We start from the raw sequence: 63447 nt of genomic DNA, 5'->3' as shown, positions 1-63447 counted from the left end.
GGAAGCCCCTACACCTAGAGCCTGTGCTTCGAAACAAGAGACGCCACCAAATGAGAAACCTATGTACCGCAACGAAGAGCAACCCATACTCATCACAACCAGAGACCGCCCACCTGCAGCAATGGAGATGCCACTGACAATAAATAACTTCTTAAAAACTGCTAATACCAGAAATGAAAGAGGGGACAACAGTACAGCTCCCATGAACATTAAAAGGATAATACAAGAACATCATAAATGGCTTTATGTCCACAAATTTGATAACCTAGATGAAATAGACCAATTCCTTAAAAGATACAATCTGCCAAAATTCACACAAGAAGAAATCTGAATAGGTCTTTTATCTGTGAACGAAATTGAATCAATCGTTAGTAACCTTCCAAAACAACAAGCAACAACCTTCCAAAACAACAAGGCCCAGATGGGTTCATTACTGATGTCTACCAAATGTTGAAAAAGAAATTTTAACAATTCTCTGGTCTCTTCGAGAAGATAGAAGTGGAGGGAATACAGTCAGCTCTCTGTATCCCCAGGTTCCACACCTACAGATTTCAATTAACTGCGAATTGAAAATAATCCAAAAAATAATTTTCCAGAAATCTCCAAAAATCAAAATTTGAATTTGCCGTGTGCCAGCAACTATTTCTATTGCATTTACAATGCATTTTCAACCATTTCCATAGCATCTACATTGTATTAGGTATTATAAGCAATCTACAGGTGATTTAAAGTATGTTGTTGTGGAGAAGGCAATGGCAACCCACTCCAGTACTCTTGCCTGGAAAACCCCATGGACGGAGGGGCCTGGTAGTCCATAGCCCACGGCATCGCAAAGAGTCGGACACGACTGGGCGACTTTGCTTGCTTGCTTGTTGTTTAATCAGTAAGTCGTGTCCCACTCTTTTGTGACCCCATGGACTGTAGCCTGCCAGGCTCCTCTGTCCATGGGATTGCCCAGGCAAGAATACTGGAGTGGGTTGCCATTTCCTTCTCCAGGGCATCTTCCCGACCCAGGGGTTGAACTCAAGTCTCCTGCATTGGCAGGTGAATTCTTTACACCAAGCCATCAGGAAAGCTCATTTTAAAGCATATTGGAGGGTATATTCATACATAGGTTTTATACAAATACTAAGCCATTTTATATAAGGGACTTGGGCATCTGTGGACTTTTATATCTGTGGGGGTCTTGGAACCAATCCCCTGTGGATACCAAGGGACAACTGTACTTCCTAACTCAGTCTATGAGATCCTAATACCAAAACCAAAGACATTACAAGAAAGAAAGAAAAAACCCTACAGATCAATATCTCTCATGAATATAGATGCAAAAATTCTCAACAAAATATTAGCTAATCAAATTCAACAATGTATAGAGCTTCTCTGGTGGTTCAGTGGTAAAGAATCCATCTGCCAATGCAGGGGACACAGGTTCAATCCTTGCTCCAGGAAGATCCCACCACATGCTACAGAGCAACTAAGCCTGTGCACAACCATTGAGCCTGTCTGTGCTCTAGAGTTTGGGAGCCACAACTACCGAGCTCACGCACTGCAACGACTGAATCTCAAGCGCTCTAGAGCCCATGCTCCACAATAAGAGAAGCCACCACAATGTGAAGCCTGCGCACCGCAACTAGAGAGTAGCTCTCCACTTGCCGCAATTAGAGAAAATCAACGAAGACCCAGCACAGCCAAAAAAAAAAAGAATTCAGCAATGTATAAAAAGAACTATACACACAACCAAGTGGGATTTATTGCAGATATGCAAGGATGGTTCAACATTTGAAAATCAATTAATGTAATTCATCACATTAATGGGCAAAAACCACATGGTAACATCAATAGAGGCAGAAAAAGCATTTGACAAAATTCAATACCCATGCATCATAAAAACTCTCAGCCTACTAGGAATAGAGTGTACTCCTCAATTTGATAAAGAACATCAACAAAAAAGGTACAGCTAACATACTTAATGGTCAGTATCTTGACGCTTTCCCATTTAGATTAGGAACAAGGTAGGTATGTCCCTTCTCACTACTGCCTTTCAACATCATACATAGAAATCCTCAAAAAGAAGAAGAGAAAAAGAAAAGGAAAAGAAAGATTAGGAAGTAAGAAACACAGATTAGGAGGGAGGAAGTAAAACTATCTCTGTTTGCAGATGACACAATCATCTATGTAAACAATCTGAAAGAACCAACAAAAAACACTCCTGGAATTGATAAATGATTATAGAAAGGTTGCAGGATACAAGGTTAATATACAGAGGTCAATTGCTTTCCTATATACCAGTAATGAACAAGAGGAATTGTAAATAAAAATCAGTGTTATTTATATTAGCACTCAAAAAGAATGAAATACATTAAGTATTCATATAAATCTAACAAAATATGTATAAGAACTATATGAGGAAAACTGCAAAACTCTGATGAAAGATATCAAAGAACTAAATAAATGGAGAAATACCCATGTTCGTGACTAGGAAAACTTAATATTGTCAAGATATCAATTCTTGCTATTTTCATCTATAGATTCAAAGCAATCCGAACCAAAATCCCATCAAGTTATTTTGTGGATATGCGTGTATGTGTGTGTGCTGTGCTATGCTCAGTCATGTTAGACTCTTTGCGACCCCATGGACTATAGCCTGCCAGGCTTCTCCGTCCACGGAATTTTCCAGGCAAGAATAGTGGAGTGGGTTGCCATTTCCTACTCCAGGAGATCTTCCCGGACCAGGGATCGAACCTATGTCTCTTGCGTCTCCTGCATTGGCAGGCAGATCTTTACCACTGTACCATCTGGGTCAACAAACTATTCTAAAGTTTATATGGAGAGACAAAATACCCAGAATAACCAATACAATATTGAAGAAGAAGAAGAAAGTTCAAGGACAGATAGTACTTCAGTTTAAGATGTATATAAAGTTACAGTAATCAAGACAGTGTGGTATGGTTGAAGAATAGACAAATAGATCAATGGAATATAATAGAGACACCAGAAATAGATCCACATATATATAAATCAACTGATTTTAGACAAAGGAGCAAGGCAATACAAAGTGGCAAAGATTGTCTTTTCAACAAATGGTGTGTGGAATTCCCTGGTGGTCCAGTGGTGGTTAGGCCGGGTGCTTTCATTGCTGTGTGCAGGGGGTTCAATCCCTGATCCGGGGACTAAGATCCCACAAGCTGCATGGAAAAGCCTCTCCTGTAAAAAAAAAAAAAAATGGCCCTGAAACAACTGGACATCAACATGCAAAAACTTCAAAAATCAATCTAGACATGGATCTTATATCCTTTACAAAAAAACTAACCCCAAATGGATCACAGACCTAAATCTAAATCACAAAACCATAAAACTATATATCTTCTATGTGTAGAAGATAACATAGGAGAAAACCTAGGTGACCCTGGGTATACTGGTTTTTTTTAGGTATTGTATAACACTAAGGGCATGAAAAGACATAATTAATAAACTGGAATTTATTAAAGTAAAAAACTTCTGAGAAAGACAAGGTCAGAATGAGAAGACAAGCCACAAACTGGGAGAAAATACTTGCAAAAGACACATCTGATAAAGAGCTGTTAGCCAAAATATATAAAGAACTCTTAAAATTCAACAATGAGAAAACAAACAGGGCAGTTCAATCTCTGGTCAGGGAACTAGGGTCCTGCATGCCCTGTGGCACGGTCAAAAAAGAAAATGAAAGGAAAACAAACTGATTTTAAAAATGGGAAAAAGATCTGAACAGACATCTCACCAAAAAAAAAATTCAGAGGGCAACTAGGCATATGAGAAGATACCCAACGTCATGTCATTAAGGAATTTCAAATTAAAACAATGAGATTAAAACAAAGAAAACACTTCTTAAAACGATCAAAATCCAAATAATGACAACATTATTTGGCAATATCTAATAATGTCCAATATATTTATACCCTATGGTAAAGGAAATCTACTCCTAGAAATCTACAGGAAAAATGAATTCATGTATCTACCAAAAGACATGCACAAGAACGTTTGAAACTTTTACTCATAGTAGTCAAAGACTGGAAATAACCTGTATGCCCATGAAGATTAGAAAGAATAAGTTGTGGTATACTTATACAATGGAATGGGCTTCCCAGGTGGCACTAGGGGTAAAGAATCCATCTGCAAACGCAGGTGACCTAAGAGACAAGGGTCGGTCAGGAAGATCCCCTGGAGGAAGGCATGGCAACCCACTCCAGTATTCTTGCCTGGAGAATCCCATGGACAAAGGAGCTTGGTGGGCTACAGCCCATGGGGTCACAAAGAATCAGACAGGACAGAAGTGACAGCACGCACGTATGCATACAATCCAATTTTCTGTTGATGGAGGGGGCTGTGTTCCCTCCCTGTTGTTTAACCTGAGGCCAAACCAAGGTGGAGGTAATGAAGATAATGGCGACCTCCTTCAAAAGGTCTCATGCACGCACTGCCGCATTCAGGGCCTCCGGCCTTGTAGCAGGCCACCATCGACACACACCTCCGCTGGAGACTCCTGGACACTCACAGGCAAGCCTGGGTCAGCCTCTTGTGGGGTCACTGCTCCTTTCTCCTGAGTTCTGGAGCGCACAAGGTTCTATTTGTGCCCTCCCAAGAGTCTTGTTTCCCCAGTCCTGTGTAAGTTCTGGCAGCTCTATGGTGGGGTTAATGGCAACCTCCCCCAAGAGGACTTACGCCATACCCAGGTCTACTGCACCCAGAGCCCCTGCCCTTGCGGCAGGCCACTGCTGACCTGTACCTCCACAGGAGACTCTCAAACACAGTTCTGGCTCAGTCTCTGTGGGGTCTCCGGGTCCTGGTACGCAGAAGGTTTGTTGGAACCCTCTGAGCATCTCTGGCTGGTAAGGGGTTTGATTCCAAACATGATTTCGCCCCTCCTACCATCTTGCTGGGGCTTCTCCTTTGCTCTTGGATGTGGGGTATCTTTTTTTGATGGGATCCAACATTCTCCAGTCAACAGTTGTTCAGTAGCGAGTTGTAGTTTGGGAGTTCTCGCAGGAGACTCCTCCATTTTACGCCACACATGCACCTCGTTATCAAAAGTCGCCTTCTCCTTGCTCCTCTTTCCCTCACTGTGATCCGATCTGGAGATGGAGGAGCAGCAGCAGGCAGAGGAACAGCAGCAGCACCAAGGGGCAGGAGACACCAGCGGGGGAAGGGGGGGTCATGGGGGCAGCGGCTCAGGGGCCCCACCATGGTAGATGCCTCACCCGGAACAGTGCTTCCCACAGCCGGAAACCCTGCTGAAACAAAATTCTCCAAGCCAGGCTTCAGCAGTATGTGAATCATGAACTTCCAGATGTTCAAGCTGGATTTAGAAAAGGCAGAGGAACCAGAGATCAAATTGCCAACATCCATCAGATCATTGAAAAAGCAAGAGAGTTCCAGAAAAACATCTACTTCTGCTTTATTGACTACGCCAAAGCCTTTGACTGTGTGGATCACAACAAACCGTGGAAAATTCTTAAAGAGATGGGAATACCAGACCACCTGATCTGCCTCCTGCGAAATCTGTATGCAGGTCAAGAAGCAACAGTTAGAACTTGACATAGAACAGACTGATTCCAGATCAGGAAAGAGTACGTCACGGCTGTATATTGTCACCCTGCTTATTTAACTTATATGCAGAGTACATCATCGAAATGCCAGATTGGATGAAGCACAAGCTGGAATCAAGATTGCTGGGAAAAATATCAATAACCTCAGATATGCAGATGACACCACCCTTATGGCAGAAAGGGAAGAAGAACTAAAAAGCCTCTTGATGAAAGTGAAAGAGGAGAGTGAAAAAGTTGGCTTAAAACTCAACATTCAGAAAACTAAGATCATGGCATCTGGTCCCATCAGTTCAGTTCAGTTCAGTTCAGTCGTGTCCGACTCTTGCAACCCCATGAACCGCAGCATGCCAGGCCTCCCTGTCCATCACCAACTTCCGGAGTCCACCCAAACCCACGTCCATCAAGTCGGTGATGCCATCCAACCATCTCATCCTCTGTCGTCCCCTTCTCCTCCTGCCCTCAATCTTTCCCAGCATCAGGGTCTTTTCAAATGAGTCAGCTCTCCGCATCAGGTAGCCAAAGTATTAGAGTTTCAGCTTCAACATCGCTCCTTCCAATGAACACCCAGGAATGATCTCCTTTAGGTTGGACTGGTTGGATGTCCTTGCAGTCCAAGGGACTCTCAAGAGTCTTCTCCAACACCACAGTTCAAAAGCATCAATTCTTCAGCACTCAGATTTCTTTATGGTCCAACTCTCACATCCATACATGACCACTGGAAAAACCATAGCCTTGACTAGATGGACCTTTGTTGGCAAAGTAAAGTCTCTGCTTTTTAATATGCTGTCTAGGTTGGTCATAACTTTCCTTCCAAGGCATAAGTGTCTTTTAATTTCACGGCTGCAATCACCATCTGCAGTGATTTTGGAGCCCAGAAAAATAAAGTCAGCCACTGTTTCCACTGTTTCCCCATCTATTTGCCATGAAGTGATGGGACTGGATGCCATGATCTTAGTCTTCTGAATGTTGAGCTTTAAGCCAACATCTCCTCTTACACTTTCATCAAGAGGCTTTTTAGTTCTTCTTCGCTTTCTGCCATAAGGGTGGTGTCATCTGCATATCTGAGGTTATTGATATTTCTCCTGGCAATCTTGATTCCAGCTTGTGCTTCCTCCAGCCCAGCGTTCCTCATGATGTACTCCGCATATAAGTTAAAGAAGCAGGGTGACAATATACAGCCTTGACGTATTCCTTTTCCTATTTGGAATCAGACTGTTGTTCCATGTCCAGTTCTAACTGTTGCTTCCTGACCTGCATACAGGTTTCTCAAGAGGCAGGTCAGGTGATCTGGTATGCCCATCTCTTTCAGAATTTTCCACAGTTTATTGTGATCCACACAGTCAAAGGCTCTGGCATAGTCGATAAAGCAGAAATACATTTTTTTCTGGAACTCTCTTGCTTTTTCATCTGCTTTTTCGATCCAGCAGATGTCGACATTTTGATCTCTGGTTCCTCTGCCTTTTCTAAAACCAGCTTGAAGATCTGAAAGTTCACGGTTCACATATTGCTGAAGCCTGGCTTGGAGAATTTTGAGCATTACTTTACTAGTGTGTGAGATGAGTGCAATTGTGGGGCAGTTTGAGCATTCTTTGGCATTGCCTTTCTTTGGGATTGGAATGAAAACTGACCTTTTCCAGTCCTGTGGCCACTGCTGAGTTCTCCAAATTTGCTGACATATTGAGTGCAGCACTTTCACAGCATCATCTTTTAGGACTTGAAATAGCTCAACTGGAATTCCATCACCTCTACCTCCAAATCCATCGTAGTGATGCTTCCTAAGGCCCACCTGACTTCAAATTCCAGGATGTCTGGCTCTAGGTGAGTGTGAGTGATCTCACCTTCATGATTATCTGGGTCCCATTACTTTACTGCAAATAGATGGGGAGACGATGGAAACAGTGACAGACTTTATTTTTGGGGGCTCCAAAATCACTGCAGATGGTAAGTGCAGCCATGAAATTAAAAGAAGCTTGCTCCTTGGAAGAAAAGTTATGACCAACTTATACAGCATACTAAAAAGTGGAGACATTACTTTGCCAACAAAGGTCCGTCTAGTCAAAGCTATGGTTTTTCCAGTAGTCATGTATGGATTTGAGAGTTGGACTATAAAGAAAGCTGAGCACCAAAGAATTGATGCTTTTGAACTGTGGTGTTGGAAAAAACTCTTTGAGAGTCCCTTGGACTGCAAGGAGATCCAACCTAAAGGAAATCAGTCCTGAGTATTCATTGGAAGGACTGATGCTGAAGCTGAAACTCCAACACTTTGGCCACCTAATGCAAAGAACTGACTCATTGGAAAAGACCCTGATGCTGGGAAAGACTGAAGGCGGGAGGAGAAGGGGATTACAAAGGACGAGATAGTTTGTTGGATGGCATCACCAACTTGATGGACATGAGTTTGAGTAAGCTCTGAGAGTTGGTGATGGACAGGGAAGTCTGGCACGCTGCAGTCCATGGGGTTGCAAAGAGTCAGACATGACTGAGCGACTGAACTGACTGATGCATACAATGGAATACTACTGTATGGCAATGAAAAGGCATGAACCACTACTACGTGCAACATCATAAATTAATCTCAGACACAATGGTGAGTGAAAGAGGCCAGATGTATAAATATATATACTGAATGATTCCATGTATATGAACTCCAAAAACAGACTAAACTTATGGCAATAGCTCAGAGTACTAGTGACATTTGGAGGGGAATACTGACTTTGAGCGAGCTTGCTCAATGCTAGAAATATTCAATATCCTGATCTGGGTGGTAGTTACATTATATATATATATATGTGTATGTATGTATATATATATATATGTATATGTGCATATGTATGTGTATATATATACACATGTTACATGTATACTATGTATACATATGCAAAAACGCATCAAGTTGTATTCTTTAAGATGTGTGCAGTTTACTATCTGAAAGTTATACCTCAATTAAGAAAGAAAAAATAAAAGAGGACAGTAACTTCCTCACACTCAAATAAGAAGCAGCAGCTTTATGTCACTATCTTTAAAAAAAAAAACAAAAGAAAACAGAACATTTCCAAATACACATTATGATACATAACTTTGAAAACAGTATGTTCATCTGTATACCATCTAAAATTACTCCATGTACACTAGGAACTGAAGTGTCACACTTTGGTTAATGCATTCCAGGCACAGCAGGGATTTTATATGAACTAGTGCTGGGATACTGGCAACCCAGGGAAAGCCTGGGGCCAAGTGGAGAATGTGTAGCTAGGATTATGCCTTGTCACCAGCCTGGCTGGGGTTGTGGAATGCCGAGGCTCTGCTTGGAGGCACAGGGCAGAAAAATGGGAGCAAGGGGGGAATGAATTGGGAGGGGGGGAGCGTAGGTAGGTTCCCTTATGCTCTGGGCCCATAGCCCATAGCTCTTGGGCCCATAGCCCAAGTCTGGACTCCTGACCTCACCAGAGATGCAGTAGATGTAAAACAAGCCAGTCAGTTTCCAAGTGGGAAGAGTGCCAGCCATGATTTTTGCTGCCCAAGGAACGAAAAATCAATAATAATCATTCTTATGATTCATGTTCACCCTGTTTTATTCCAAAACACTTTACCGAAAGGCTCCCTGGCTTAGCCAAGAAGTTCAGGGCCAGGAGCCAGGACACCTGGACACTAGATCTGTGTGGAAGACTTGGAACTTTCTTGGGGTCTAAGTTTCTCCCATTGTAAATGTTGCAAGTGACATTGTGGAGTATTTTACAGTTTTACATACATCATCTTACTCAACCCTCAAACCCCTGGCGAGAAAAGCAGAGAACATAGGACTGCTATTCTAATTTTACAGACAAGAAAACTGGGATCAGATGAAGAGATTTAATCAAACTCACACTGTTTAGATGGGAAAGCCCAGAGGCTGGGAACCTGGGACTTCTGACTCCAAACCCTTTGCTGTTTTGAAGTCAAAACAGGAAAGTCATTCCATGCAGGTTTTAAGTTGGAGAAGGAAATGGCAACCCACTCCAGTGTTCTTGCCTGGAGAATCCCAGGGACGAGGAGCCTGGTGGGCTGCCGTCTATGGGGTCGCGTAGAGTCGGACACGACTGAAGCGACTTAGCAGCAGCAGCAGGTTCTAAGTACAGTGTGACACAGCTTGGTACTTCACAAAATGCCCTCTGTAAGGTTCCAAGGGCAGAATTGGGTTTGTGGGGAGGGGGAGGGGGGAATCAAAAATAATACCAAATGATGAATCAAAAGTAAAGACAGGGCTTGCGATGAGAGGCCCTGAAGCTTAAGCTTCATGAGCAACAAGGTAAATCGGCCCCTCCTACCCACTAAAAAATCCAGACACACCAGATCTTGACAAGATTTTCCTCCCGGTTTGTGAAACGTGGCAGATGTGGGCTGTGGAAGTCCTGGGAAAGGACTCTCAGTTCTCCCAGGAAATAAGAGAAATTACAGCTGCAGCGAGGCCGTGGTGTGCGGATGGAGAAGGCTGTGTGACAGGGGAAGAGTCCAAAGGGGTCGGCGGCCCAGCTGGCCGTGCCGCTGTGGTAGAGTGGCATCCCTGGAGCAGGGGGCGATGGCGCCGCCCCGGAGCGATGGCCCAAACCGTAGGCTCGCCTGATGGAAGCAGGCGTTCTTCAGACTGTCTTCGGGCTTCCTGCGTCCAGATAAACCTTTCTCGGTGGAGAGGCAGAGACAGACAACCGCAGCCGACGGCAGTGGGAGGGTAGGCGGTGGTCGCGCCCAGGCCGTTCGATCTCCGGCCCGCAGGATGGTGGAGACCGAAGGCCTACGGGGAGGCTGCCCCGCTGCGGCTCTGGCGGCGAGGCCGGGGTGCCAGGCTCCCCTCGCGGCTCCCCGCCGCCGCCGGGGGGAGGAGGGGCAGGGGGGGCAGCGCCCGCGGCCTGCTTTCCCAGGGCTGGCCAAGCCTTTTTGACAAGCTGATAGCGTGCCGGGGATTGGCTGGTCCGGGCGTGACGCCGGTTAACAACAAAGGTGGAGTTGGAAGAAATTAGATTAAAGGAGGGGGGGGGGGGGGGAAATTAAAGGGGGAGCAGGCTGGGGACTGGAGGCAGAGACCGAAGGGGAGATGCGCGAAACGCGGTCTCGCGGCTCCGATTCGCCCCGGAATCCCCTTCGCCTAAACCCACCGGGATTTTTGCTCTCAACCCAGACTCCCGCGGCCCAGCTACCGACGCGGGGGTGGGACGGATGGTTACTGCTTCTTGAAAAATGCCCCCAACTCTCACCCTGACACCCCCTTGCTATGGCCCAGGGGGAGAACTCTTTGCTCGGACTCCTCGGATCCTAAACTCGGAGGAGGTGAGGGGCATTGAGAATAGCGAGAGGTTCGCTCTAAAACCCGGAAGGCCCTCGCGGGGCACCGAGAACGGACGAGGCGGGGCACTCCCCCGGTTTTCCAATGTGTTGCAAACCTAAGAGCTTTTCTTGCTTGCTTTTTTTTTTTTTTTTTTTTGGGTAACACCCTTCCCCCCTTTTCTCTCCCCCCCACCCTGCTTTGGCTCCAGGGTTGCAAAAGCAAAGAGCAATAAAAAAAAAAAAAAAAAGAAAGAAAGAAAGAAACCCGCGCATACACTCAGACACACACCAGTGGCGACAGGGGAGAGTTGGAAAGACGCAGGAGAGAAGCAGGAGGCAGCGGGGAGGGAGCAATGGGAGCGGGAAGCCGGCAGGTTCCCTCGCAAATCCCCCTCCGGCCCCACGTCGCCTCGCCGGCCCCGGCAGGGGAGCGAGGAGCCGGGCGAGCAGATGGAGGAGTGGAGCTCGCTCTAGGCAGCAGGCTTGGCCGGAGAATGGAGGAGCCGCCAAGCGATCGGCTGATTGGAAGAGAAACGCAGAGCGATGGAGGCGGGGGTAGGAGGACGATTTCTCTGCGGGGACTGGCGGCGGCGTATACGCCCGGGTCGGGCGCTGCAGAGCTTGGCTAGCTTTCAACCCGCGCTCGCCGGCTCCAGCCCCGCGCGCCCCCACCCCCAGCCCTCCCGGCGGCTCCGCAGGTGAGTGCGAGCTGGGGGCAAAAAGACTCGAAAGTCTCAACACGCCCGCCCTGCCAAAGGGCGGGGGAAAAAAAAAAGAAAAGCATTTTTCCTTTTCTTTTTTTTATTTTCGTGCAGCCCCCAGCGCGGTGGGAGGGAAGGGGTGAGGCTGAGTCGCCCGGAGGAGGCGGAGGGGCCAGGCGAGGCCGGGGTGGCCCGGGAGGCGGCGGCGCCGAGGCGGCTCTGACGGGCGAGCGCTCGGAGCGGCGCTGCGCTGCGCCGAGGCGGGCGGGCGGGCGGGCGGAGCGGGGCGGGCGGAGCGCGGCGCGTGGGGCTCGCCATTAGCCGTCGCTCCGCTTCGCCATCTCGGGCTTTGTCTGGCGGCTTGCTGCCCCGGCGTCGGCTGCGGCGGAGCTGCGGCTCAGCTCTTCGGCCCGCCGCACCCCTAAGGTGCCCTTGGCCCGTGCTCCCATTCACACGCTCGGTAAGTGAGCCCCGGCGCCGCGGATTTCGGGGGAGAGGGGTTGCTGCGAGTGGCGGCGGCGCCGATCTCCATGCGCCCGGGCAGGCCTGGGGAGCCATGCCGGGCTGGATTGAACCAGCTCCCACAGCGGCTCCTCCGCCGGAGCCCGCCGCTTTCTCGCCGTTTGCGGGATTTAAAGAGCAAAGAAGATTTTTTTTTTTTTCTGTTTTAATTTGCAAAGAGGACATTTTTTAGGGATTTCTTTTTTTAAAGTTTCGTGTGTGTGCTGCTAAGCAGCGAGGCAAGCTCCGAAGCCTGGCACGGCGATTGGCTTGCGTGCGCCCCAAGCCGGTGGCTACGCTCCGGGGATAAGGGTGGGCGCGAACTGCCCGCTCCAAGAGGCGGGCGAGTGAGCGGGTGAGGGCTGGAATGGAAGCCCGAATCTGAGTTGGGGGAGAGAGCTCTGGAGCCGGGCTGCAGTCACCCCCGGAGCCTCTCCAGCTGCCGGGGGGCCCTCCGGGCACCCTCTCTGCGGTCGCGCCTCGCGCCCTCCCTCCCGCGCCGGCCGAGCCTGCTAGTTCCCCCGCGGGTCTGGCGAGGTCGCTCTCGGCGCCCGCCCGTCCGCCTCGGCTCCGAGCCCCGCCGCCATCCGGGCGGCTGCGTGTCTCCCTGCCCCGACCCCCCCCTCCCCGGCGGCAGCAGCAGCCGCCGCCGCCGCCGCCACCACCACCACTACCCCCCTCCCCTCCTTCCTTCCCTCCGCCTCGGCCGCCCGGGTCCCCCCAGCTCCCGCCCCTCCTCCCAGCTGCCCCCCGCGGAGCCCGCCCGGGCAGGCTGTGGGAGGGAGCGGAGCCGGCGAGGCGGGCGGGCTGGCGCTCGCTCCCCGGGGGTCGGTGTGCGCTCTACGGGGAAGGACGCGCTCGCTGCCCCGCTTCTCCCGCCCCCCCTCCCGCTCCTCCTCCTCCCTTCTCCCTCCTCCTCCCCGCTCCGGCGGCGGAGGCTGCGGCGGCGGCGGGGGGTGTGCGAGCTGAGGCCGGGGCCGGCGGGCGGGCGGCGGGCGGGCTGCCTGCAGGCGGAGGGCGCTGTGCTTTGTGCTTTTCGCCGCGAGGAGCAGCAGGCAGCAGCCACAGCCGCAGCCGCCGCCGCCGCCGCCACAGCAGCAGCCGCCGCCCCAGCGCCGCCGCCGCCGCGCCCGGAGGAGGAGCCGCTGCCGCCGCGGGAGGGAGCTGCGGCTGTGCCCGGCCGAGCGGGGGAGGGCGCCGCCGCTCAGAGCCGGGGAGGGAGCCGCCGGAGCGGGAAGCCCCGAGGCCGCGCTGCGCCGGGTAACCGAGGCGGCTGAGGACGCGCGCAGGGTCGGGGCCGGGGCCAGGCGGCGGGGAGCGAGCCGTGGGTGCGGTGGACGCCCGGAAGAGACCCGGGGCGACCTCCAGGCAGAGAACTGGGCGAGAGAGGACCAGGGCAAATGGAAAGGACGCCGAGAGCCGGGGGAGGGGAGGGCAGGAAGCGAGGCCCAAGCCGAGCCCCGGCCGCGGGCGGAGGAGCCCGCGCTTCTCCGAGCCGGCAGGCGCAGTTCTCGCCGGCCGCCGGAGGGGGCGGCGGGGCCGGTGAGCGCTGCTCCCCCGCCTCCCGGCCGCCGTCCTCCCGCCCTCTCCTTGGCTCGGCTCCCCGGAGGCCCGGGCGGGGGCGCCGGCGGGGCTGGGCCGCAGGCTCGGGGGAGGAGGCGGCGGTTCCCGCCGTGGTCGCGCCTCTGCGCCGGGCTCCTCCGTGCGCGTCGGGGTGGCTGGGCGGTGGCGGCGCCTCTGGCCGGGGTGGGTGGCTCGGGGGCGGGGGGCAGGCCAGGCCGCTTCTCTCCGGCTGCTTGCCCGCTCAGGCGGGCGGGGACGGCGTCGGGTGCCCGAGGGGGAGGGCGTCGGGAATCCGGATCCGGTCCCCGGGGGCGGTGCGGCCGCTGCGCTCCGGGGCTGGCGGCGGCTGCGCTGCGTCCGGGTCCCCGCCGGGTTGCGGAGGCGGGGGGAACCGGCCGGGGGGAGCGGGAGGAGGAGACTGCGGCGCGTGCCCGCTTCCGCGGCCGCGCGCGCCCTTTACCCGCCCTTCCTCCTCCCCCGCCCTCCAGCCTGGGGCCTCCCCGGGGCGGGGCGCACAGAAGAGGAGGAGTTTTTTTTTTTTTTTTTTCGGCCGGGGTGGGGGAAGGAGGGCGGAGGGCGGAGGGCGGGCGGGCGCTCGCTGCGCGCTGGAGCGCGAAGCAGTGTCTCGCGTGGGCAGCGGAGGGCGCACGCCCAGGAGCGGGGCTGTAGAGGCTGTAGGGGCTGGGGGTGGGGTTAGGAGCTAGAGGAGTGCACTCTTACCCCCCACCAACTCATCAAGTCTTCTGAAGTCTTGGCTGGGTCTCTCTGAGAGTGTGGGGTTATGTCCCCCTCCCCTTTTGGGGAGGGAGTGATAGACAGTCCCCCACCTCTCAGCCCGCCTGAGTGGGGACTGGTGTCTCTTCTAAAGGGTGAGGTGGCTTTGACCCCGGCTTGCCTGGCCAGCACGACCGAGGAGGTGGCTGGACGGCTGGAGAATGAACGGAGAAGCCGACTGCCCCACAGACCTGGAAATGGCCGCCCCTAAAGGCCAAGGTAGGAGCCCCACCCTCAGCCCTCTTTAACTTAAACGCTCCATTCTCATATAGGTCTGCGAGGCCCACTCCCCTTCTAAAGGTTTTCTCCTATCCGGGTTCTCTGAACTGTAATGGGAGGAAGCCGCTTGACTGTCAGACACCCTTCACACTGGGTGTTTGGCTAAACCGAAATTATTCGGCTTTGAACCTACAAACTGTATTTTTCACACTCCATTTCCCCCCCAGGTTAGAGAGGGAGGAGGAGGAGGCCTGTTCAAGTCTTCCTTCTGGGGTCCCCAGTCACCTCAAGTGTGTCCTCAGCAGTGTCCTGGAATGAGAGGAGAGACAAGGGATATGGGAGGAAGGGGGAGATAGAGGGATTGGGAAGGCTTTTCAGGGTTTTGTTTTGTTTTTTTTTAATTTTTATTAAGAGGGCATAGTTTTTGGTGAGGCAGGTTGGAGAGAAAGAGTGTTTTGATGGCTGGAGACCTCAAACATACTAACTATACTCTACCCCATCCAGTGGGGGTCCACTTGTAGGGTGGCTGGGTGGGTAGGATGAATCTGAGCATCTGGCAATGCCTGTGGGGCACTGAGGGGAGAGAGGATTATGGGTTCATGTGACCCTCCTGCAAAAACCCTGACCCAGGTGACCAGATGTGAATGCAAGTCAAGAGCCCTTTTGACTCCTAGCCGTGGATAGCTATCATCCTAGCTCACCTTCCCCAGTCTCCCCCTCCAGAGAGCCCTCAATGGAGCTGCATTTCAGTGGCTGGAAATAGCTGGTCCAGACTCCTTTTTTTTTTTTTTTTTGCTTCCATGGGGGATTGCGCTGAGAAGGCAACTCAGAATTCTAGGGGTGGGGGTGGCCCTGGAGCAAGGCCCACCTTTTGCCCACCTGCTGGCTTTGCCTCATAGCTGCCTTGTATGGCTCTACCATTGTTTTACTTGCCCCAAAGTCTCCTTTGGTCCTTTCTGAGAGAGAGGATAGGATGGTGGAATACTCACATCTCTAATGGTAGTCTCCGGCTATGCTAGAGCAAAACATTGGCGTGGGTTCTCCTTACAGCCCACGCCCCTGCCTCAGTCTGCACATTTAGGGTAGCCATGTAGAACTGGGACTGAATTTAGCTTCACGTTTAGGTGTGTGGCCTCCTTGTTTCCCTTTCTTCTGCAGTAAGCTAGCTGTTCTCCAACTGGGTCCCAAATCACCGTGGCTTCCTTCCCCTCCCCTCTTCCCTATGATAAATTGTAACCTATGGCAGGCTGGCACGTTAGAAATGATAATAGCTTTGAAGTAAGCCAGACTTGAGTTCAAGTCTGGTTTTCTAGGCATGATGTTGTCTAGACTGGAGACCCTGCTCTAATCTGTATGGCCACAGCTTTTCCTTAGGGCCAGGCCATGTGTTTTCTGTGCCTTCAGATGGGAGATAACCATCTGAAGGGTCTGAGATGCTCTGAGAAGGAAGGGTTGAGTGCTTAAGGACTGGGGAACGGATGGGGGCTGGCATGAGCCAGGCATAATGGCCTTTCTCACCCTTCCCCAGACCGCTGGTCCCAGGAAGACATGTTGACTTTGCTGGAATGCATGAAGAACAACATTCCATCCAATGACAGCTCCAAGTTCAAAACCACCGAGTCACATATGGACTGGGAAAAAGTAGCATTTAAAGACTTTTCTGGAGACATGTGCAAGCTGAAATGGGTGGAGATTTCTAACGAGGTAACGGATTCCCCCTCCCTCCCCAACACATTCGAACACACATCTCCACCTACCCTTGCTTCAACCTTCTTGGTTGGGGAGATGAAACAGAAGTCTATAAACAGGAAGGAAAGAGACCAGGCAAGGTGCTCGTGTGGTCGCCTTTGTGCATTTTGGGAGTTGGCACGGTTGACAGCACTGGCCAAGACCTCTCAGTTCTGCTACTTTCTAAGCTATGTGGTCTTGAATACTTACCGTCTTAGAGCATCTTAGAGCATCTGTCACCTGAGCTGTTCTGGGGATTGAATGAGGTGCTGACATGGACAACCATTTCGAGGTCAGGTGGTCACTTTGTTGCTCTCCTACGATGTGTACCGACTGCCCGGATCTCTACAGTAAACATGGGCCAGTACCTGGGTATCAGCGCAGCCTGAGCTGTGTCGCTGTTGACCCCAGCCCTTCTCCTTTGATAAACTTTAGTCTAGTGGAAAATAGAGAAGGCCTGTTGGAAAACGAGGCTACACTCCTGGGTGGCATTCCCCTCTTCGGTGCTTCCCCTTACCCTCACCTTCTTTCTTCCTCCAGGTGAGAAAGTTCCGTACATTGACAGAATTGATCCTCGATGCTCAGGAACACGTTAAAAATCCTTACAAAGGCAAAAAACTCAAGGTGAGTTTCCAGGTGGAGGAGCACGAGAGTTCAGAGAAGCAAGGCCCAAAGAACAGTGTCTCACCTAGACTGTGTCCTTGTCCCTCCTTCCAGAAACACCCGGACTTCCCAAAGAAGCCCCTGACCCCTTATTTTCGCTTCTTCATGGAGAAGCGGGCCAAGTATGCTAAACTCCACCCGGAGATGAGTAACCTGGACCTGACCAAGATTCTGTCCAAGAAATACAAGGAACTGCCGGAAAAGAAGAAGGTGGGGGGCGGGGGGCTAAGGTGTGGAGGGAAGAGGTGGGGAGAAGCTGGAATGGTTTAGGTTATCTGGCCGGGGGGAGGGGGCGGCAAGGGCTTAGACTGAGGGATCTGGCGTCAGGGGCGTGGGTGGGTCAGCAGAATAGAGTAGGGCCATGGGGAGCCCACCTGATCATCGCTTCCCGGACCCACATACCCTCAGGTGTGGGCACTGCTACAGATGTAACCATGACCAAGACAGACACCCGTAACATTCTTTCACACACATGTCCTCACTGTTAGGCCTGCACAGCCGTTCACTTCTGACGTTTCCCCACATGGTCTCATTTGATGCTCATAGAGGTGACTCCAGGAGACTGAGTGGTCCGGATTTTGCGGTCAGAGCAACTGGGGTGCGGGAGGGCGTCGTGTCCCAGGACCATGGTTTAGTGCGCAGGCTCTCTACCTAGCCGTCTTCTCTGGGCAGGTAACAGGCGCATCCCCAGGTTACATGGACTTCTTCCCCCTTACACACATTGTCCTTTGTGGCCCCATGCTGTCCCAGATCGTCAAGCCCATTAACCTTGGGCAGAGGCTGCCCCAGCCTCCCAGGCAGGGGTGGACATGGTCAGCACAGTGAGGTCGTGTAGTCCCTGGGAGAAACAGGCAGCACAGCATCGGAGGAGCCTGCAGGTAGGACAAGAGTGAGAGGCGGTGGGCAGAGAGAGACGCACAGAGGAGATACTGTGCGGTGAGATGGAGCCAGGGAGAGATGCTAGTGAGGGGCAGCAGAAGAGACAAGAAGGCACACTTGCTGGAGAGGAGACAGTTGTAGGCAGCCGGCTCTCGGGAGGGCACCAGCCCTGGGAATAGCCCTTGTCCCAGTCTGCACACCCTGGCTTTGGGCTCACATGGCTTGGTCCTGTACCCAAAAAAGGAGCTCGCTTGACTGGGTTGATCCAGCTGTCTGCAGCTGCTGCCTGAACCAAGCCGGAGTACAAATCGCTGGAGCTATTCTTGACCCTTCTGATGGGGCCATTGCAGAGCTGACTATATACATAACACCCAGACGTTCCCACGGGGTGAGAGGGAGAGACAGAGGGTCTCAGGACCAGGGTGGGACAGAGGAAACTCCGAGGTACAGTGGACAGGGTGCCGGCCTAGGGGACACAGTGGGCCTGTTCCCCTGACTGCCACTGCATCGCCGTGTGTGTGCCTTTCGGTAAGTCATTTTCATCCTCTGGGCCTGGTCTTGATCTGAGGCGTGGAGGGTGAACCTGATCTGGGTGCTGCCTTCTGGCTCTGAAAGCTGCCGTTTCTGTGAGAGGAGAGCTGAGACTGGGGTGAAGGAAGCAGGGCTCTGCTCTCGGTTTTTTTGTGGACACCTCAGAGGGAAGTAGAGCTGCCTAGCTTCTCGCACCTGATGAGAGGCAGAGGTTGGGCTCAAGCAGCATGTGTCCCTGGCTGCCTCCAGCGCTATTCTGGTTGTGAATCTGGGAAGAAGAGGAGAAAGGAAAGCCGGACGTTGAGCTGGGGCAAGAAGGGGAGGTAGAGGAGGAAGGGAAAGAGACAGGCTGGAAAAGAAGTCCACGAGGGAGGGGTGTGGGGAGGCAGGAAGGATGCAGGGATGGAGATGGGATGGTGGGAAGGGAGGACCAGGGTGAGAGAAGGAAGGGAAGGCAGGCCGGAGAGGAGAAGGACTGGGCTGGGGGAGGGAGGGCACAGGGAACCAAGAACCTGGAAGAAGGCATTGGAGGCAGGGAGAGTGGTCATGACAGGGTTGTGGCAGGGATGGCGTCAGGATTGCCAAGGACAACCAGGGACCCAAAGGCAGCGGGTGGGGGAAAAAAATCCAGATTCAGGAGACAAGAATTCACTCTGGGCTGCGGTCAGTTAAGTCTCTCCTCAGTGCCTTAGAAATGGGACTCAGCCTGCCCCTGGCCCTGTGGGCCACCTGAGAGGGCACACTAGTATTAGCTGCCACAGACAGAGAAGGAGCGAGTGACAGGCAAGGCCTACACCCTCCCCTGACTCCCTCGCTGGGGGTTTCCTTGGTGTTGGGGAAAGGCAGAGGGGGGAGTATCTCGGGGAATCCCAGCGCTGTCACTGCTTAGCAAGTGACTGGGTAATGCCACGTGTCCACCCCCGTCCTGGGACTCTCCCTTTCTTAAAGGGAAGGGATGGGATGTGTTCTGGGAGACCCCTGTAGCTCCTAGTGTCTGGGCTACAGAGTCCCCCCCACCCCCACCCCACCGGAAGGCAGGCCACCACCTTCCCCGCCCCCCCACTCATGACATTCTCCATACACATCACCAACAGGGAGGCAAAATAGCTAGCAAGGAGGACTTGGTGGGGTTTGTGGCTCAGCTCTTGGGTCATGGATGACCCCATCGCCTCCTCCCCCCAGATGAAATATATTCAGGACTTCCAGAGGGAGAAACAGGAGTTCGAGCGAAACCTCGCCCGATTCAGGTAAGGCAGAGGAGGCCACAGGGTGCTGGGTGTGGCAGGAGATGGGGGTCAGAGCCTGGTGCTCACCACCCTTGAGGCATGGAAGATGGATGGGTCACCTGTCGACCGTAGTGGTTCAGGCTCAGGGCCAGGGACTGGCAGCTAACCGCTGGTCCACTTGGCCCCAGCTGATGGGCTAAGGAGCCTTAGTGAGGGGGGCAGCTAGCCGGGGTCTGCCCTGGCAGGACCCCCTCCCCCACCACTGACTGTCGCTCCCCGTGCCCTGGCTAGGGAGGATCACCCAGATCTAATCCAGAATGCCAAGAAGTCGGACATCCCCGAGAAGCCCAAAACCCCCCAGCAGCTGTGGTACACCCACGAGAAGAAGGTGTATCTCAAAGTGCGGCCAGATGTGAGTGTCCGGCCAAGGGGTGGCGGGGAGGGCGCACGGTGGTGGCAAGGGGGGAGCCGCGCCGGGTCGGCCGGGCACGGTGCCGGGGAGCAGGAGAGGAGGCCCCTCCCCAGGGGTGGGCTGCATGGACAGGGCCTGGGCCAGCTGGCGTGTGAGTGCGTGTGTGTGCGTGTGCGAGCCTGTCCCCTTGCACCCAGGCGGGACCCTCCGCCTCTCTGCCTTCCCCTCCTGGCCCGTGGGGGACACTCGCGTGACCTCCTGTGGCCTGAGGGGGCGGGGGCCTCTGTGTCCCCCTCCCCTTCCCCTCCCCCCTCCCCCTGGCTGCCTGCGTGTGTCTGACGGCTTTTGGTTTGCAGGCCACTACGAAGGAGGTGAAGGACTCCCTGGGGAAGCAGTGGTCTCAGCTCTCGGACAAAAAGAGGCTGAAATGGATTCATAAGGCCCTGGAGCAGCGGAAGGAGTACGAGGTTAGGCTTCCGCTGCGCTCCTCCCCGTCCGGCTCTTCACGAGCCTCTGCCCTCTGACTCTGCGGCCTCCGCACTCTGCGGGAGGCGGTCACTGCCCCTCTCGTCACTGAGGGAGGGGCCTTCTGGGCCCCTCACCTCTGCCCCTACCTTCCCCGCCCCCCCCACCCCCCCCATGAGATCTCAGGCTAGGGCAGGGCAGGGCACCACGTCTCGTGTGACACAGCAGATGCACGGCCACCCCCCAGCTTGGCTCCCTGCCTCCCTTCCCCAGCGGCTCTCCCCCACCCCCCCGGCCCCGGCTAACCCCACACCCCGTTGCCCTCCGTCCCCCTCCCACCTCACTCTGCAGGAGATTATGCGTGACTATATCCAGAAGCACCCCGAGCTCAACATCAGTGAGGAGGGCATCACCAAGTCCACCCTCACCAAGGCCGAACGCCAGCTCAAGGACAAGTTTGATGGGCGACCCACCAAGCCACCTCCGTGAGCGCTGCCCTGGGGTTGGGGGGTGGGGGGGGGAGCCGGCAGGCAGCTAGGGAGCCGGGCTGATGAAGGACCTCGGCCCAGGCTCTGCAAGTCAGGAGGCCGCTGCCCTGGGCCTCCCCCATCACTCACAGGCACGCTCTTCCCTTGCTGCCGGTTGTGACAGGAACAGCTACTCGCTGTACTGCGCAGAGCTGATGGCCAACATGAAGGACGTGCCCAGCACAGAGCGCATGGTGCTATGCAGCCAGCAGTGGAAACTGCTCTCCCAGAAGGAGAAGGACGCCTACCACAAGAAGTGCGACCAGGTGCGCCGGGGCAGCAGCCAGCCCTGGGGCGGCGGGACTCCCGGAGAACCTTGGGGCTGTGCAGCACGAAGTCTGCCCCTGGGCCCTTGCGTTCCATGCGGTGTTGTGCTCGGTTTAGCGTCTGCTGATTAAGGCAGGGTCTCAGGCCTCATGCCTGCCAGCTGTGGAGGGAGACTGGGCCTGGCCAGGCTCTGGACGGTTTGCTGAGAGGCTGCTGTTTGTCCCTGGAGCATAGGAGGTCTCCAGCGAGGCTGCCCCCTGACTGACCTTGACTCCCTTTCCTTTCCCAGAAAAAGAAGGATTATGAGGTGGACCTGCTCCGTTTTCTAGAGGTGAGTGTTCCTTCGGGGAGGGCAGTGGGAAGAGGGAGGGCAGGGAGTGGTTGGTGAGCAAGGCCCCTAGGACAACACAGACACAGCCTGGGGACTACACATTCAACCCCGTGCTGCCTCCTCTTTTTCCCTGATCAGAGCCTGCCTGAAGAGGAGCAGCAGCGGGTCCTGGGGGAAGAGAAGATGTTGAACATCAACAAGAAGCAAGCCACCAGCCCAGCCTCCAAGAAGCCCTCCCAGGAAGCGGGCAAGGTGGGCAGGGGACATGACCAAGCAGCAGGTGGGGTGGAGGGGAAGAGGCGGGGCTCCCCGTGAGCACCCCGTGGACCCCGACCCTCTTTGCACATCTACAAGGGCGGCTCGGAGAAGCCCAAGAGGCCCGTGTCAGCCATGTTCATCTTCTCGGAAGAGAAGCGGCGGCAGCTGCAGGAGGAGCGGCCCGAGCTCTCAGAGAGCGAGCTGACCCGCCTGCTGGCCCGCATGTGGAATGACCTGTCGGAGAAGAAAAAGGTCAGGCTCGCCAGACCAGAAGGGGCTGCCAGGCAGAGTCTGGGCCGCTTCTCCCCCGGGGGCTAGCTGCACTTCCTCACCCTGCCCCGGGTGTGTGTGTGAGGTGTGAGCCACACAGCAGCCTGAGCGCAGATGGTGGGGCTGGGAACCCAGCGAGCCGGAAGGAAGGCGGGAAGCTGTCAGCTGTGGGCTGTGGGCTCCCTGGGGAGCAGGGCCGCTGGCGGCTTGAGCCCCTGGCTGGAGACATCTGCACCAGCCCACGCCTCCGCTCGCCCCACCCCACCCCACCCCACCCTTGCCGATGGTGGCGGCTGCTGGTGGCGGCTGCGGGGAGAACCTTCCATTGCAGGACGGGCCGTGCGCGCCCCCTGGGGGTGATCGGAAGGCTGACGCCTCTGCTGTCCGTCCGCAGGCCAAGTACAAGGCCCGGGAGGCGGCGCTGAAGGCCCAGTCGGAGAGGAAGCCGGGCAAGTTGCCGGAGTCGCCCAAGAGAGCCGAGGAGATCTGGCAACAGAGTGTCATCGGCGACTACCTGGCCCGCTTCAAGGTAGCAGGCAGTGGGAAAGGGGTCTTCTTCCTTTTCTTTCTTTCTGGATCAGTAGTTGCTTTACCATTAATCTCTTCAGAAAGGGGTTGTTCTGCCACTGCCCACACTGTGAGCCGCCCCAGGTGAGCCCTCCCACTTCTGACACCCTTCTCTGTCCCCAGAATGACCGGGAGAAGGCCTTGAAAGCCATGGAGATGACTTGGAACAACATGGAAAAGAAGGAGAAACTGATGTGGATTAAGAAGGCAGCCGAAGACCAAAAGCGATACGAGGTGGGAAAGGGGCTTCTGGCTCAGTGGGGCAGGATGGAGCTGGAGCCACCTCCCCCCACTTAAAAACTCAGGAGCACCCTCTTGGGTGGGCGGCTTTCCTTACTGTGTGGGACTTGGAGCCAGAAGTCCTGGCTTGGGTTGTGTGACCCTGAGTAAGTCTCTCAACTTCCTTCTCTGAGCCTCAGTCTTGTATTAGTAAAATGAGGGTGAGGATACCAATCACGTGAGTGCAATTATGAAAGCACTTTCAGACGGCAGGACCTACCCGACGGAGGCGTGAGTTGTTAGGAAGTTGCTCCCTAGCTGTGCCTCAGTTTCTCTTTCTTCCTGGCACTTAAAAAGAGAGTCAGCTAGGGACTGCAGGTATGGGGCAGGAGAGAGGATAAGTGACCTTTCTGGATGTCCTCATAGAGAGAGCTGAGTGAGAGGCGGGCACCCCCGGCTGCTGCAAACTCCTCCAAGAAGATGAAATTCCAGGGAGAACCCAAGAAACCTCCCATGTGAGTCTGGAGGCTAGAGTCCATCCTCGGGGTGGGGAGGATCAGGGTGGAGGGGCTGCTTGGTTGATGTCCTGACCCTCCCTGTGACACCCACACCTCCCAGGAATGGTTATCAGAAGTTCTCCCAGGAGCTGCTGTCCAATGGGCAACTGAACCACCTGCCGCTGAAGGAGCGCATGGTGGAGATTGGCAGCCGCTGGCACCGCATCTCCCAGAGCCAGAAGGAGCACTACAAGAAGCAGGCCGAGGAACAGCAGAAACAGTACAAAGTGAACCTGGATCTCTGGGTCAAGGTGAGAGGGCAGGGGACCCTAGGAAGCATCATGCTGGCTGGTCTGCATTCATGATTTCATTCAGCGTCCCAGCAGTCCTTCAGGGTAATGATTACTATCAGAGATAAGGAAACTGAGGCTCAGAGAGGTGAAGTAACTTAGCCCAGGTCACACAGCCAGGGAGTAGGAAGATCCAAATCAGACTGCCTTTTCCAGCTCCAGCTGGGACCAGGGGATGTCTCCAAGACTCTGGCTCAGCCCCTAGCCTCTGAGCTCCCCTTCTGTGCCTTGCTTAAGCAGTCAGATCTGTAAAGTGGGGAGAGTCACCAATGTCCTCCTCAGCCAAGGACCCAGGGGAAATAGCAGGGTTTAAGGGTTCCAGACATTTGGTGAGCCCCAGATTGCCTTGGCAGTGGCTCTGGGCTTGGCTTCTGGGGAGAAGTGATTAAGCCAGTCATCCAGGGGCGCTTCTCTGAGTTGAGGAAGGTCCTGACTCTGGAGCCTCTGTTTGGGTGAAGCACAGGACAGACAGGAAAGCAAACAGTCTTGGGATGGGGTAGCTTAGAAAAGGCTTTGGAGCATCTTAAGCAGGAATACTGAGCTGTGTTCTCAGGTCCTTAGGGTTCTCTGCAGAGACCCAAGGAGACTGGGACGGGCGCAGGTGGCATGATGGTCAGAGCTGAGCCCACTGCCTGGCGCTTGACCAGTGTGCTCCGTCAGCAGTAGTTTGGGTCATGTTCCCGCCCTCACCTCCTCCTCTGTCTCCCCCAGAGTCTGTCTCCCCAGGAACGTGCAGCATATAAAGAGTACATCTCTAATGTGAGTCTGGGAGCAGGGTGCTGTTGGGATAAGGAGGGAATTTGTGGCGGGGGTGGGGGCTAGGGGGTTGCTCCCTGGTGGCTCAGACGGTAAAGAATCCGCCTGCAATGCTCCGCCTGCAATTTGGGAGGTCTGGGTTTGATCCCTGGATTGGGAAGATCCCCTGAAGAAGGCAATGGCTACCCACTCCATTATTCTGGACTGGAGAATCCCATGGACAGAGGAGCCCAAGTCCATGGGGTCACAAAGAGTCGGACACGACTTTCACTTTCTGGGGGGAGCAGCACAGAACTCCTGGCTACTCCCTTTGCCCATGTCCCCGTCCCCTCCTACAGAAACGTAAGAACATGACCAAGCTGCGAGGCCCGAACCCCAAGTCCAGCCGGACTGCCCTGCAGTCTAAGTCGGTAAGGAGCCCCTCCCAGGAGGGGCTGGGGTGGGGGTGTTCGAGGTGCCTGGAGTGGCAGAGCAGGGACCACTGATGTGCTTCCATCCCTCCCAGGAGTCTGAGGATGAAGATGAAGAGGATGAGGATGAAGACGAAGAGGATGATGAGGAGGAAGATGATGAGAACGGGGACTCCTCTGAGGATGGTGGGGACTCCTCCGAGTCCAGCAGCGAGGATGAGAGCGAGGATGGGGATGAGGTGGGGTGGATGGGGCATGGCAGGGGGGGTGGGGGGATGTGCTGCCAGGACGGCCCCCTGGTGACTGCACTTTCCTTGTCTCCCAGAACGAGGAGGACGATGAGGATGAGGATGACGACGAGGATGACGACGAGGATGAGGACAACGAATCCGAGGGCAGCAGCTCCAGCTCCTCCTCCTCGGGGGACTCCTCGGACTCTGACTCCAACTGAGGCTCAGCCCTACCTGGGGCTCCCCTCCCTGACTGATCACCTTTGTTTCTCCCCCATGTTCTGTCCCCTGCCCCTTGGCCTCCCCCACTTTCTTTCTTTCTTTCTTTTTTTTTTTTTTTAAAAAAAAAAACAAAACACGGTGGGGGGGGGGGTAGGCGCTGGAGGCGCCCAGGCCAGAACTCTGCGGCCTCAGAGACATCAGCCCTGGGGGGCCCTCCAGGGAGCGTACCCATCAGACTGAGCCACCACCGGACTGGCCCAGCCCACCCCCTCTTCTGCACTTGCGGTTTCCGGCATGGACAATGGACCCGGGAGTGGGACGGGGGTCCCAAAGAGTTCAGTGAGGCCCCCTACACCCGCAGCCCGACTCAAGGCAGGGTGGAAGCTTGAGGAAGACCCCTTTCTTTCCAGAGGGGCTTGCAGCCTGGACCCCTACATTGGAACTGGAGGCAGGGAACATGGGAGAGGAGGGCGGGCGCCTATGAGAAATAGGCCTTGCCCCAAGGCCCTCTTCTTCCCTGCCCCCTGCGGGAAGGAGCTGCCTGGACCCACTCACGGGGGCGGGGGGGAGGGGGCAGAAGTGTTTTTTATATATGTGTATATATTTTTTTTTTAAGCTCTGAGCTGTCAACGAGACGTTTCCTACCGATCTCGGCTGCCGTCTCTGTTGTCATTTCTGGGAGAGGGAGGGTTTAGAGGGTAGGTTTGGGGCTTTTTTAAAACGGTCTTGACGTGTATGGAAAAGTGTGTGTGCGTGCGCGTGCGGGCATGTGTGTGTGCGTGTGGCCTGTACATAGCATGGGTGCACCTGTGGATGTGTGCAAAGGCACGTGTATCTGTGCGTGTAAGAGAATGTAAAAGGGTTTGAGGGTTATGGAGACACTGCCCCTGGTGGGGATGGGTTGGCGTGGCCCTTTTCTCCATATCTTCTGCTTTGCCTGATCTCTGATTCAGTTCGGGGGTACTGAAGCCACTCTGGTGCTTCCTCTGCTGGTTTCCCTCAGCCAGGGCCACTGGCGCTCCTGCTAGTCTCCAGTATCCATCAGGACAGTGGGGAGGGGGACAGGCCAGGTGAACCTTAAATATTTGATTTGGTGGGAAAGGCCTCTCCAGCTCATCTGAGGGGTCACCCAGCCACTGTCGGCTCTGAACCTGGGCTTCAAGAGATGTGTTGGAAGCTCTTAACTTATACACCCCTCCTGCCTGCCCCGCATATCCTCCAGCTACCCCACCCCCATTTCCTTTGATTTCTCAGGTCAGCTCCCTTCCCCACCCCATCTCTCCAAACCCACAGCTGAGGGAGAGGTCTGCAAAAGCTGCTTTGACAGCTGTTCTAACCCTTCCCAGCCATCCCCCAGATTTTGGAACCCTGATTCCTACTCTCAAAAAGCCAAGCCACCTCGTCTCTGTGGGTTTAATTTTTGTTGTTGCTTTTGATCAAAAAATTTTTAAACAATCATGTCAGTGACCTATTTAATTGGGGGTTTGTGCTTTTCCACCTTCCCCCTCTGAACGAAAGGCAAGAGGAAGAACTCTTGTCTGGGAGGTGTGGTGGGAAAGGTGGGTCCTGCTCACAGAGGAAGGCAGATAGATAATCTGCTTTGCCTCCGATGTGGTGCTGGGGGTGGGAGGAGCTAGTGGGGGATACTCCCTACTCCCCACTCCCCTTTCTTTGTCCTGCTCCTGGAATTAGGTACAGGGGTTTATAGGTTCTATTTCTTCCCAAGAGCCCCTGCAGAGAGCCCCATTTCCCTGTTCCTGCAGAGTGCCCCTGCGCTGTTGTTTTAGTGGAATGTGTTTTTCATTTAAAAACAACTTTGAATGGGGCACTTTTTTTCCCCCTGTTTTAAAAATTGAAAAATTCTTACAGTACAAACAGGGCTGTGGGGGTGGGGGTGTGGGTGCTGTAAGAGGTCACTCTGAGTGCATTTTGGCACTGGGGTGGGAGGACCCCTGCTCTTCCCCCCACCACCCCGTTTTTTTCTAATATTTAAGAAGTGTTTTTGTAGGTTTCAACAACAACCACAACTTGAATTTGTATCATGGGAGGTGGGAGGGAATGGCTTAGAGGTGTCTGCCTAAGCTTAAGGCCAACTGTGGAAGTTTTGTTTTCCCTTTTTTTGTACAATAAAGTAAAAATACAAAGATTTGACTGCTGTCTGATCAATGGACTCAGTGAAGTGGGAGTGGTGGCAGAGGTGACCCAACAGGCTCAGTGTGGTAAGACCCTTGAAGGCAACTTGTTTGCCTCTTCTTTCTAGAACCATCTTCCTCATTCCTGAAGGCTCCATAGCAACCTACTTTCACATTGTTTTGTGCTACTGTTCTTGCACTTTCTCACTTCACTTTGTTAACTTAGGTGGTTAGACCACTAAGGACTGAGAATTTGGAAAACAAATTTTCTCCCAGCATGCACTGCCTTGAAAAATGGAGGTGATGAACCATTAGGGTCAGGGGTTCACCCTGGTCATGCAAGGGCTTATCATTGAGCCCTCAGCCTCACCAGGGTGAAGAAAGACTTTCCTAAATGACCCAGACCTCTGATGGGAAGTGGGCTGGGCCAAGATGACTCACTCTCTGAGGTTAAGGAAGACAGCCTTCCCTCCACAGGCCTTGGCTGGATTCCCAGAACCACCAAGGGCTAAAGACCCAGGCCCATTGAAGACCTCTCCCTTTACCCCACACCCCTCTCTCACTCTGCCAAACTTCTGAAAAGCTCCTTGCCCCTCATGGCCTTCTATTTCCTCACCTTCCATTCACTATTCCCCTGAGGGGAATATGTTCATCATTACACGCAGTGGACACTTAACGTGTCTCTTAACTTCTTGGTCTAGTCTGCTGGCATTGGCTCCTCCTCCTCATTCTATCATAGGTGTTCAAGTCACTCTATGAATTTCCAGTTATCACCCATAGTAACCATTCCAAAAAGTGGCCTCTATAGAGATGTCTCTTCGAAGCTGCAGACCAGTACAGACTTCAGTGTATCCTCTGGGATATCCTGCAAAGCAGATATCCTCTGGGATATCTTGCAGGTACCTCAAGACCCCAGATGAGCACTAAACATCTACTCATTAGTATCAGCCTTAACTCTTCTCCCTATTTCATCTCTCAGTGAAAGGAGGTGAAATTTGCTCACTGAGACCTGTTTGTTCCCACTTCTTATCTCTCTCAAATCTGTCAACCTGCTTACATCCCATCCTATTCAAGGCCATCACCATTGCTCATCCTCTGCAAAAACCTAAAACTCACCTTCCTGCTTGCACTCTTGCCCCCTACAGTCCATTCTGCACACAGCAACCAGAGCTATCATTTAAAAACAAATCTGCTAACTTCCGCACTTCCAACTTGCCTTGTCTTACCATGACCCTACAAGGCCTGGCCTCTGTTTTCCCTCTCCCTTCCCTCACTCCACTCTCCCTAATCACTCACAGGGATCCAACCAAGGGATATGTCTTTCGCTCCTCAAACATACCTACAAGACCTCTGGACTTGCTCTCTCTGCCCAAAATGCCATTCCCCCAACACTACAGATAGCTTGTTTTTTTCATCCTTCAGACTTAGGCTCAAATGTCACCTCACAAGCCTTTCCTGACCACCCTCTCTAGGGAGGCCTTCTCCTACATCCCCTTGTTTCTGTATTTGTTTACCTGTTCATTGTCTATCTCCCCAAACCAACACATTCAGTTTGAGATATGTTGGAGTTACGGTGGGATTAGCTGGTGGAGACAACTTATGTGTTCATTACAGTAATCCCAGAACCTATTCCCAGGTAGCTCAGTGGTTTAAAAAAAAAAAAAAAAAAAATCTGCCTGCCAATACAAGAGATGCAGCAGATACAGGTTTGATCCTTGGGTCAGGATGATAACCTGGAGGACGAAATGGCAACCCACTCCAGTATTCTTGCCTGGACAGAGGACCATGGCAGGCTACAGTCTGTGGGGTCACAAAGAGTCAGACACAACTGAGCGACTGAGCATACATAGCATACATTTGACAAATCAAGAAATATTCATTAGGGGACTTTCCTAGAGGTCCAGTGGTTAAGACTTCCAACACAGGGGGCCTGGTTCAATCCCTGATCAGGGAACTAGATCCCACATGCTGCAACAAAGATTTCAAATGCTGCAACTAAAAGGTCCCACATGCCACAATTAAGACCTAGTGTAGGCAAATAAATAAAAATATTTTTTAAAAGATCCCGCATGCTGTGCAATACAGCCAAGGGAATAAGAATGGCCCATAATAATGTCATATATATATGTATTGTATATTATATATAGCCTCTTTTTGCCCAAGTCTAATTGCACAAACCATCCCAGACTCAAACACACCACACTCTTCTCAGGCCTCTACACATTCTGCCTATATACATAACTGTTACCTAGAATGCTCCTCTTAACCTCTCTTTCTAGTTAATTCAAGGCTCCACTTGAAAGATCACTTCCTCTAGGGAGCCTGCCCTGAAGTCCTGACAAAAAGATGTCTACCCGTTTGTTTCTTTGGCTGCCTGAATGCCTTCACATTCAACCTTTTTTCCACATCAGGCTTTGCTGGGTGGTAAGCTCCACTAAGACAAGGTCTGTGTGTCTCTCTGGCTTGCTGCTGTAACCCCAAGGCCTCACCCAGAGCCTGGACCAGTGTAGTCCTTAGTGTTTATTGACTGGTGCTAACTGTGGAGACCGGGCTAACTGTGGAGGTCACCACCACAGAACCACTCAGGCCAAGTGCCAAATGAAGAGTACAATCCAGCTTTAAAGGAGTTTGTTGTGAGGGTGGCCTGGGTGGAGAAGTGAGGAAGGATTTAGGTAAACAGGGAGGAGACAGGAAGGCTTCCTGGGCATATGTAAATTCCTTACGGCAGGGTATATTGGACATATTCTGAGACCAAGAAACAGATCAGTATCGTCAGAGTGGAGGATTTCTGATTCACACTAAGACACTTGAAGTACTGGCCTCCTACTTGGCTCTAGACTCAAATTCAAATACCTTCTGAGAGTCTCCACCAGCTAATCCCACAGTATAACTCCCAACGAATCTCAAACAGTGAGAACTCATCATTCTCCTGTATCCTCACATTGCCCTTCCAGAGTTCCCCATCTTGGTTAACAATGTCTTCAGGCTCTCTCTCTCCTTCACCCCACACATCTCAAGCTATGACAAAAACCTACTACTTTTAAGCTATCCAGACTCCCCACTCCAGAGCATCTGCTTAAGTCTGGTCAAACAGTTCCCCTTGAGGACTTCTGACAGCCTGTAGGGTTAAATCCCACTAACTTCTCAGCACACCCTTAGTCCTATGTGGTCTGTTCTGCTTACTTCCTCACCAATTCCTATGTTTCAGCCAGTGCAAGAAACCTTTCCTAAGAAACTCTTTTACATCATTTGATTCCTCCTCCTAGCCACCTCTGTCCCCTATGGTGTTCTTTTTTTTTTTTTGGCCATGCCACACAGTGTATTTGATCTTAGTTCCCCAACCAGGGAGGGATCAAACCTGTGGCCCCTGCAGTGGAAGCATAGTCTTAACCACTGGTTGTCCAGGGAAGTCCCTAGCTCTCTTATTTTTATCACACTGTTGGGCAATTACTTTCCTACAGGTCTGTCTACCCCACAAATTGTGAACTTCTTGAGGAGGTGTGTCTTATCTTTGCATTAACACACAAAAACAGCTAAGATTCACCAAACACTTACATTGAACTAAGTTTCTCATGTACTGATTTGTCAATTCCCACAACCTAATAAGTACTGTCATCATACTCAGTGACAACAGAGGAAAGCGAGGCAACAGAGAGCTCATTTGCTCAAGTTCATTTGTCAAGTCCACAGATTTGAATTCAGATGATTCCTGGTCTTAACCACTTAGGACTAGGGCCTCAATAAATGCTTGCCGAAGATTAAAGAGTCAATGATGGTCCCAAAGCAAAGATTTAACGCTTTCTTCATTTAAACTCATCTTCTGCGGGAAGAGGGCTGTCATACACCCGTTCCAGGACTCTAGACACAGAGTAACAGAAACGGCAGCGCCGGTATAGGCATCTACTGCGGCTGGGAAAGGCCCTTTGCTCCAGAAGAGGGACTGTGAGAGCGCGCGGATATGGGTACACATAGGGGAGAAGAACTGGGTCGGAGGAAGGGTCTGGCCACTGCCTGGCAGTCTAAGGAGAGGAGAGGTGGGGGGTCCAGCGTGGGTTCCGGAAGCAGGAAAGGCGAGCAGGTGTGGGATCTAAATTAAGATGAGGGCGGGGAGGGCACTCCGCTCAGAATGGCACAGTTCAGCCTCCGCCCTCAGCGGAGGACCCTCATCTAGGGCGTCTGTTGGTTCTGAGGCCCGGAGTCGGCTAAGATCAGCCCAGAAACACGGGGAACCGAGGCTCGGACGAGGCCCCTCGGTTTTCTGCCCTGAGGTGATAACTGCGTCCCACTTCAACTCTGGCTTCTCCACATAAGTAAACTCCGGGGTGGTGGCGCTGGGGGTAAAAGAGCCGGGAGCCCGGAGGGAAGGGCGGGGGAGCCTAGGCCGGAAGGCGTCCCAGGCGCGGCTGGAAGCCGGCGCTCTCTTTCGACGCCACCCGCTGCCCCCGCCCCGGAGCCGGCCGGGACGGCACAACGTCTCCGCCCCCAGCGCACCGCGCACCTCACCTTGAACGCCGCTCCACCCACCGAAATCCTATTGGGCCGGCCGGGCCTAGGCAAGACGGCGATTGGCCGAGGTGGCTCCCGAAGGCCCCGCCCATATCCCCGCCTCCGTCCCCGTCCGCCGGTACTTTGGACGGCGGCGTGGCGCCCCTCCTCCCCGCCCGGTCCCCGCCCCCTGGAGCAAATGCTGCCGAGCTGCGGCCGCCGGGCAGATGCACGCGCTCGGGCCCTTCTAGCAGGCGCGAGCAGTCGCTGGGCGCGCGAAAGCGAAAGAAGGAAGAGGAAGGGAGGGCGGGGGCGGGGTGTTGAGGAGGGGCGGGAGGAGGAAGAGGAGGAGGTTGGAGCGCGCTCGCGCTTGGCCTCGCGCCCGCGCGAAGGGAGGGGGAGAGGGGCGCGCGCGCGCACGCTCGCGTTCTCGCTCGCTCCATCCATCCATCCTCCGGTCGCGGCACGCGCGCGCGCTCCGGGCTCGCGCCGCACCCCCCGCCCGGGAGAGGCGGGCTGGAGTGGGGGGCGGGGGGAGGGGCGCGCGGACGGCGCGCGGACTGCGCGCGGGCGGGGTGAGGTGAGGAGGAGGAGGCGGCGACGGGACGAGAAGGGAGGGGAAGGGGCCATGGCCGCCCGGTGAGGCGGCGAGGCGGGGGGGCGGCCCGACCCCCCGGCCCCGGGCCCTGGGCCCCGGGGAGAGGCGAGGACGGACCGACGGACATGGGGCTCCGGAGCAGCCGCCGCCGCCGCCGCCGCCGGAGGACGCGGCCCTGAGAGGCCGCCGGGCCCCGGCGCGGCCCCCCGGGCGGGGTGAGTACGGGACGGAGACGGGGACGGGGGAGGGGCCTGTGGGGGGCGGGGGGCGGGGCCCGAGGCGGGGCTTGGGCCCCCTCCCCCCAGGTCTGGGTCAGCGCCCCTTCCCCTCCCCCCGGGCCGACGCGGAAACGCCCGGCTTCCCCCGGCTTCCCGGCCCGGCCGGGGCCCCTAGCTCTCCCCCTGTCTGGGTCCCCCCTGGGCGGGGCAGGGCCGGCCGGGGAGGGGGCGCGGGGCCTTTGTTAGGGAGCCAGGCCCCAGCCCCCGGGACAATAGAGACACCCTCCCGGACTCCTCTCCCCGGCCGGCCGGGGCTGTCGGCGGGCGGGGAAGAAGAGGGACCGGGACGTGTCCCACTCTGCCCACTCTCTAGGGGTCGGTCTGTCCCGGACCGGCGCCGGCCTCCGGCGACTCGGCTCTCCTCCCCCCCAGTCGGTATGATGCAGCAGCAGTGCCGCAGGGACGGGGGAAGAGCCGAGGCCCGGCCTCCTACCCTCCCCAGTGCCCCCGGCTCGTTTGTCAGTCCCCACCCCACTCTAGGCCGGCAGCTCCTTAAACTCGTACCCACCGTTCAGAGGGGCCCCGGACTGTGTGCTCTGTTTCTGAATCCTTTGGTGGGGATTCCTGGACTTTGGGGCTCTTGGAGAGACTTCCGGGCTGGTCCTGAGGGAGGGAGGGTGGTTATCTCAAAGAAGAACAGGTAAGGGGAATGCCCACTCCTGGCATGCCATCCCACCGGATTCTACCTCCTCTTTCTTGCTCATGGTGGCTAGGATGCCCTTTTAGCTCTAGGTTTCTGTGGGCTCTGCTCTCCGTCTGCAGTGGCAGGCTTATTTCAAGGGAAGACAGAGTGGGGTGAAGGTTGTAGGGTCCTAGGGCCATTCCTACTTCTGGTAGCAGTACCCCCCCAAGTGGACATCCTGGCTGAAAGCAGAGGTGACTCTGAGGAGAGCCTGGAAGGGGGGGGGAGTGTATTTAGGAGTCTGTGCAGTTCTTTGCCACACCCTGTGGGTTTGCTTTGAGGCCTTAGAGTTCCTTCTCCTCCCCCTGCTGCATTGCACCATGGGTATGGAAGAGGGGTTTGAGTTTTGGGAACCTGGGGTGAGCTGCTGCCTCCTGTAGACCCAGACTCTGATTGGCAGTAAGAGTCCAGGGCCTGAGTTCAGGCCTGGGAAGGACTAGGCCGCCCTTGGGTTTCAGGCCCTGCAGGACCATGCAGACTTAACCGAGGCCCTAGGGAGAGGTAGATCCTGATGCCACCATTAAGCTCTGGGCAGTGAGGTGCGATGGGGAGGTGGCAGCCATTGGAGGTGCCTTGGACTCACACCAACATCCCCCCCCCCCCCCCGTGTGTGCAGCCGTGTTGCCGCCCGCTGTGCTATGAGCAGTCAGAGCACCGTCTCCACAAGAGTTCACAAATGAAAATGGAGGAAATGTCTTTGTCTGGCCTGGATAACAGCAAACTAGAGGTGAGGGCTCCCCCACGTGTGCCTCCAGTTCTTTCTCTTGATGTCTCTTCTTCGCTATATCTGGCATCCACACCAGAGAGGAATTTGGGTAGTCAGCCTTGTTCTGTAAAGGGAAGAGCCAGCTAAGAAGGCCCAAGGATCCAGAAGAAGAAAGAACTCAAAGTCAAGATGGGGAAAAATGGCAAAGGAAGCTTTATTTTTGGCCAGAGCGAATTGGCAGGAGATTTGGTTGGTGAGAGTTGCCCTCTGTCCATGGGACTGTGACTCTTGTGACCCTGGATGTTCTCCCCTGGGCCCAGGCCATCGCTCAGGAGATATACGCGGACCTGGTCGAGGATTCTTGTTTGGGATTCTGCTTTGAGGTACACCGGGCTGTCAAGTGTGGCTACTTCTTCCTGGACGACACGGACCCTGAGAGCATGAAGGATTTTGGTGAGCGTCAGGGTTGAAGGAGAGCAGCGTAGCCCTGCCCTGGGAGTGCTTTGGAGGGTCCTCCTCCAGCAGCCACACCAGAGGTAGAACCTGGAGCTCCTGGGAGCTCAGGCAGGGGCTCTGAAGAGGCCACAGGGCTGTGGGTGGGAATGAGAGGTAAGCGTCCCTTGCCTGCCCTGATCGCTACGTCTCTCCTGTCCCCAGAGATCGTGGACCAGCCGGGTTTGGACATCTTTGGACAGGTTTTCAACCAGTGGAAGAGCAAGGAGTGTGTTTGCCCCAATTGCAGCCGCAGCATTGCCGCCTCCCGTTTTGCTCCCCACCTGGAGAAGTGCCTAGGAATGGGTCGGAACAGCAGCCGAATCGCCAACCGCCGGTGAGGGCTTCTCCCTCTGCTAGAACCAGAGTGCCCATCTTTCACAGCCCATCCCATGGTGGAGATCCCCCCCGCCCCGGGACATTTGGAGGATATAGAGGGTGGGTCGTGCCTGGCCCCAGACGCTCCCCTGTACGTCTGAAGTCAGGGGCAGAGAGAGATGGCAGTCTTGACCCTTCCTTTTCCCTCTTCTCGGCAGGATTGCCAATAGCAACAACATGAACAAGTCAGAGAGTGACCAAGAGGATAATGATGACATCAATGACAACGACTGGTCCTATGGCTCAGAGAAGAAAGGTGTTTGGGCATCTGGGGAATTGGGAGGGCCATCGGGGTGAGGCAGGCAGACGGGAATTGGGTGTGTAACAGTCACAAGTTGTTATCCTGAATGAGGGAGGAGAGTGTAGCTTTGTAACTTTTCTTTAGGTGCCCTTAGATTGGGAACTTAAAGTGACCCTGCCCTTTACCCTTTTGTCCTACACAGCCAAGAAGAGAAAATCAGACAAGGTAAGAGCCGGGGCAAGCATGAGGGAGATTTGGGCCAAGGACAGATACCCTCCCCTTTGGGCAGGGAGTCCTCGGGTGTCTTGACTCAAGTTTGAGGTCACTGGGTACCTCTTTGGGTTCAGGGCTAAGGGTGTCTGGTGGGCAGGAGGGCAGCAGAGGCCCGGGGTGGGGGGGGGGGGGGGGGGGGGGGGGGGGAGTATGGGTGAAGGGCCTCTTACTGGTGGGGAAGAGTAGGAATTTGAGGATGTTTCTTTGTCAAATCTTTTTTCCTTCCCTGGGTTCTCGGCTCCCCCTTATCGTTACCCTTTCCCCAAAGCTATGGTATCTCCCATTCCAGAACCCCAATTCCCCTCGAAGATCCAAGTCTTTAAAACACAAAAATGGTAAGTGGGGCTGGAACAATGGGAGTGATTCTAACTATGTCTTCTGGGACTTGTTGCTGGAGGGTGGAGGTGGAGGGGCAGGGGGATCGAGGGAGGGCCTGTGATCCTTCTATCACCCCCACTTCCTCTCTGGTTATTTTCAGGGTTCTCTGTCTGTACCTCTGCATCAAACACCCTTCCCCTTCTTTTTTCTTCTTCAGGGGAACTTAGCAATTCGGATCCTTTTAAGGTGAGTAGGGGCTACCCCTCGTAGGTTCCCTCTCAGTATTTGCTTCATTGTGAGTTGGATGGGCTTGGACAAGTGGGGATCAGAACGCTAACTAGATGGGGTGTTTAGGTCTTGGGTATTCATGTTCTTTGTGGGTCCTAATTCCTTACCCTGGTGCAGTTGGGGTGGAAGAAACTGTTGGAAAACTGCGGGCAATCTTAAGGCCTTGTGACTGAGGGAGGGGCGAGAGGGACTGACTCCACACCCCCACCCTCCCTTCTTTGGCCATCCCTCCTCTAACCTGTACCTCTGGTTCTCACCCAGTATAACAACTCAACTGGGATCAGCTACGAGACCCTGGGGCCAGAGGAGCTGCGCAGCCTGCTCACCACGGTGAGGGATCAGAGAAGGGGGGAAGCCCTTGGGAGCAGGCAGAGCCACAGGCAGTGGTCGAGGCCCTGGAAGAGGCTGGTGACACAGCAGTGAGGGCATCTAGGTCTCTCTCTTGAATTAGGTTTCCTGGCTAGTGTGGTCTGGGACTGTCTGCCATGGACGCCCTGGGGCCATTTCTGAGCACACAGTCTAGCATTTGTACACAAGAGAGTGTCTAGTGGCTATAGAATAGGCTTCCCCTGTCCCTCCTTTCAGCTTATATTCCTCTTCCAGCAATGTGGGGTGATTTCTGAACACACCAAGAAGATGTGCACAAGGTGAGCTCAGAACCTAGGAAGGGGGCCAGGGGGCCCTCCGGCGCCCTCACCCTGGGCACGGGTAGGGAGTACCTTGGACTTGAGCAACGGGACTCCCACCCTCCCCCTCCCCTCCTCTAGGCCTTAGGCCACAATCTGGGGCCTCTTCATTCATCCCTTCCCTGTCTGTCCATCCCTCCCGCCTCTGCTGAGGGGAGGGGCTCCGCCTGTGTTCCTCAGACCCTCCCTGCCTTGTCAGGGTCTGATCACTCTCTCCCTGCCAGGTCCCTACGCTGCCCTCAGCATACAGATGAGCAGCGGCGAGCCGTGCGGATTTATTTCCTTGGACCCTCAGCGTGAGTGACCCTCCAGGAAGGGTGGTGGGTTGGGGAAGGTGAGGGTGATGGCTAGCATCCCTGAAGCGCTTCTCTGACCTCTTCCTCCCCAGTGTCCTTCCAGAGGTGGAGAGTTCCCTGGATAATGACAGCTTCGACATGACTGACAGCCAGGCCCTGATCAGCCGGCTTCAGTGGGACGGCTCCTCTGATCTCTCACCCTCTGATTCAGGCTCCTCCAAGACGAGTGAGAATCAGGGGTGGGGTCTAGGTAAGTGAGACAGCCGGGCCCCAGGGGCTCTCTGCCTGAAGCGGCGTGCAGGGGGACCTTGCATTCCCCTGCCACAACCCTCCTCTCAACCCTCTTGCTGCTTTCCTCTTCAGGTACCAACAGTTCCGAGTCACGGAAAACCAAGAAAAAGAAATCCCATCTGAGCCTGGTAGGGACTGCCTCCAGCCTGGGCTCCAACAAGAAGAAAAAGCCAAAGCCACCGGCGCCCCCGACGCCCAGCATCTATGATGACATCAACTGACTTGGGTACAAGGGGATAGCCTTTGGCTGAGCAGAGCCGTCTCTCCCGACCCCCACCCAGGCGGCACAGCCTGGCAAATGGACGGCTGCTGGGGGTTTGGGCTTGGGAAGCTTGGTGGGCGAGGCAGGCAGAGGATCCAATTATGCACCCCTGGGGGGTGTCAGGGTCTTCTGCGATGGAGCACGAGCCCTCAGCGTGCAGGACTCAGACCTGGACATATTATGCCTTGGACATAAGTTTGGTGGGGAGGCGGTTTTCCTATTTATTCTGTGAGTTACTGGATGTCCAGCTAGGCCAGGGGCCTGACCTGGGCACTGTGCCAGGGCACTGCCGCCCCCCCACCCCAGGAACTGGACTAAGCCCTGCCGAGGAGCATCGTGGCTACCCGGGAGGCCGTGGGTTGGAAGCTGAGCCTGGAGGGGGCCTCCCCCAGCTGCCCTCAGCAATGTGAATGGGTCCGGTGCTTGGAGCTGAGGGGCAGGGCTGGGCGTGTCCTGTCTGTGTGCAGAATCTTATCAAAAGCCCCCATCCCAGGGGGAGGCAGGCATGGCGAGCTGTCTGCTGAGGTAGGCGTCCTGAACTAGCGCCGCCTTCCCTGCCCCTCACAGGGGCAGCCCTTTCCCCTCAGTCCCCGGGGGCCTCCTTGGCAGCAGGAGCTGTCCTTTTGTTGTTGGGTGCCAGGAAAGGGCCTCCAGCCTCTACAGCTTCAAGGAATGGGCACGGGGAGGGTAGGAAGAGGGAGCTGTGTATCAGGATGACTCCCCCCCCTACCTCTCCTCCCTGACCCAGGGCTGGCGAGGAGTGGGGCCCCAAGGTGAGGTGCTGCTTTATTTGAAATGTTTTCTTACCTCATTCCCTGCCCCAGGAAGGGGCCCAGCCTCACCCTCCTGGGGTGGCCCCATGTTCCTCCTGCCTACCCTGCCCCACTGCCCTCCCGGGGCAGCCCAAGTTCCCAACTGCTGCTTGCCACCCCCCCTCTTTCACCTTGACCAGTTCCAGTTCCTCTCTCGATGCTCCTGCCTCCAAAGCCTGCCCTGTCTCCCCTTCCTTTTGCCGCTTTTAAGTTATTTATTCTGTACTTGTGGTTTGGGGCTCTGAGGAAAATCCTGATCTTTTACCTCTCCCCCCCTTGCGAGGAGTGGGGCGGGAAGAGAGGGTGGTCTCTGTGTTCTTGGCTGTCAGCAGAGGGGGCGGGGTGCCATGCCTGGGCAGTGCCCCCCTGCGGGACTGTCGTGCCAGTGTGCCCACCTGCCTGGTCTACATCCTGAAGAGATGTATCATTCAACCTCCACGCGGGCACCATCGCTCCCAGGAACCGAGCTGGAGGACTGCAGTCCAGGTTGGGAGCAGAACTGATGGCCCCAGGGATGGAGCTGACCCTGAACCGTGTTCTCTGGCACTCGCTGGACGTGACCCCTGCCCTCCTCCCAGGAGGAGCCATCCCACATTTGGGTAGTTAGTACCCAGGACTGACCGGACTGATCTGGGTTAGGGACCCTAGAGGGTTAAGGGAACAAGAGATGGGGCTGCAGTACCCTGTCTGGAACCCCAATCTCCCCCTGGGGTGGCTCTGATTGTGGCTGACGCCTGGTTACAAATTGATTTTTAACCCAAGAATTATGATTATTTTTTAAAAAGCCAAGCAGATTTTGGCAGGAGTTAGAATAAAGCCTGGGGCCTGGACTCCTCCGTTCTCACCCCTCCACAGCCTTCTCCCTCCACGGGGAGGCCAGAGGGCAAGGAGGATCTCAGTCAGCCTCCAGCCCGCTCCCAGATGAAGACCTGGGAGCGGGCTGGAGGTGGAGGGAGAAAGGCCGCAGGCCACTCTCCCTTCTGAGAGGCAGTTGCAGCTCAGGCCCTAATACACCCTTTCCCCTCTGGCCTCTCCGTTTCCCCCTTCTGGTTGGAGGAGGGAGAAGTGGGAAGTAGTTTGGGAACTGGTTTGTCCACATCCACTTCCCCATTGTTCCTTGGCCCGCCCTCAGGGCAGAGCCCCCTGCCCAGGCTGGGTAAGAGATGGGCTTCGTCCAGCAGGGACCCTGAGGGAGCAAACCCCCTTCCTTCTGGGGAGAGTGTGCCCCCCTACCATGTAGTTGAACAGGGGCTAGGAGCTCCCCACTCCCTTCCCTCTAACAGCAGGCTGTGTGGGTTTCAATTCCCATCCTTCCCACCCCGGCTAGGTGTCGTCCACCCTGTATCCTATCATGTGTCTGAGTGTGTGGGGGGGTTCTGTACTAATTTCCATGGCCGGTGGCTTTTCCTTCCATGCATCACTCCCCCCCGCATGCCCAGGGGCCACCCGCCTGGCATTACCGCATGCTGGGGTCATTGGGGGAGGGGGGTGGGGCTCACGCTGTCCTGTGGTCTTGAGATTTTTATTTTTGCATATGTAATCCATCCTGTACAGGTAGCTAACTTTGTAAACGCTGTGTATTCCCCCTGCCCCCATGGCTGCTGGTGTAAATAAACTGCATCTCCCGTTGGTAGCCCGGCCTGCCCACCCTCATTCCCATGTTGCTGGGGGCAGAGCAACCAGCGTTTTCTTCATGTCACAGCAGACTCCACAGCCACAGAATGGAACTTTATTCAGTCACAGATACTGACCCTCCATCCAAGAGCCCCAGAGGCAAGGGCCTGGGGCCCAGTGCTCCCTACCCAGAGCTGTCCTTGGGGCTGGGCAGGGTAGGACACTGGCTGGCAGCCAGAACTGCCTCTTGCTTACAGCCTTAGGCCTAGGGTAGCAGCAGCTGTGGCCTGGCCTCTCCCGGTGCTGGGGGCTTGGCTTTGTGCCCCAGTCCCCTTCCTGACTGAGCTCTATAAAGGACTATTTAAAAAAAAAAAAAAGAACATAAGCAAAGTGCTTTGAAAAAAAGGGAGAACACTGGAAACTGTCCAGAACACAGAGAACACCCTATTCCTGCTAAGGGGTGGAGGGGGAAGGTAGAGGCGGCCAGGTGCCCACAGGGAAAGCTGACACAAACTTCACTCCTGCCTGTATGATTTTAGGCTCAAAAGAAGGATGTTCCACTAGGAAACCCAGAGACACTCCAGGTTTCCTACAGAAATGCTGGGGCCATGCTGAGCTGCCCTGGCAGGCAGCCCTGGGGACAGAGGAGCAGACATGCAGGATAATGGAAAGAGCTAGGGCCACGGCTGGGAGGGAATCCTCAGAGCCCTGGCTCCCTGTTGAGCTGGGCCACCAGCTCAGTTCTGAACTTTAGGACCTTAGAAGTGAAGGAAGATGACATTCTCATTTCTACCTGAGTTGTGCTTGCACAGAGGGAATGTCTGTCCCCTCATGGACATGAGGGGAATGCCCGTGCCTGGCTCCTGAGTCCTATGGAGGAGGGCCCACCACATCCTTTCCACCCCTCCCTCCCAGGCCCTTGGGCCCAGCTCTGGCCAGGAATGGGGGGAGGCCATAAAGGAGGAAAACCATGCCTTTCATTTTCTCCCTGTGGTCCTTATCGTCCATACATCCCAAATACTAGGAAGCTGAAGAAGACAGTGACCCCCACGAGGGAGACTGTGGCAGGTGCTGTGAAGAACTGGCGGTAATTGATACGGAAGTACCAGACCACACCCAGCAGCACCACAAACACAGGCACCATGAGGCTGCCCACACTGACGCCGAGGCTGGGTGGCTCAGTGGCTGAGGGGGCCAGGGAGCTCGAGGGGCCTGCAACAGCTGACCCAGGGGGTGAGCGGTGACAGTGAATCACACAGTTGTCGGTAATGTTCAGGGAACGCAGTGTGCGGGCTGGGTCCTGCAGCAGGCGGCCCTGGTAGATCAGTTTCATCTGGCTCTCCTGTCCAGGGAAGTATTTACTGTGAGGGTGAGACAGAAGGAAAGACAGAGGGCGAGGAATGAGAAGGCCAAAAGGCAACGTGCTGGGGGGTGGGGGAAAATTGCAGGGTGGGTTTCTAAGGAAGGATTCCCCCGCCTGCCCCATAGGGGCTGCACTTGACACTTCCCAGCCCACGTACCTCTTCAGAGCACCCACGGTATCCTCTGGCCTGGCCACAGCCAGCTCCTCCGTGTCATTGAGGAATTTGAGCCGCACGCTGATGAGGCTGGGGCTGGGAGGCAAGCAGGTGCTATCCTCCGATCTCACAGGTGCCTCCAGACTGCTGTTTCCTGGGCCTGCTTGTCTTTTGGGCAGGCCTTGGATGTCAAGCAGATGCTCAAGGCTGGGCTCAACACCACCCCCAGCTCCAGGTTCCCCTGTGGGGTCTCCCCCTCCTTCGCCAGCCTCTTCAGCCTTCTCATCATTACCCTCTGATGGATGGGGGAGTTCAGTTGGCTCTGGGGTGCCTTGGCCCGCTACCAGATGGTCCACATGCCCCAGGTGAAGGACGGATGTGTCGCCAGCTGACACAATAGTGCCCAGGAGCTGGTTGCTACCGCTGTCTGCTACGTAGGTAGAGAGCCAAGCTAGGACCAAGGCTAGAATCAGCACCACCACACCTGCCACCACAGTCACCTCATTACCCACACCCTCAATAAGGGTGACATCAGAGAGCTCCATGGCCTGGGTGCTGACTGGGTCCACACTGCAGAAACAAAGGGGGACAGTATCAGCAGGGCATGAGACTGCAACCAGCTTTCTTGTTTGTTTAGGTTCTAACTGACCTGGCCCTGAAAGAAAATGCAGTTCAGTATCCTAGAGACACAAACCTAACTCTGGACCCCAAATCTATAGCTAAGGATTTACTCTTCGCCTCTACTGTGAAATGCTGGCTTTCAGGTTCCACACCCTTCCTCTCTCACATTCCAACCCCCCAATAAGCATGGATCATCAGGAAAACGTTACAGCTTCATTGCTGCTGCTGTTACTGTCTGTTGCTTTTTTGGGAGATGGGGAAAAACATTTGCTGCTTTGAGCCCTGAGTTTCTCCAGGATTTCTCTCTCTTGGTAAAGCAACTGTGCTCCCCTGAGATGCCTCTAAGGTGGCCTCAGAGGGACCAAAAAAGCCTGGAGTATTTTATTTGGGAGTTCCTTTGGAGGCACAGTAGAGCCACTCTTGCCAGATTGTGTCATTTGAACCCACTCTCATTGAATCATGGATCAAATTCAGATGTCAAGAGCCAAAGAAAATCAACTTATCAAGAGCAAAGTCAGACCACCCCAAAGGGACACCTCTGTAGGGACCATCAGCAGATACTGTGTGTGTCTCCTCTGAAATTCTTCTGGCATCAAAGCAGGACAGACACCAGAAACACCACCCTCCTAGGTGACCATAGGCTCACAACTACAAAACCACTACTTGCATGAAACTGGTTTAGAAAAGATTCCAAAATGGCTCCCACAGCCCATATTGCAATCTCCCTTCCTGTAATGTGTTCTTCCTTGACAGTTCCTTAGAAAGGTAGGAAGGATCTCTGTTTGCTCTTTGGAGCACCTCCTTCCCTTGGAGAATCTGCTGCTTTCACAGCTGTCCTAGGGCAAATGCAGTCTGATGATTATCATAAACTGATTGTTCTCACAGTGACTTATCTACCTGCCCATCTCTCCACTAAACTCCTGTAAGATCACATGTATTTCTCTATGTACCACAGTGCCCAGCATAATCCCGTAGCAGTTGCTCAAAAAATATTTGTGGAACATACCAACATGTGAATAGTTTTTCACCTCCTAATTTGATACGTGGGCCCTGCAGTCAGGAAAACAAAAACAGAAACCCCCAAACTAATTATAACCTTCGTCTTGCCTCTTACTAGCTCTATAACCTCAATTTTCTTACAGCCTCAGCTTTCTCATCAGTAAAATGGGGTTAAAAATAGTACCTACCTCATAAGGTTGTTTTGAAGATGACGGGAAATCATCGAAGCAAAATACTTAGAATAGTGCCTGGCACATTGCAATTGTTTAGTAAACAAATAGTACCAATTATTTATCACTCCCACAGCTAACCCCTGATGGTAAGAAGGTTGTCATTAACCCTGATTTACAGAAAAGGAAACTGCCGCAAACAGAGGTAAAAACGACTGGCACAGGCACGGGGAACTTTCGAGGAGAGGGACCGGTTAGGACCCCAGGTTTCCCTTCTCAGAGGCCTTTGCTCTCCTCAACCTGTGAGCGACCCTGATGGCACGGTGAGGAGGGGTCTCCGATCTTGCCTTTCCTGACGCGAAGGCTCCGCGTTTGGGCGGTCCTATTCCCGCGGCGCTGGAGAGGGGTCCGTGGGGCCACTCGAGCCAAAAGGCTGCCTAGTTCCTACTGCTGTACCCAAACCCGTTTCTTCCAGCCAGCGAGGGGTAGAATCGAGTGAGGGGGTCACAAGCCATCCACACCCCTCAAACTTCGGGGCGGGGCTGGGACACTGGGGGCGGGGCTTGAGTACGCAGAGGAACATGGGAAATTAAAGGGGGACTGGACGGGTACTACGCCTGGATAAGGAAGGAAGGCCTCACCTGAAACGGCCAGAATAAGTGTTTTGACTTCGCCAAGACGACCTGTGGACTCACCTTTCCGTAGAGGCCGGGGGAGGGGCTGGCTAGCCCCGTTTCTACCCAGGGTACGGTCTCTTCCGGCTTCTCCCGGAAGCTGTTAGAACCAGAGACGGGAAGTTCCGCCCCCTTGCCTTACAATGATGACGAAAATCTACGTAAAGCGGGCTTACGTAAACGTATTCTTTAAATAAAAGGGACAGGTTTCTTCGCGGAAGGAGGGGCGGAGTTATGGTTGGCGGGATCCTGGTCCTCCCAGGGCAGAGCCACGCCTAGTGAGCGGGGTTTAAGGAATCAAGGGTTAAGGGGTGGGGCCAGGAGGAAATTAGGGGAGGTGTTGGGGGGAGGGGTGTGGCTTCGCATCTGGAAGTTCAAGCAGGGTGGCACCGCTGGGCAGAGTAGAGCGTCTTTTTCCTCTTCGCAACTTTCTTCTTCCGGCCTTGCTCCAAGCCTCCCGGGCTGATTGGTTTTATTACTGGTCTGCAACTGGTCTGCGCATTGAGCTCTGGGTTAGCGGAATCAGCCGAGACTGGTCTTTCTGACCTCCGAGAGTTCAACTCGGGGCTAGACGAGATGACAATTTAATCACCGTCCGGTTCTCGCAGAATGCGGCCCCAGGTAGTGTGGAACCTTGGTAAATAAGGCAAGAAACCATTTCAAAGAAGGCACAGATTCATTGCAGGCTTAGGGCACGAGAAAAGCAGGAGCCCCAAGAAAGGGGAAAATGGTTCAGCTTACAAGAGGGTTTTTGCAATTAAAATTTGTTCTAAAGACGTTCTGTGGCCGGGTGGGGGGGATGCTGTTGTTTTCCGGTGAACTATTGATTGAAGTATAAATAATACAGACGGGCAAACTCAAAAGCGAAGAGCTCGGTAGTTTTCACCAACTGAACACATCGGTGGAACCGGGACTCAGATCAAGAAACAGAAAATGACCACAGAACGGCCCTTCAGTCCTCTTCCAGCCACTAAGTTCCAAAGAGTGGTCACTATTCTGATTTCTGCCACCATACGTTAGTTTTCTGGTTTTGTATTTTGTACGAGTGGAATCAAACAGTATGTACTCTTGGTGTGTGGCTTCTTTTTTTCTTTTTCAGTCTTTTTTATTGTGGTAAAATATAAATAAAACTTAGCATTCTTAACTATTTAAAGTAACTAATTTAGTGGTATTAATTCACAGTCTTGTGTACCCATCATTACTATCTATTTTCTTGTATCCATGTTTCCTCCTCCCCACTTTATTCTACTGTCTTCTGTGAATTTGCTTATTCTAGGTAACTCATGTAAGTGGAATCATACAATATCTATCCTTTTTGTCTGGTTTATTTCACTTAGGATGTTTTCAAGGATTATCTATGTTGTAGACCATATCAAAATTTCACTCCTTTTTAAGGCTGAGCAATATTCCATTGTATGTATATATCACATTTTTAATCCAATCGTCTATCAGTGGACATTTGTGTTGTTTCCACCTTTGGGGTATTATAAATAATGTTTCTATGAACACATTATTAATGTACAAGTATTAGTTTTAGTCCCTGTTGCACTTTTGTCTGAGGGTTTTTTTTCTTTTTGGCTGTGCTGGGTCTTAGTTGCTGCATGGGCTACTCTCTAGTTGTGGCGAGAGGGGGCTACCTGATAGTTGAATTGCACCAGCTTCTTATTGCAGTGCCTTCTCTTCTTGCGGAGCACGGGCTTTAGGGTGGTCGGACTTAAGTAGATGCGACTCCTGGGCTGTAGAGCACAGGCTCAGTAGTTGTGGCCATGGGTTTAGTTGCTCTATGGCATGTGGGATCTTCCTGGATCAGGTATCTGACTTGTGTTTCCTGCACTGGCAGGCAAATTCTTTACCACTGAACCACCAGGGAAGCCCCTGTCTGACTTTTTTGATCAATATTATGATTGTAAGGTACTGTTTTAATTTCTCCATAACTCAGTGCTTTCAGTGCTGTGGCCCGGGTTCGATCCCTGGTTGGGGAACTAAGTAAGATCCCACAAGCAGTATGCCATGGCCAAAAACAAAATTTTGAAGACTGAGTACCGAGATTTACCAAGTGAAGTTCCAAACAGTATAGCAGGTTCAAGGGGTCTCAATAAATATTTGAGGGAATGAAAAAGCACTGAGTTGAACCACTTAATGTTTTGAGAGTTTATTGTGTGCCAGGCTCTGTACTAAGCACTTCACATACATTATCTCAGGGAACCCTATCAAGTATATCATATTGTATCCACTTCACAGATTTGGAAACTGAGGCTCAGAAAGATCAAATAACTGTCCAAATTATACAGTTAGTGGTATAGCTAAAATCATCCATCTCACTCACTCCTCGCTAAATATATATATAGGGCTTCCTTGATAGCTCAGTTGGTAAAGAATCCGCCTGCAATGCAGGAGACCTGGGTTCGATTCCTGGGTTGGGAAGATCCCCTGGAGAAGGGAAAGGCTACCCACTCCAGTATTCTGGCCTGGAGAATACTGGTATCACAGAGTTGGACACGACTGAGCAACTTTCAAGAAAGAAAATGATATATATATATATGATGTTATTGTCAATATTTGGTTTCCTGTTCTTTAGCTTTTACCATAAATAGCATGTGGGGTATAATTTCATCCTATGAAAGAAAAAATATTTGTGTGGCTATATATCCAGAGAAAAAGTTGCATTAGAATATAACTTTGTTTCTATGTGGCCTTCCCAGGTGGTACTAGTGCTAAGAACTCATCTGCCAATGCAGGAGACATGGGAGACATGGGTTCGATCCTGGGTCGGGAAGATCTCCTGAAGAAGGGCATGGCAACCCCCTTCAGTATTCATGCCTGGAGAAACCCATGGACAGAGGAGAACTGGTGGGCTATGGTGCACAGGGTCACAAAGAGTCAGACACAACTGAAGCAACTTATATATTGTATTACCATAAAACATTTCATAGACAGAAAAACAAATATCACATGATATTGCTTATATGTGGAGTCTAAAGAAATGGTACAAATGAACTTATTTCCAAAACAGAAGTTGAGTCACAGATGGAAAAAACAAAACTTGGGGTTACCAGCAGGGGGGAGGGGAAGGGATAAATTGGCAGGTTGGGATTGACATATACGTACTACTATATATAAAATAATAAGAACTTACTGAACAATACTGGGAACTCTATTTAATACTCTGTAATAACCTATATGGGAATAGAATCTAAAAAAGAGTGGATATATGTGTTATGCATAACTGATTCACTTTTCTATACAGCAGAAACTAACACAACATTGTAAATCAACTATATTCCCATAAAATATTAATTTAAGAAAGGATTCCACTTGTCAACAAGTATGTTTAGAGCATCAGAGAATAGTTTAAGTAGATATTCAACAGTATTACCTTCCATGTTGCACTGTAATTTTTAAATTCATTGTCTCATTTGGATAGACATTCAGATTGTTTTCAGTACTTGGCTGCTTTTTGTTTTGTTTGTTTGGCCATGCTGCATAGCATGTAGGATCTTAGCTCAGGGATAGAACCCACACTCCCAGCGTTGGAAAAGTGGTGTCTTAACCACTGGACCGCCAGGGAAGTCCACTACTTTGTTGTTGTTGTTGTTTTATTTATTTTTGTTTGGGCTGGGTCTTTGTTGCTGTGCAGGCTTTTCTTTAGTTGGGGTAAGCAGGGGCTATCCTTTGCAGTGCTCGGGCTTCTCGTTGCAGTTGCTTTTCTTGTTGTGGGGCACTGGCTCTAGGGCACGTGGGCTTCAGTAGTTCCAGCAGGCACGAATACTGGAGTGGGTAACCATTCCCTTCTTCAGAGGATCTTCCCGACCCAGGGATCAAACCCCGGTCTCCTGCATTGCAGGCAGATTCTTTACCATCCGAGCCATCAGGAAAGCCCACTACTTTGTTTTTAAACTGCACTTTGATAAACATCTTTGATGACGGTTATTTGTACATATCCATGATTTTTTTTTCCTAGGATAAATTCCTGGAAATAGAATTGCTGGATTAAAGGATATTCACATTTTTAAGATTTTTGATACATGGTGTTGCGTTGTTCTCTAAAAGGTTGTGCCTATTTTCATGCCCATCGACAGTGTGAGGAGAGCCCTAATAATGTTCTTGTCCCCCCAAACAGTGTAGAGGCTAGAGAGGAACAGGGAATAGATGGGGGAGGTTTAGAGAAATGTGAGAATCCTGAAGATGTTTATAAGCCACGAGAAAAGAGCAGAGGAGAAGGAGAGAAGTGAAGATAAATGCAATCTGAGAAGGGAATCAATGACTGAGCAGTGGCCTCTGAAGCCAGGAAGGGCTGAGCCAGCAACTAGGGCTTGCCCTGCAGAGGATGTGGGAAATCTGTCTTGCCTACAGCCCCAGATACCTGATCCATCTATCTGGGATTAGGGATATACACCCTGTGTTATATAGCATTCCCCACGCTACATGTCATTTTTCATTTTTCTGTCTTACCAAATTCTTTGAAGGCAGGAACTATGTTCTGTTTTTATTCCAGTATTCTCAAAGTCTATCCAGTGCCTGCATGCAGCGAATACTTGATAAAAATTTATTAAGCAAATGATAGATGCAATTCAGAGAAGATGGGGGAAGAGCTAGGAATGCATTTTGTGAATGTGTACAGCAAAGAACAGGATGCAGTTAAGGGTGTTTTGAGTCCTGCTATGCTAAGTCACTCTGACTCTTTGCAACCCCATGACTGGTAGCCCGCAGGCTCCTCTGTCCATGGGATTCTCCAGGCAAGAATATGGAATAGGTTGCCATGGCCTCCTCCAGGGGATTTTCCTGACCCAGGGATCAAACCCGCATCTTGTGTCTTGCGTCTTCTGCACTGGGAGATGGGTTCTTTACCACTAGGGCCACCTTTTGAGAGAGGGACTTTTGGGATTAGGGTTTTTGAAGATTTATTATACATATATGTATATACATATATATATTTGGCTGTGGTGGAGCTTTGTTGCTGCATGCAGGCTTTCTCTATTTGCAGTGAGCGGGGGCTACTCTTCATTACCATACATGGGCTTGTTATTATGGTAGCTTCTCTTGTTTCAGAGCACAGGCTTTAGTGCTCAGGTTCAGTAGTTGCAGCTCATGGGCTTTAGAGCAGAGATTCAGTGATTGTGGTGGATGAGCTTAGTTGTTCCGTGGCATGTGAGATTTTTCCAGAGCAGGGACTGAACCTATATACCCTGCATTGGCGGACAGATTCTTAAATCACTGGACCACCAAAAAAGCCCCGGGGTTAGGTTTTTGACGGTAGAGGAATTATGAGGGGAAAAGAAAGGAAAGAATGAAGACTTCAGTTGGAACTATATCACTATCTAAAGCTGGCCTCTTATATGTAATAATCATTTAAAATTAACAGAATATTTTAATGGGTCTTAGGTCCTTATCGGTTTATTTTTCCTAAAATATTGAACTTGGGTATTTTTATACCTTTATGTCAAATTATGATGGCTATGGAGAGATGAATGTATCTGTGAATCCTGGATGTTGCCTTCAGTCAGCTAGTCAGTTCAGTCGCTCAGTCATGTCCAACTCTTTGCGACCCCATGAATCGCAGCACGCCAGGCCTCTCTGTCCATCACCAGCTCCCGGAGTTTACTCAAACTCATGTCCATCAAGTCAGTGATGCCATCCAGCCATCTCATCCTCTGTTGTCCCCTTCTCCTCCTGTCCCCAATCCCTCCCAGCATCAGGGTCTTTTCCAATGAGTCAACTCTTCGCATGAGGTGGCCAAAGTATTGGAGTTTCAGCTTCAGCATCAGTCCTTCCAATGAACACCCAGGACTGATCTCCTTTAGGATGGACTGGTTGGGTCTCCTTGCAGTCCAAGGGACTCTCAAGAGTCTTCTCCAACACCACACAGTTCAAAAGCATCAGTTCTTCTGCTCTCAGCTTTCTTCACAGTCCAACTCTCACTACGTTTATAGTAAATCCATTTTATAAAAAAATCAGAAAGTACTCCTTCCCTAACCACTAGATAAGTTGTTTCATGTTTGCCCATTTGCTAGGCAGAGGGGTGTCTGTTCCTTTAATTTACATTCACTGGATTGCTAGTGAGCTAGCACATTTGTCATGTTTCATCAACCACCTTGTAAATTAACAGGTTAGGCTTTTTGCCTTTTCTTCCCTTCAATTTTTCTTTAAATTTCACAAGAATCCATGGGTACACCCCTTTGTCAAAAATTCAAACGCAGACCATAAAAAGCCCCACTGGCACAGTTCCTCTCTCCTCCTCAGAGGAAATTCTTGGGCACCTGCCTTTCAATCCTTTTTCTATTCATCTCCAATCATGAGCTTTGGTTTTCCTTGCTGTACATGTTCTATTTCAACCTTGGTAATAGTCTTGGTAATCTTTCCCAAGGCAGTACATGTTCTCGTCACTTGGACTCTATGCCCAGATACCTCCTGCTGTGGGTATACCCTTTATAAGGACTGAATTGTATTCCGCAGTGTGGATTTGTTTACCATTTCCCACATGTTGAGTTGTTGCAAGCAAGGCTGGGATGAATACTGCCGTGTGTACCAGCCTTTGGTGTAACTGGGGAGCAACTGAAGGGCATTGCTTAATTGCCCATCAAAGAGGCAGTTTCCTTTCTGACCCCCCAGGATGAGCAAGAACTTGTGTCTCCAAATCTTCACAGGTACTATGTATTAGTCTTTAAAATGTACTCCCCCCTCCAAAAAAAAAAATTAGATGTATCCCTGGCAGGAATTCCCTGGTGGTCCAGTGGTTAGGTGCTTTTACCACAGTGGCCCAATTCAATCCCTGGTCAGGGAAGTAAGATCCTGCAAACTGTGTGGCACAGCCAGAAAAAAACAGTCCCTCAATCTAGTAAGAGAATTATATCTTATTGTTGTTTTAATTTGCATTTCCTTAATTACTGGTGAGGCTGAGCATGACCATTCATTACTTTGACAGATATTTGCGTGTCCACTCTCTGCAAGACACTGTACAAGTACCAAGTCAACAATGGTAAATAAAACAGATGTCATTCCTGCCCTTAGAAATCAAGAAAATGAAATCTTTTAGTGGCAGATAATTTTGTCAACATTTTGCCTTTTACTTGTGTTTATGATTCAGTGCTTTTATAACCAAATTTAAATTTTCTTCTATATCCACAGAGATGAGTCTTTTTTTCTTTTATGCTTTTACATGGAAAAATCTCATCTCAAAATCAGATACATAATCACATGTGTCTTTGGGGCTTTTAAAATTGGGTATCTTATCATTGTAAGTATAACAGAAAAAGCCAAGCTCACTGGGGTCTGCCTACTCTAAAGGGGGAGACAGCTTAGCATCCTCCCCTGAGAGTGAGGCTCCTGGCAGTTTCCTTTCCTGGGGCAGTTCAGCTCCAGGACTAGAGGGTATTTCTCTCTCTTCACTTGGCCTTTTGGATCTGTGAAATTGAAGCAAAAATTTCTTCCAGAAAGGAGAGGTTGCTACTCTGTATAACGAGGTCAAAGACTGTCCTCCAGTTGTTGAAAGGAAATACCTACAGATGCTACTCTCTGCAGAGGAGGGGAGGCTGGGCAGCAGCTGCAAGAGGCTGACCCAGGACTCCTGATGCATCTCTACCGTGTCACCCCACATGGCAGTGACAGTGGAGAGCCCAGAGTCCCTCACCTCAGCAAACGGACAGGAGAAGAGGCTGCTGACAGCCACCTCCTCCAGTGGGTGCTGCAAGTTCAGGGTCTGGAAACGTTCCTGTTGTTGTATGTTTTTTAAAAAACACAATTTTAAAATTAAGTAATTAATTATTTTTGGTTGTGCTGGGTCTTCGTTGCTGCACATTGGCTTTTTCTAGTTGTGGCAAGCGGAGGCTGCTCTCTAGTTGCAGTGTGTGGGCTTCTCATTGCGCTGGCTTCTGTAGTTGCAGAGCATGGGCTCTTGGTGCATGGGCTCAGCAGTTGTGGCACATGGGCTTAGTTGTCCTTAGGCACATGGGATCTTCCCTGACCAGGGATCAAACTGTTGTTCCCTGCATTGGCTGGTGGATTCTTAACCATTGGACCACCAGGGAAGTCCTCCTGTGTTGTTCTTACACCCTTTTTCCTATCACAAGAGTAACAACTGATCTGTGCAGAAAATTTGGGAATCACAGAAGAGTACAAAGGATGGGGAATAAACATGGAGCGATAGGTATCTCAGGCATATTTCAACCTAACAACAGCCACGCTTTGGTCTGAGCACAAATCATTTATTTGCATTCATAAAAACTGGCTTAGCTTAAAAAGCTTCCTCTTAAGGATGAATAGTGGTAATTTTGACTCTGGGACCAAAGGAGGAAATGAGAGAGAGTAGGGGAAAGCTGATGGCTGGTTCTCCTGTCACAGATCCTCAAAGACCACAAAGACCATAGTTTAAGACACTGTGCATCACGGGTGGGTGGGGAACACAACCATAAATGGGTCACGGGCATCATGCATTTCTTTCTCCCTCAACAGCCACTTCCTGAAAGGCCTGTTTAAGGAATATAGTCCAGTCTCAGTGTCATTGAGGCAGATACAGGTTCCTAAATAAATAAGTACAATACCAAGGAAGGCTACCTACTGGAGTTGTCGAAATAGGCTCTGCAGAGAGAGGGCTATTGGGCTGAGTCTTGAGGATCATATCAGCTTCAACCAGGGCAAAAAATATGTGGGAAGGGTAGACCAAATCGAACAGCACAAGTAGATCCGTGGAAACTAATGGGAGCAGCTCACATCTGGCAATCCGGTAACCCATTTGCTAAGGCTGGGCTACAGGAGCCTTAGAAGGGGAAAGGGGGATCAGGAGGCTGGAGAGCTTGGTGGAGGCAGGGACTAAATACTTATTCTGCCTTGTTGATATTAGCCTAAATACTTATTCTGCCTTGTTGATATTAGCCTGAAGGTAGTGTAGAGCCACTGAAGGTCATGATCAGAGCTCTGATTCCCAAAGGTCATTCCAGCATCCTTGCATGGGGATTTCAAGACCAGTCAGTGAGGTCCTCCCTCAAGGTGACAAAGGTAGATCGGGCATTGGCAGTACAGCTAGAGGCAGAGTCTGTCCCTCCTTAGGAGGCTGAACAGGTACATGGGGAGCAGGGGAGAGGGGATGACAAGATCACTTCCTCCTGGCTTGGGGTCGGCCTGGATGGAGGGGCCATCATCCACTTAGGCAAAGGAGGAGGATGCAGGCAGAGGTTGAATCTGCCGACCTTCCCATTGGAGATAGGAGCTGAAGTTTAGGTCAGGCTGGAGGTCAGCAGGTGGCTCAAGAGGCAAATAAATGGATGAGCTGGCCCCGGAGGACATGTGGATGAGAGTGTGGACAAGAAGGTCAGGGACTGGTCCTCCAGAGTTGGGAGGGATGACTGATGGAGGGGGCAGGACAAGCACTTGGAGCAGCTGGGCATGGGGCTCACTGGATACGCCCCTCCACACGCAGCAGCAAGTAGTCCTTGAGGAGCGGGGGCAGTGGGAGGCAGGAGGCAGCCTGTCGGCAACGGCCACCCAGCTGAGCACGCACAGCCAGCCGGGCCAGGTGCTGCAGCCGTCTTGGCTGGTTCACCATGCTCAGGGCCGAGCTGTAGAAGGCTTCGTGCTCCTAGGCCAGGAGTGGAACAGGGTCAGATGGCCCAACACCCTTCCCTCTGGGGGTGACCTAGTGGTGGGGCCCTGAGATTCTACAACATGGATCCACCTGGGCATGTAGTGTATCTCACAGGACTCAGATTCAGAACCAAAGGCCCTGCAGGGGTCACGGGAGTTGAGACCACACTGCAGGGCAGGGTCTCAGCCATGTCTACACCCACCTCCCCCCACTCCAACAGTGCTGTCTACTGAGTCAGAGATGCCTGATAAATGTCTATACTGATGCAGGTAAGAGAGAGGCTAGAGAGGTGTGTGTAATTAAAGGTTGTTCTAGAGGTTTCACTCTTCCCATCCTCCTCCAGCCCAGGGTTCCCCTTGCTCCTACTTCCAGGAAGCCCATCCTGGGGGTATAGGCCTAGGGTTCACCCTTCCTCTCTACTTCCCCCAGAGCCCAGGAAGGAGCTGTGCTGGTGGGGTGGACATACCTGCCACAACTCCGGGAGCACGGCCTCCACCCAGGTATCACAGGATGGGACACAAGGGTAGGCATTAAGCAGGACTTCTAGGGCCCGAGGGAAGTTGGCACAGTGTCTCAGCATCTAGAAAGCAAAAGAGATTCTTAAGGGCACCATGCTTCTACCAACCAGCCTGGGCCACTATAGTTACATCCAAATTTGAGATGCCAAGATCTGAGTCCTTCCTAATCCTTCTCTAGCCTCAGTTTATCCCACATTTCAAGTGTGTTCCAATCTCCTTGGGGGCCTTTTTCTCTGTTGAGACTCTCTTCCATAACTCTCGCTGGTCCTTCCCAAGATGGGGACCGACCTCTGGCATAGACGATGAGCTCTCTCTCTTTTGGCCTCTCTTCCCCGGTGGCTGGGCAATTCCAGTTCCAGGCACCCCCTGCCCGCCAGGAGCCTCTCACCTCTGGGCGCACAGGCTGGGCCCCATAGTCCAGCAGCGCGGCAAAGAGGACCTCGGGCTCCCAGTTGGGGGCGTCCTGGACAGCCTGCAGTGCGCAGTCCATGGGCGTGTGGCCCGCCCCGTTCGGGGCCACCGCGCAGGCCCCGTGATGCAGCAGCAGCTCGGCCAGGCCCCCGCAGCCGTTGGCACAGGCGTTGTGCAGCGGCGTGTGGCGCTTGCGTCCGGCCGCCCGGGCATCGGCCCCAGCCTCCAGAAGCCGGCGCGCGGCGGCCTGGTGGCGTCGGCTGCTGCTCGGCCCCTCCGCCCCAGCGCACGCCGCGTTCAGGGCCGTCTCACCCTGGCTGGTGCGCAGGTTCACGTCGGCGCCGTGCTGCAGGTAGAGAGCCACGTGCTCCTCCAGGCCGCGCGCCGCTGCCACGTGCAAGGGGGTCACCTCGCTGTCTCGCGCGGCCAAGTTCACAGTCGCTCCCGCCTCCAGCAGCAGCTTGGCGCACCTGGGGACAGGGTACAAGACCCGCGAGGCAAATCCTGTCATCCCTGACCGCTTCTTCCCAACCCTCTTGGCTCAGGCGAGCCTGGTGACCACCGCCAGACTCATGGAGGCCCCATGACTAGACAGAAGAGCAGGACGGCCCAACCAAGCCACCTGGAGCATTTCGGTTTTCAGTCCAGAAAGGTTGTAGTGCAACCCAGGACACACAGCAAATTAGTGACTGCAGGGGAATTAATACTGCCTGAGACTGTCCCTCCCAGAATCTAACCTGACTCCCCTATCAGATTGGGACCCCAAGGCCTAGTTCTGAATCATTTGTGAGTGGTCTCTCCTAACATTTTGATAGCCACTTTTCAAAAAGAGTTTTGAAAACCCACTAATCTGTACACTATGAAGCATAGAAAATTGAGTGTAACCCTTCCCCCACTACCACCAAAGAAAATAGAAATAGAAGTCCTAATAAGTTAAAGAAAAAAAAAAAGTCCAAAGTTGTAATTAGTATTTTCTTCCTGCCTCCAAACATGAAGGGTTTCCCAAATATGAAAACCATCCTTCTTGGCCAGCCACACCCACTCCAGCAAAGGAAAGTCATTTGGGTGTCCCCGTTATTCCATTCCCTCTAGAGAAAACAACCAAACCTGAACAACCTAAACCAGATTTTAGGGAGCACAGTCTATAGTGAACACAGCTTTAGGGAACACTGGTTCAGTCTTCTAGTTCCTGGAAAAAGTATAGGTCAAACACTGTTGAGGCAAATACGCATCGTTAAACCACCACGGGGTAAACCCAACATGCTTGCAAACTAAATTAATGATGACACTAAACTAACGGTAATTTTAAAAGCCAGAACAGTAGCCACTGGAAACTCAGGAGCAGATCCGTCAGACTCCAGTGAAACCCTGATGACCAAGTGTCATTCCCCAAAACAGAGTTCCAGCTCCCTTCAGTGCATGCTCCGGACCAAGAGTTGAGCAGCATCCAGCCAGCCACAAACTACATAATTTATTTTCTTGGTAAATTCTAATCATAGACTAATTTTTGTTTCTATTGTATATATTAAATTTAAATAACTCCAAGCAGCTCACTCAGTCAGGTTCCATTCTCATTTCACTTAAAAGGATTAAGTCTGGACTTCTGTGGCGGTCCAGTGGTTGGAATTTACCTGCTAATGCAGGGGACATGGGTTTGATTCCTGATCCCGGAAGATTCCACATGCCATGGAGCAACTAAGCCCATCTGCCACAACTACTGAGCCCACATGCCACAGCTACTGAAGCCTGCATGCCTAGAGCCCGTGCTCTTCAACAAGAGAAGCCACCCCAATGAGAAGGCCAAGTGCTGCAACTAGAGGGTAGCCCGTACTCACCACAACTAGAGAAAGCCGTTAGGCAGCAAGGGAGACCCAGTGCAGCCAGAAATAAATAAAATAAAAAATTGGGGGAAAAAAAGGGTCAAGTCTGCTAGAGAGTGCACCACGTGCCCATAAAAACTCAAGAAAGGACTGGAAATTTTGGATCGTTTCTGGGTCCATCACTGATCTAGATCTACATGGGGAGAGGGCCCCAGCACTGGGGTTGTGCAATGTCTTCCAGGAGCCTTTGACTCCTTATCCCCGCCAGCCCTATCTATGGGCCTGACCTGTAAAAGTGCAAATACCATCATGTAGAGGGTCTAAGAAACTGTTGACCTTAAAAAGGTGGGAAGAGGAGGTGTGCCTCATATTAAGATGGAAAAACACTGGGTCAGATCTTTCTTGATGCCTACCTCTAAACAACTAGGAATGTGGCTGCAAAGGGTTCCCAGGCAATAGGAAACTGCAGTTGAAAAGAGTTTTCCCCCAAAGCAACAGGGCTTCTGCTTCCTGGGCTTAGCTGATGTGACCTTGGAGAGGTCACTAAACCTTTCTGAGTCTCAGTTTTATCCTCATAGAATGAGACCTGTCTCCCAAGCTGCTTTGAGGAGATGTCTTCTGTTAGGTGAGCTGGAGACACATACACACACATACACACATGCACACACATGCACACACTCCGCCTCCCGAAACCGTCTCAGCCCCTGGGCACCTACTGTAATGACTCGGGGACTGTGCAGAGGTGCAAGGGGGTGGTGCCTTCCTCGGACAACACGTTGACCTTGGCGCCGAAGGTCACCAGCAACTGCACACAGTCGAACTGGGCCCGGGCACAGGCCTCGTGCAAGGCTGCCCGGCCGCCAACCCGAGCATCCAGCTCAGCTCCCTGCCGGATCAGGTAGCGGGCGCAGTTGGTGTAGCCTCGGGCAGCAGCGATGGTGAGAGGTGCAGTGTGCTTGGCCTTGGGGGTCAGCACCCAGAACCCTGGAGAGAGCAGGCAGTTTTAGGAGGGGTGGGTATGAGGCCAGCGGGCAGGGCGTGTTGTCGTGTACAACTCTGCCCGTTGGGCTGAGCAAAAACCCTGTGCCCATCTGTACCTGTGCAGAGGGGCTCCCTCAAGCTCCTGTTTGGGAGTGTAATCTGGAACAGCCTTTTAGAACAGTTTGTCAGTCTGTGAAAAACATATGTGTCATAGAAAGAAACATTTAATTGCTCTTTTTTTTTTTTTTTGGCCCTACTGAGCAGCTTGTGGGATCTTAGTTCCCTGAGCAGGGATTGAACCTGGGCCCTGGCAGTAAGAGTGCTGAGTCCTAACCACTAGACTGCCAGCAAATTCCCTTAACTGCTCTTTAAAACTACAAGGGCAGCTAAGGAGGTGAATCCTATTAAGGAAACTTCTGGGTCTTTGAGCTGCTGGTGGAGTCCTTGGCTCTTTTTGTTAACTTGGGCGCTCTAATATTTGGGAGGGGAAGGAGTTAGGCACAGGAGGGCCTGGAACTGACTTGGGGAGTAGCCAGAGGAAAGCTGAAGAAGTCCTACGGTATTCCTGGGGTGGGGAGGGTGGGGTGAAAGTGTGGGGAAGGGTGGAGGGCGGGGGATAAGAGGTGGGGATGGGGAAAGGAAGGGTAGGAGGAGGGGTTGATCATGGGACTGGTGTTGGATCCAAGTTGTAGAAATAGCCAAGGTCTTGTTCGAAGGACATAGATGCCTAATATCCGACTGTCAGTTGTTTGCATTGTAGTGAAGTGAATCCCTGGGTTTCCTAAATCTTGGGTAAAATATGTTTTGTTTTTTATTAAGGTTGAAATTAAGGCTGAATTAAGGTTGAAATCAAGTTCCATTTGGGAGATGGGGGACGTGCTACAGAATGAGACCGAGATGCCCTAGGTGGGGTCACATCTCTAACAGCTGAAGGACTTTGGAGCCAGTGGTGACTAACAGCATAAATTCTTCAAGGATTTTGAACCCCCAAATCCATAGATGGGGGTTGAGGCAATTTCCTGTTAATCAGTTTTTCTTTTGTGTGCGTGTGTTGGTTTTTTTTTTCCTCTCTTTTTTTGTCTTTGGTCTTCTTTTTTTCTTCTTTTCTCCTGTCAATCTTAAGAATGGCGCGATCTTTTTTTAAATTAGTTTTTATTGGCAGATAGTTGATTTATTATCATTTGGTTTACATGGACAAACACTCTGGTCAGAATAGATCCTAAGGATACAAAGATGTTGGTCATATTGTTATTTAAAGTAGATTTTTTAAAAGGAACCTAATCTAACCAATCTATTGGGTTTCCCTGGGTGGCTCAGATGGTAAAGAATCTAGCTGCAATGCAGAAGACCCATGTTTGATTCTTGGGTCGGGAAGATCCCCTGGAGAAGGAAATGGCAACCTACTCCAGTATTCTTGCCTGGAAAATCCCATGCACAGAGGAGCCTGGTGGGGTACAGTCCATGGGGTCTCAAAGAGTTGGACATGACTGAGAGACTAACACTGTATAAATTATGGGCCAACCATACAATAGAATTTATGCATCCATTTAAAATATTATATGGACTTATGCTTATTGCCACAGAAGCATGTCACATGAAAAAAATCAGGCTATAAATAGCATCTGGTGTATAATTTCATTCTATGAGAGAAAAAATATTCGTGTGGATATATATCCAGAGAAAAACATTGCATTAGAATATAACTGTATTTCTATGTGGGCTTCCCAGGTGGCGCAAGTGGTAAAGAACCCTCCTGCCAATACAAGAGACTCAAGAAACACTGGTTCGATCCCTGGGTCTTGAAGATCCCCTGGAGAAGGAAATAGCAACCCACCCCAGTATTCTTGCCTGGAGAATCCCATGGATAGGGGAACCTGGCGGACTACAGTCCATAGAGTCAGACTTGGCACACATACATGTATTTCTATGTAATTCTATGTATTTCTATGTAACATGTTAAAGTGAAGTCGCTCAGTTGTGTTCGACTCTTTGTGACCCCATGGACTGTAGCCTACCAGGCTCCTCTGTCCACGGGATTTTCCAGGCAATAGTACTGGAGTGGATTGCCATTTCCTTCTCCAGGGGATCTTCCTGACCCAGGGATGGAACCCAGGTCTCCCACATTGTAGACAGACGCTTTACCATCTGAGCCACCAGGCAAGTCCTCAAGCAGGATACATTGTTGTTATATAATCCTTAGTATGGGCTTCCCTCATAATACAACTTTAATTCTGAAAAGACATCAAACTATTAAGTATGCGTCAGCTCTGTTTAGGAGGGATCTAAAATGGGCAGTGGGAGGGGATGGTCTATTCTCTGGTCTGGAGAGGCGAGATTTGGCCCAGGCTCTCTCCCATCCCCACCCCTACCTTCCTCCCTACCCCTCCTCTCCTGCTCCCAGCGGGTGCTCCTTACCCTGTTCAGCTGACCAGGCCAGCTGGTTGCTCACAGTCTCCACAATCATGTTGGCAGCGTCTTCATCTTGGAACAGGGCTTGGATCTGCTGCAGGTCACCGGAGAACAGGGCATTGTGCACAGCTGGGTCCCGGCAGGAGCGGCGTGGCCTAGTGAGCCGGGCCTGGGAACTTGGGGGGCATCTTTGGCTCCGGCACTGCTGGGCTGCTGCCCGCCGCCGGTCCTCCCATTCCAGCCACTCCCGCTGCAGGCGGAGAGAGCGCAGGGTGGAGGAGGTGAAGGGGAAGGTCTCCTCCGCCATGGCGGGGGGCCCAGGGTGAGGGATCCAGGAGTCTGGGTGGCAGCAGCTGGGCAGGGCTGGTTCCCTCGCCTGACTGCCACCCTTGCTCTGAGAAGCTACCCTGCCCCCTCACCCGTGACCCAGAGAAAGGAGCAGCTGAGGCTATAAATAGGCCCTTCGCTGCTCTGGTAAACAGGGTTTGCCCAGAGTCATGATCTTGGTGCAAAGAAAGTGTTGGGCCAACCCCCAGCCCAGGGTTGGGATGGCCCCTGTGGATACCCTCTGACTGGGGAGCCACCCCCAGTTGAGCCCCAGGTCTGCATTCTCCCACTTCTCTGGAGTGAGTATCTTGGGTCGGCCAGGTCCGAGGTGAGTGAATCAATCAGGGAAATGGACTCGACAGGCCTCTCTGATGTTGGCTGGAGACCAGACCCCAGCCCAGGAAATACTGGCAGGTCACATCAGAGTTCCAACAGCTCTGCTCAGCATCTGCATTAACAATACTAACTCTGCACATGGCTTTAAAATACTCAGGTTGTTTTTATATCCACCTTTACTCAGGTCACCATACAGATTTCCTGGCTCCCCCTGGGTAAACAGCAACCTTGGTTTTGACAATAAATTATATGATCAGGCTGATTATCACAGCTTGAACACCTCTGAGATGGGTGGTCTTATGTCTGTTCCATGGATGAGGCACTTAAGGCTTATCGAGGTGAAACCACTTGCTCAAGGTCACAGCTTGTGAGGGGGAGCCAGGCTGGGATCCTGTGCGTCTAACTCGAGATGGAGTGATTCAGTAAGAGTGCCTCTCCCCACCTTGCAAGCAGGACAGCATTGTCCCTAACACTGCCTTCAGTGAATCTTGGTTAGGGTTTTCTTGTTTGATTTCCCTTAGCTCCTAAAAGGGCTCACATGCCTGCCTGAGGAGGACCAAGGGCTTGACCTCACAACTCTGGGGACCATGGAGACCTTCAAGCTGCAAAACCACTCACCCAAAGTGGCTCTGCTTTCAGGAGCCTCTAGGGGGAGGAATGAGGCCGTGAAACAGCACTAGCTGCCGTGGGTTTCAAGCAGTGAAGGCGAGGGCGGGAGGGAGGCTAGCCGATCCTGGCCCCAGAAGCTCTCAGCTCCTGGGTGGAGGGTGGCCCCTCGGGGTCAGCCTGTCCCCATCCTGCCCCGACTGCAGGTGCACGCCCTGGATGTCCCAGTCTACACACACACACACACACATGCACACACGTGCTCTCCACCTCATTCTCACATTCTCAGTTACCATCTCAAGACACACACACACACACACACACACACACACATGCACACACGTGCTCTCCACCTCATTCTCACATTCTCAGTTACCATCTCAAGACACACACACACACACACACACACACACACACACACACACACACACACACACACACACACGCTCCACATCATTCTCACATTTTCAGTTACCATCTCAAGACCCTTAACCCAGACCAGCCTTGCCTCCTACCTGGTGTCCCCCCTTCTGCTCCATGGCCCATAGGGAAGGATCTGTCAATGGTTCATTTCCCAGCTTAAAAACATTTGCTGACTTCTGTCCTCTCCCACTAACCCCCGTGCCCTGGTTTGGCTCCGAGTCAGGAACCATTCCCCTCGCATTTCCTCACCCTTCCCTGCCATTCCCTCCGCTTGGAAGTCCCTTCTGACTCATCCCTCAAAGTCCACCTCAAAGGTCACTTGCTCTGGGAGACACCTGCTCAGGTCTCCCACCCCTGAGGTTCCAGCCCCTCCCCCATCCATGCTCCTGGCTGACTTTGTGTACTGTGGCCCACGGCTTGCTGCCCTGGAAATGGGCTCCAGAGCAGGACCTGAATGGGTTCAGTTGGGTTTCTGGTCCCGCAGGACATGGCGTACAGTAGGTCTTGTCACAGGCTGGCCTCCTATGTGCAGCACATTGACTGAAGGCCCCCGTTCTCCACCAGAGCGGACACGCATTTGCGTGCCCACGTGTGTGGCAGCAGCCTGGGCTGTTTCTGGCTCTGCCTTTACCCTGCTGTTCATCCACTCTGGCCCCAGCTTTTTGGTGGTATTCCAGAGTGGGGGATCCCAGAGGAGCAATGAGATCATGCCCAGCGAGGGCTTGGAGATCCTCAGAGAAAGGCGCCTCTATAAATGCAGGTGTGATTAACCCTGTTGGCACCCATTTGGTGTTTTAATTGCCCCACCAACGCCCGGCTGAGCACCCACAGCTGGGTTCCCAGGGTTGGGAGCTGGCAAGGTGGGTGGGGCCAAGAGGGGCCTTCTCCAAGGTTCACAGTAGTCATTGTGAGCAGGGCCTGAGGCTGCGCTGACCTCCCAGCCTCTCTGCAGCCCTCTTGCCACAGGCCTGAAGGTGCTGACTACAGCTCAGTCCCCAAAGACACTATAAGTTGCGTGTCCTGTCCTTAGCCTTAACTTCCTGAGGGCAGAAAAACTATGCGCAACATTAACTTCCAGAGGCCTTTACTTCAACCCACACATGAACCTACAGGGAGCCGTTTTACTGGCAGAAACAGGGCCAGGTGACTGGATACCCAGCCTGCCTTCTGGGAGCTCAGAGCCTGTGGGGTTATGGAGTACACAAGAAACCAGGACATCTGTTAGGATGGTTAAGAGTGAAGAACAGGTGCTCGCTTCGGCAGCACATATACTAAGGTTGGAACGATACAGAGAAGATTAGCATGGCCCCTGCGCAAGGATGACACGCAAATTCGTGAAGCGTTCCATATTTTTGAAAAAAAAAAAGAGTGAAGAACAGAGCTCCAAGGAGCTGAGGGGGGATGGGTACACAGGCCGGGGGAACGGGTGGTTTAGGTGCACGAAGACCACTGGAATAGAAGGGCTCTGGCCCAGATCTAAGCTAGAGAGGCAGAGCTGGGGAGTTAGCAGTGGGGGAAGAGAAGGCAGTACGTGGTGTGCTCAGGTGTTATTCAGTCATCAAGTCGTGTCTGACTCTTCCTGAACCCATGGACTACAGCCCTCTAGGCTTCCTGGTCCCTCACCATTTCCTGGAGTTTGCCCAAATTCATGTCCATTGAATCGGTGAAGCCATCCAACCACCTCAGGTAGGTGTTCAAGCAAGAAGACTTAGTGAGAGTGTGAAAGGGCAGAGCTGGTGAATTGGCTCCTGCCTGTTCCTGGGCTTGGGCCACAACAGCC

The 63447-nt window shown here is 52.6% G+C and overlaps 4 protein-coding genes and 1 non-coding gene across 22 annotated transcripts; 3 read left to right on the top strand and 2 right to left on the bottom strand.

The window, feature by feature from the left end:
• Positions 1-11164: 11164 nt before the first annotated feature.
• UBTF (upstream binding transcription factor) lies at positions 11165-27592 on the top strand. 6 transcript variants are annotated; one of them, XM_043904794.1, is made up of 21 exons: positions 11165-11578; positions 14514-14638; positions 16167-16342; positions 16907-16990; positions 17084-17239; positions 19622-19686; positions 19957-20077; positions 20434-20544; positions 20894-21027; positions 21194-21335; positions 21626-21667; positions 21806-21919; positions 22022-22177; positions 22590-22724; positions 22886-22996; positions 23408-23496; positions 23600-23789; positions 24540-24587; positions 24923-24994; positions 25090-25233; positions 25320-27592. In XM_043904794.1, the coding sequence occupies exons 2-21, from the start codon at positions 14581-14583 to the stop codon at positions 25443-25445; spliced, it is 2274 nt and encodes a 757-aa protein (XP_043760729.1). In that variant the 5' UTR covers positions 11165-11578; positions 14514-14580; the 3' UTR covers positions 25446-27592. The 6 variants fall into 6 exon arrangements, with proteins under 6 accessions (XP_043760729.1, XP_043760728.1, XP_043760733.1 ...); XM_043904793.1 differs by lacking the exon at positions 11165-11578 and adding an exon at positions 11685-12041; XM_043904795.1 differs by lacking the exon at positions 11165-11578 and adding an exon at positions 13205-13342.
• A 4654-nt stretch (positions 27593-32246) lies between these two features.
• ATXN7L3 (ataxin 7 like 3) lies at positions 32247-40297 on the top strand. 11 transcript variants are annotated; one of them, XM_043904799.1, is made up of 13 exons: positions 32247-32876; positions 34238-34348; positions 34648-34780; positions 34985-35156; positions 35356-35453; positions 35641-35663; positions 35980-36046; positions 36190-36275; positions 36579-36647; positions 36903-36964; positions 37228-37299; positions 37392-37549; positions 37663-40297. In XM_043904799.1, exons 2-13 carry the CDS (start codon positions 34298-34300, stop codon positions 37809-37811), a joined length of 1140 nt encoding a protein of 379 aa, XP_043760734.1. In that variant the 5' UTR covers positions 32247-32876; positions 34238-34297; the 3' UTR covers positions 37812-40297. The 11 variants fall into 11 exon arrangements, with proteins under 11 accessions (XP_043760734.1, XP_043760739.1, XP_043760741.1 ...); XM_043904804.1 differs by having other exon boundaries at positions 32248-32876; positions 36001-36046; XM_043904806.1 differs by having other exon boundaries at positions 32249-32876; positions 36247-36275.
• Positions 40298-40377: 80 nt separating this feature from the next.
• Positions 40378-44428, bottom strand: TMUB2 (transmembrane and ubiquitin like domain containing 2). Of its 3 annotated transcripts, none has more exons than XM_043904812.1 (3): positions 44281-44428; positions 41799-42365; positions 40378-41639 (listed from the first exon to the last, which is right to left on the bottom strand). In XM_043904812.1, the coding sequence occupies exons 2-3, from the start codon at positions 42338-42340 to the stop codon at positions 41276-41278; spliced, it is 906 nt and encodes a 301-aa protein (XP_043760747.1). In that variant the 5' UTR covers positions 42341-42365; positions 44281-44428; the 3' UTR covers positions 40378-41275. The 3 variants fall into 3 exon arrangements, with proteins under 3 accessions (XP_043760747.1, XP_043760748.1, XP_043760746.1); XM_043904813.1 differs by having other exon boundaries at positions 44227-44352; XM_043904811.1 differs by lacking the exon at positions 44281-44428 and adding an exon at positions 43604-44198.
• An 8016-nt stretch (positions 44429-52444) lies between these two features.
• Positions 52445-60405, bottom strand: ASB16 (ankyrin repeat and SOCS box containing 16). The gene is made up of 5 exons (XM_043904792.1): positions 59982-60405; positions 57302-57569; positions 54743-55235; positions 54303-54416; positions 52445-53830 (listed from the first exon to the last, which is right to left on the bottom strand). Exons 1-5 carry the CDS (start codon positions 60280-60282, stop codon positions 53645-53647), a joined length of 1362 nt encoding a protein of 453 aa, XP_043760727.1. The 5' UTR covers positions 60283-60405; the 3' UTR covers positions 52445-53644.
• Positions 60406-62914: 2509 nt separating this feature from the next.
• On the top strand, positions 62915-63021 carry LOC122695765. The gene has a single exon (XR_006341520.1). It is a non-coding gene; the product is annotated as a U6 spliceosomal RNA (small nuclear RNA).
• The last annotated feature ends 426 nt before the right edge of the window (positions 63022-63447 follow it).

This window comes from Cervus elaphus, chromosome 5 (genome assembly GCF_910594005.1).
Source record: "Cervus elaphus chromosome 5, mCerEla1.1, whole genome shotgun sequence".
Classification (NCBI taxonomy): Eukaryota; Metazoa; Chordata; class Mammalia; order Artiodactyla; family Cervidae; genus Cervus; species Cervus elaphus.
The sequence above is the reverse complement of the archived record's forward strand: the minus strand, read 5'-3'. Positions and strand labels throughout refer to the sequence as shown.

Excerpts from the sequence above, each read along its gene's own strand:
- TMUB2 (XM_043904811.1), bottom strand. The coding sequence starts at position 43,638 with ATGATTTCCCGTCATCTTCAAAACAACCTTATGAG. Across the intron at positions 42,366-43,603 it reads CTTCAAAACAACCTTATGAG|TGTGGACCCAGTCAGCACCC; the intron begins GTAGGTACTATT and ends TTGTTTCTGCAG. Across the intron at positions 41,640-41,798 it reads ACCGTGGGTGCTCTGAAGAG|TAAATACTTCCCTGGACAGG; the intron begins GTACGTGGGCTG and ends TCACCCTCACAG.
- ASB16 (XM_043904792.1), bottom strand. The coding sequence starts at position 60,282 with ATGGCGGAGGAGACCTTCCCCTTCACCTCCTCCACCCTGCGCTCTCTC. Across the intron at positions 57,570-59,981 it reads GGCCTGGTCAGCTGAACAGG|GGTTCTGGGTGCTGACCCCC; the intron begins GTAAGGAGCACC and ends TGCTCTCTCCAG. Across the intron at positions 55,236-57,301 it reads ACAGTCCCCGAGTCATTACA|GTGCGCCAAGCTGCTGCTGG; the intron begins GTAGGTGCCCAG and ends CCCTGTCCCCAG.
- UBTF (XM_043904794.1), top strand. The coding sequence starts at position 14,581 with ATGAACGGAGAAGCCGACTGCCCCACAGACCTGGAAATGGCCGCCCCT. Across the intron at positions 17,240-19,621 it reads AACTGCCGGAAAAGAAGAAG|ATGAAATATATTCAGGACTT; the intron begins GTGGGGGGCGGG and ends TCCTCCCCCCAG. Across the intron at positions 20,545-20,893 it reads AGCAGCGGAAGGAGTACGAG|GAGATTATGCGTGACTATAT; the intron begins GTTAGGCTTCCG and ends CTCACTCTGCAG.
- ATXN7L3 (XM_043904799.1), top strand. The coding sequence starts at position 34,298 with ATGAAAATGGAGGAAATGTCTTTGTCTGGCCTGGATAACAGCAAACTA. Across the intron at positions 35,664-35,979 it reads AGAAGAGAAAATCAGACAAG|CTATGGTATCTCCCATTCCA; the intron begins GTAAGAGCCGGG and ends CTTTCCCCAAAG. Across the intron at positions 36,648-36,902 it reads TGCGCAGCCTGCTCACCACG|CTTATATTCCTCTTCCAGCA; the intron begins GTGAGGGATCAG and ends CCCTCCTTTCAG.